Here is a 72089-nt window from a genome sequence, read left to right on the forward strand (position 1 = left end):
ATAAAATGTTCATTTCAGCTCAGCTCCAATCAGTTCAGTTCAATAAATATGAACATACCCTAAAACCAAATAATTACCTTTTAAATACCCTCATCATATTGATCGTATTGACCCTAAACATATTAAATTTGTTAATTACCTTTTAAAGACCCTCATCATATTATTCATATTGACCGTATTGACCCATACATGATTCCGTGTTTTCAACCTTATAAAAAGCACTAATTTTCTTACCAAAATCAAAAGGCAAATTACACTACTATAATACGGAGTAAATCTACTACGTATATTTATTTATTTTGACGGAAAATCGATAAAACTATATCTTGTTGATAACTCCTAGTCACCCATTGGTCAATCTACTTTAGTTTTAAACTATGTTCATTTCACCTGACTTTATTCAAAAATAAAATAAAATCTAGTAAAATTTGTTGAAAATTATTTTATAAAAACTAAATTTTGTTGAAAACCATCTTATAATTTTTTTTTTTTTATCAAAACACATTTGTTTTAAAATTTTTTTTGTCAAGGCACACCTGTTTTAAAATTTTTTTTGTTAAGCCCCATCATTTCTCCGGGTTCTGACTAATTACTTACATTTTCGGCGTTGACTAACATGTGCACCTCACTTGGCTCACTTAACTCTACTTTTCTTTTATTTCCCCCCCTTTCCCCCCATTTATTTCCTTCTTCGTCATTCCTCTTCATCATAATTTGGTTTTTATAGCCTTTTATACAATTGCACGGAATATGTACGTGACGAAGGGGGAATGAATGGAGGAAAAGGGGGAAAAAATAATAGAAAAGTGGGGTTAAGTGGGTCACGTAAGGTGCACATGTTAATCAACGCCGGAAATGTCAATCAATAATCGAAATCCGAAAAGTGGAGGGATTCAAGTCATTCAACAAAAAAAAATTTAAAACAGGTGTGCTTTAACAAAAAAATTTTACAAGATGGTTTTGAACAAAATTTGGTTTGTATAAGATGGTTTTCAACAAATTTTCCTTAAATTTAACAAAACAAGTCCAGTTTAGTAAAATCAAAAAATAATAAAGCGACGAAGGGAATAGGTTAGAGTTATTGAAAGTAAATGAAAAGAATAAGGGAATTATAACCCCAAAAACCCGTAGTAAAATTTAGTTTCATAACCTTTAATTCAAGAGACCAAATCTTGACCACTGGATCAAACATTTCTTAGTTGAGTATGATATAATATTACTTCGTATATAACGATTGACGACTTAATGAAATCATGTGGATTATTGTACTGTTGTACCAATCGGGCGGCAAGCTGCAAAGGCCCCCACTGTTTACTTGAATCAATAAAAATCATAGATTCATATAGTGAATGCGTTTCCTTTGCCTTTGTCAAAAAAAAAAAAAAAAAAAATGCGTTACTTCAAATTTGAAAGGTTGGAGATCATTCTTTTGGTTGACAACTTGACATCTATAAGACCTTCATTAACATGTCTACTACTCATATTCTTATCTTGAAGTTCCTTAACTAACTAAGTTTTAGCTCATTTAATAAATTTCTTACCTCGATCAAACCTTTAGGGTTTGAGGTTTGAATTCTATTAATAAGTGAGAATACTAGGGATAGGAAATTCTTTTTCTTTACTCTCTACTCTCAAACTCTCAAATTCTCAAGTGTCTAGTCAAAAAATCACGAGGGTTGAAGTCTAATCAAATCTTCCTTATCGATACAACAAAGTCATTTTTTTTTATTTTTTTTTTTCTTACAAAAATTATATTTACACAAGTTTAGTTACTCTCTCTTACTTTATCTATGTTTTTTTTACACCCACATACAAGTTACAACACGAACACTCTCTCTTCAATTGTCTCAATGTGCATAAACAATAATCTGAAAGAAATTTTGAGATCGGAGATAGTAGTTATAAGATGTCCCCGCGGTTTATTTAAGTATGCAAATATCAATTTTTGGAAGAGTAATTAAAGAGAAGACCAAGTTATAATAAAACAAATTTTTAATGTTCTTTATTTTATTTAGACGAAGTAGCTTTGATCAATGGTCAAGAAGCTTTCCAGAAGCTAAGATAACCATCAAAAATCCCAAAATTCTATTTTTGAAAAGACCATGGAAAAGTCATGAAGAAAACTGGAAAGCACACCAAGTCATCTAGGATTAAGAGTTTATTTGTAACTTTTTTTTTTTTTTTGGACACTTATGTAACAAATATAAAAACACATTTTTGATCCATGATCATATTATATTATCTACCAACAAATTATTGTTACAAATCACAATTAATAAAATTTATATCAACTATAAATAATCATCCTATAGAAGAATATGTTATGTACATGACATTGCATGGTATATATCACTCGGATTTAAATTAAGACACAATGCGTGCATGTCACATCTTTCTATTGAACTTAATTAAAATCAAAAATGAAAGCTAATGAAGCAATTTGATGTTACTCTTACGTGTAGGTTGGGTGAATAAAGTGAGGAATCAATTTGGGAGAAAGGAGCGGGGAGAAGGATGGAGGGGCAGCATGTGAGCTATGAACAATGAAGTCACAAGATGAGCTTCATTCCAAATTAATAGACACATAAGCATGTTTGTTAGAGTTTAACTCCAATCGTAAAAAGCGTAAGTAATTCTAATTATCAATAAATAATAATATAAAAGTAAATAATTTGAAATTACACATTGAGAGGGACTTAAGAAGATATCAGATACTTATGTTTTCTCTTAACAATAACACAATACTGGTACAATTAAAGTAGAGTTGGTAAAAATTGTTAGTAAAAGTCATATATATGGAATGTAACCATCTAAAATAAAATATAACCGATCTCACTTTGCTTGAGGATCAAATTAATCAAGCTACTGACACGATACCCGCGTGTCACATCTTTAATTTTTATGCTAAATTGATCCAATAACAAAAGTGAAAGGAATCAATTTGATGTTACTAACTTCATAGATTGGGTGAATAATATGGAGACATTTTGGATAGGAGGGAAGAAGGGGTGGGGGAGGAGAACATAGATAGGGGTATTGTGTGAATTGTGAACTAGTTCATAGAGTGTAACGTTACAGTTACAATAAAAGAATAAGGTAATGAGCTCCATTTCTAATTAGTTGACATGCTTCTTTCATTATGTGCGGTTGTCAGCATTCAAATTGAATTGTAAATAACTCTAATTATCAATAAGTAAAATCTATAAAAGTATTGAAATTATATATTGAGAGGAACTTAACAAGCTCTCAAATGAATATGTTTTCTCTTAATAATAAACCACAAAAGATGCTATAGTTAAAATAGTGTGAGTGAAAATTGACAAATTAAAAGTAAAATTAAAACATTTCAACCAATTTGGATCGAAGAAAATATAAATCATATATGGAATGTAATCTTCGATCTAAAAGAAAAGGTAACTGCTCTTACTTTGCTTTAGAATCAGGTTGATCAAGCTAAGAGAGGTGTTAGATAATGTGACTGCTAACATATTGCGTGCACATCACAGCAATCAAATATCGAATTAATTTGATTTTACTAACTATATAGGCTGGATGAATATCGTGGAAATGTGGGAGGGAGGGATATGGGAGGAGAAAGGGAGAGCCAACATGTGAATTGTGAACCAACATAGAATGTAATTTAAGGGTGTACCATTACAATTTCAATAAATACAATAAGGTAATGAGTTCCATTCTAAATTAGTTGATATGTTTCTGTTATCATGCATGTTTACTAACATTTAAATTCAAGCATAATAATTCAAATTATTAATAAGTAAAAATTATAAAACTAATAATCTTTAGAAATTGCACATTAATAGGAACTTAACAAAATCCCACATGAATATATATGTTTTTTTTCCCCTTCTTATCAATCTATCACAAAAGGCTTGCTAAAGTAGAGTTATTTAAAAGTATTACTCGATAAAAGTCAAAACGTGTCAACAATTCAAAATAGAAGAATTATTATAATGTATATTACTATATGTATAATAATATATATAATAATAATAATCCTCTAAAAGAAAAAGGTAAACAATCCAAGTTGAATTGGAGTGATATTAAATAATGTGATTACTGACACAATGCATGCGCGTCTATGTTTTCTGTTTAGTTTATAAAAAATTAAAAGTGAAATTAATTGATGTATGTTACTAACTACATAGGCTGGTTGAATTACGTGGAGGACAGGGGGAGAAGGAGGGAGGAGCAACATGTGAACTGTGAACCAGCATAAGGTGTAACATTTAATTTTCAATAAGTAAAATAGGTCATGATCAATGACTCGGATGTCATATAAGAATACATAGTTCAATCCTTAACTAGGATTATAAATATCTTTAATTACGTATTATATAGAAATTTTACTTGTAATATGATATACATTAAAATAAATCAGATAAGATTTCACATGGTTATTTTTTTCCACTATACATTAGTAATAGTTTATGAACCGTCATTATTTTTAAAGTTTGAAATTAAAAAAGGAAAGTAAACAATCCTTTGTGAGATGGAGAATATACTAAAAAAAAAAAGAGTATATGTATCTAAGAGAGTGAATTAATTGTGGCAGAAAATGCCAATTAGTTTCTATAAAATTTTAAAAAATTGAGTCCCTCTATCCTACTTTAATTGATCACATTTAAAGTTAGAGGTCATTTAAAACTAATTTGCTTAAATGACCATAATCATCTTTATGATTTCTGATTGTGATACTACACATCAAATCCTATCATAGACTCATAGTTTGAGAGTTGTAAGAGCATCATAACTCGTGGTATAATTTTATACCACGGTGTAAAACTCATCAAAAACATGCAATTTTTTACTACATTGATGGTATAAAACTATACCATTTGATGGGATGGTATGTACCATTCCATGGTAAACAATTGCTTTGGTCTCCGTGAAACATGAACCAACCAGGTCACGCCATGTGGCCTGGTTATCATGTATCTTTTATTTTATTTTTTTTCAATTGCATTTTAAGAAAAAAATTATAAAGTAAAAAATTATGAAAAAATTACCATTGTTCATAGTTTTTCAAGACCTACACATAAACACCCATATTGATATAGTTTTATATATTTTTTCGAATTCACTTTTTACTACATAAATTGCTTATTTTATTTAATTAACTTTACAAACATTAATTAGTTATTTCCAACAATAAAATGAAATATAATTATAATTAAATTAAGTGTATCATTAATACAAATAGGAGAGAGAAAGTGTGATGGTAAACTTTTTTTTATACTATAGGTGGGATGATTTTTGGAGAAAGTATATTGTATTATGGTATAGATGATGTAGAGGAGTGAGAAAGTGGTAGAGAGAGAGGGATGGTATAAATTTTTATACCATGAGTGAAGATGGTCTAAATTAACTCTCTCTCTCTCTCTCTTTTTTTTTTTTTTTTTTTTTTTTTTTTTTTTTGGACAATTTTAAATTAGAAATGTAGCCCAATATAGTGAGAATGACTGATTGGGAGAGTTAATCACTGCCAATTAAGAGAGGGAGATTTATAATTTCTTACTATGGGTTATGAATTTGCAACAATGTAATACTTGTTATTGATACAATAATCTGTTAATTTTCTTTCTTTTTTTTACTATGTTGCAACATATTTTTAACCCTTGGTTTACCAAATTAACTAAAACCAAAAGGCCTTCAAGAGTTCAAGCCCATTGTATTTAAAATTCTGCTTATCTCCTAACTTTTTAACAAAAAGTCCTTAATATCCCTATTTGACAATTGGTTGGCCATAATATTATTAACAAGAATGAAAAAATTGACAAGTATGCTACAAGTTTATACTACGTATTTCGTATTTATATAACCGTATGTCGTAATTTAAAGCTGATCAGACCCTGACATATTTAGATTCAAGCTGGGTGAGGCCTCAACTAGACGAAAGCTCTTCCAACAAATACGGTTACGACTATAACTTTGGCTATAACTTTGTCATATCATATCTCAAAAACTACCCAAAAACATACATAAAACTATTTAAATACCCCATCTCACTCTCTTAAAATACATCAATTAAAAAAAAAAATCATAAACACAATACATCTCTCAATCTCTCTCCTCTCTCCTCTCTCCTCTCTCTTTCTCTCTCCTCTTATACAAAGTTGAGAGAAGAGGAAGACTTTGGCTCCCTTATTCTTCTTCGACCCACCCCTTCAAAAATATTTTGTAAACTCCCCATCTCAAACAAACAAAAGCTTACAACTCTCAACTGTTAATGGTAAACTCTTTTACCCTTTTCTTTGTAGTTTTTGCTTTCTGGGTACTCTTTATTTATAAGGTGTTGTTTGGTTTGGTTTATTGTTTTTTTTGCCTACAAGAAAGTTTAAGAATATTAATCAAAGTTTTTTATTCCAAAAAAATAAAAATCCAAAATACCCATTTGTTCAAATTTGGTTCTTCACGTTTTTTATGATGTTGTTAATCTTGTTTCATAATTTGGTATAGTCAATGCAAATGTTTATACTCAAATGTATATTTTTGGTTGTGAAAAGTGTTAATGTAAGTGTTATTTGTAACTTTTTCTTGGGTATTTTTTGTTTAATGATATTTTATGGTTAAAAAAAACTTGGATCACGTATTATTTTTACATATTTTGTTTGAAATTCTAGGATTATTTGTTGGGTATGTGGTGTTTTTTTGTTAATTTTGTGCTATTATTTTGCTTGTTTTTTGTGCTGCTTTTGCAAGTTAAAATTGTATGAGTTTGTTGGTGACTAATTTTATGGTGTGAACATGTTTTATTGTTATGTTTGTTTTACGTGTTTAGGTGGTTTTTGTGCAAATTTTTGGAGAAATAATGGATCTAAAAATGTTGGGTTTTTGTATATTTTGGTTAGTGATATCGAAGTGTTCAATGGGTTTTGGTTGAATTTGGTTTCTGGGTTTACATGTAGGTGTTGTTAATTTGTTATAAATGGTTTCTGCTGTCAAATTTCTGCTTGTTAGAGCAGAGAAATTCTCTGTTCGTGTGTGTTACTATAGAGAATGGTTGGGAGGTGGAGGTGGAGGTGGAGAGAGAAAGTTTGGAACTTCTCGACTTGTTGTCGAGTTGTCGTCCCGAGGTTTACCATTCTGGACTGTAAGAACGGGGTTTGATTGATATTCAGATTTGATATAGCAGAAAATAGAGAATTTTGTGGTGACAATTAGGTTTTTGCTACATGATTTCCCCACCCTGAAAGTTCAATGTCAAGAAATCACGAATGTGTTGAATGTATTTTATTTTTTTATTTTTCTGTGTGTTGATTTGGTCATTATTTAAGAATTTTCTGAATGTGTGTCTTATGTTGGTTCTTCAGTATAGCTTTTCAAGTTCTAGGAATGTGTCCTCGCGACTTCAGACTAGTAGAATCATATCTTGATCAGATGTCAGAACAGAATGGTTCATGATGTGAATTGTTACTATATACTTCGTATATGTATATGCATATGCATTTAGGTGCTGAACCTGATCATATTATATCAGTTTGGTTATGCATAAATCATTTGAGATAAAGGAAGCGGCATGACTATTGAAGTGACATTGAGTTCGTAAAAGGCCTGCATATAGGTGTGGATTCGTTTTTCAGAAATTGATAGGTTAAAGGAGTCCCATTTATATTTCGTTGAAACCTAAGCTTCTAACTGTCACGATATAATAGTTATATCTCAATGCTGGTATTGTGAGTTGGGTAAAAGAGCTGGAGCAATATACATTATAACCTTCATTTAGTACCCAAGCCGTGTGTAATGTACTTCTAGAAGTGTCAGGATCTTCATGCTCTTCTATAGTTTTTGGTTGATTTGCAACCATTTGTTATTAGCAAATTGGTCTGTATACAGCTGTTTCTTACAGCGAATTTGGTCCATTTCTTGCAAGTATTGTGCTATTACTATAATTGAGCTGAAACTGACTCCTCTTTGTTCAATCTTAAGAACATGTATCTTTGATTGATTGCCTGAAGACTGAAACTATGGAATCTCTGCATCTGATAAATGAATTTGGTTAGCCTATGAATTTCTGCATCAAATTATTGAATTGAGTATTCAAAATAGACTGTACTTGTATTTTGAATTTTTTTTTTCTTGGATATCGTTTTACAGCATATTGAGAAAAATTGTTTCAATGATTTTGTTTCCTGATTACCACTCACATGTTGCCTCCCCTCCCCACATTTTGTTTTGCCTTTTGCGATATTCATGTGGTAACCTTCCCAACTCCTGCTGTAGATGGACCAAAGTCACCTGGATCAAGTGGGCAAAAGCTCGCCTGAAACGCTTTCAGATTCATCTCTTTCTCCAGATTCACCTGATTCAAATGACATATTTGGAGAACCATTGGTGCATCCACGAGTTGGTGATGAGTACCAGGTGGAAATCCCGTCTTTACAAAACAAGTCTGAACTTCGTCAGCTGATGAAAAATCCAGCTGAATCAAAAGGCAGTACTGACTCTTCACATTCTTTTCTAATGGGACTCCCCTTACCAGTGATGTGGATCTGTAATCAGGCTTATATAATCAAGGATAGGATGGAATGCCCTAATGATCCTCATGCAATTTACACAAATGGATTTTTGGAGTCTAAAAAGAATGTGGGAATTAGCCAGATTTCGTCAGTAACAGAAGAGCCAAATGTCAAAGTTGAGGTTCCGAAACAAACATACTGGCTTGTCCCTGGTCAATCAAGTGCTTTGTGGAGTGAGTTTGAAGCTGATAGCTTCCTTCTTGGGTTGTATTTATTTGGAAAGAATCTTCTCCAAGTGATGAGGTTCATGGAGAGCAAGGGTATGGGACAAATTTTGGCGCACTATTATGGAAGGTTTTATGGGTCTGTAGGATATCGTAGATGGTCAGAGTGTCGAAAGATGAGGAACAAGAAGTGTGTACTTGGACATAGATTTTTCACAGGATACAGGCAGCATGAACTCTTTGCTCGTTTAGCCCCTCGTCTCTCTGAAGAATCCAAAACTAATCTGTTGGAGGTACTCCACTAGTTTACTGCTATTTTTTTTACTTGAAAGTACGAGGAGTATAGTTGCATGGAGTCTTTATCCTATTTGTTTGTTTCATCTCTAGAGGAAGGCAGTATATCCAGAATAAAAAGAGAAAGATACAGAAAGCAAAAGACATCAGAATATGATGTGATTCAGCCTGAGAGTAGAAAAGATCACATCACCTCCTTTTTTTTATTTTATGCATCTCAATTTCTCAACATTTATTAGCTTCACTGAACATCTCATTTTAGCATTTGTTATAGCCAAACTATTAAGATCATGCAATACCTCTTTAACTTGTAAAATTATAATGATGGATCTGTAGACACTGATTGGTTACATGTTTGTTCTTTTTTTCTTTTATCTTGCTGCTCTTAACAAAAATCCATATGAACTATTGTCAGGTTTCTAGGGCATTTGCCGAGGGAAGGACAACCTTAGATGAATATGTTTTCTCACTCAAAGCCTTGGTTGGGATCCATGGTTTAGTAGAAGCTGTTGGAATTGGGAAGGGAAAGGAGGATCTAACGACATTTATCTTAGATGGTTCAAAAAATAGCCAAATACTCACTAATCGACCTGAAATTCCTTCTGGCAAGGCCTGTTCTTCTCTAACCTGTGCTGAGATAGTAAAATATCTGACAGGAGACTTCCGTCTTAGCAAAGCTCGATCTAATGATCTCTTCTGGGAAGCTGTTTGGCCTCGTTTGTTAGCAAGGGGTTGGCACTCTGAGCAGCCTAGGGGTGATGGTTATGCTAGCACAAAGAACGGTTTGGTTTTTCTTATGCCCGGGATTAAGAAGTTTTCACGAAGGAAGCTTTCAAAGGGAGATCACTACTTTGATTCCATCAGTGATGTTCTAGCAAAAGTTGCCAGTGATCCAGAGCTTCTTGAGCTGGAAACTGATGAAATTAAACCTAGCAGCTCCAAGATAGAAGAAAATGGGTGGTCCATTGCAGTGAAATCAGATGATGATCAAGATTCTTCTGACCATGAGCGTCACTGTTACCTCAAGCCTCGAGTCTCCTCAGAAATTTCAAATCTTTTCAAGTTCACTGTAGTTGACACCAGTCTGGCTCATGAAGATAACCCATCTAAGGTGAGGGAACTGAGGAGTTTACCTCATGAAGCTAAAAGATCTTCTTCCAGAAAATCTGATTTGAAATCGGAGGTTAATACTGACACGATGAGAAATGGTCTTCAAAGCCCAGCTCTTCACGCTCATTTAAAAGAATCAAAGAGTGTTGCTGGTGGAAGCGAACAAGGCAGCATTAACTTAGAACCTGTGAAAAAGCCAGCTGATGCCAATCTACCAACAGACCACAAGTCAAGAACCATTAAACATCAATTCAGCCGTCGTTTAAAATCAGGCCCCTCAAGCTGCTCTGTCACAAAAAAACGGAAATTAGCTTCTTGTGTTGAGGCGGATCTGACTTGTGTTTTGAGCTTGCCAGCTAAAAAGAAAAAAAAGGCTGCTGCTTCTAGAGTTGTGATGACAAATGATAATGCTGTTCCTTCTGGTGTGAATCAGTTTGACAATTGGCAAGTAATATCTATGGAACAATCAGCTGCAAGACATCCCAATGAAAATGTTCTCCAGGATCAGGACCAAAGCTACCGTGTTAGTTCCGATGTTTCCCAGGAAAATGAAACAAACCCTATTAATCAGACAGTTATTGACTTAAACTTGCCTCAGGTTTCTTCTGAACCTGAGTGTGATGGCAAAGTAAAGCAGCATGAAGGAGAAAATATTCCCTCATCCAGTTCTTCTGCTGTGGGGATTCCCTCATCCAGTTCTTCTGCTGTGCGGATTCCCTCATCCAGCTCTTCTGCTGTGGGGATTCCCTCATCCAGCTCTTCTGCTGTGCAGATTCCCTCATCCAACTGTTCTGCTGCGCAGATTCCCTCATCCAGCTCTTCTGCTGCGCAGATTCCCTCATCCAGTTCTGCTGTGGGGCCTGTTAACAAGGTTGGAGATTCATTAGACCAACAACCAAGAAGGCAAAGCACTAGGAATCGTCCACTAACAACAAAAGCCCTTGAAGCTCTTGAAATTGGGTTCTTGAGCCCAGTAAGGCATAGTCGAAAGCGCTGTCCGTCTACTACATTAGATCAAAAGTCAAAGCGTACTCGTCAACCACGCAGCAAAAGCTCCATGTACCCCCCCGCTATGGATTTTGAGGTCAGGGCATCAACCGATGAAAATTGTAATGGGAATTCAGGTATTCTGACCAATGCTACCCCGACTGAGAAGACGGCCATGACTCGTGAATTGTTAGGGCTTCCAGAAACTTCCTTTCCACCTGCAGCCTCGTCAAAGGAGATGTTTACATAGTAGAGCTCTTATGTTACTTTGACGAGTTTTGATCTTATTTTAAAGTCCACCTCTCAGCAAGCAGGGTTTGCTGATATCTGCTGTAGAATTCATTGGAAGTATTAGAAGTGTAATTTCTGGTGCTCACATGAAGTCATATGGCCAAGCATGCCTTAATTCACAGCTGCTTGATTATGACTGATAAACATTGCTGATACTGTATATACAGCACAAAAAGCAAGGAAAGTCGTAGGCAGAAATTAGAGCGGTCAGTCTTGAGTTTGCAGATCACAGCAGAGAAGGGAAGTTGAAAGTTAAGCCGGAATTTTTAGCTCTGAATTCAAAGCAAGCAATTGTCCGTTGCTCTTGGTTCTCCAAAATGTCATCCATTCACTGGCATTGTTCATAATAGCATGTCTCAACACAGGTAAAAGGCCCGAAAGAGTTCTTTTATACCTGTTGATTGACAATTCCTTTTATACCAGTCTCTTACAGTTAATAAATGTAATATTTTTGTTACAAATTTTCGTAGTTTTTTTTCGACAATGGTGGTTTAGAATTCTGTCTAAATATAATTGATTAAAGTTCCCAATAACCTTCCAGCTATGAGTAGTTCACAGCTTATGTTCATATTGCATATCAGTCATTTACTCTGTAGGAATTTTGCTTGTAGCTAGTGACTGATGTTTCGTCTTTTGGCTCCTGATTGTGTAAATTACGATGCTCTCAGAGGTCAAGAATTATTTTTTGATCATTTTTAAGCTTCCTTTGTCTGTTGTAGTCGCTGGTAGTAAGGAGCATCCAAGTCCTGAATGCTGATAGAGTTGCTGACTTTTGGGGGAACTCTGTGTTGTCATGGTTGTGTCGTGCCTTGATCGTGCAATAGTTTTGGAATCAAATCTTACTGGAGTGGTACGGGGTTGGGGAGGTTGTGGGTTTTAAGATCTAAGAAATAGCATCGTTGTATTCATGGCAGCGTTAAAAATCTCTGTTAAGCTACTCTACTTTTGTTGGTCAATGTAGTGAGTTTGTGGGTTTAAGATCTAGGACACAGCGCAAAACATTTGCTTAGTAATCGATAAAATGTGGCATGAATATGTTATGTATGTGATATAGCCCATATAGGGGCCTTGGGGTGGGGATGAATGGGAGTGGGCACATTACATTTGTGTGTAGGATTGAAATTGTATGGTCCAAATGAATTAAAATAAATTATTTGGAAATGAGATCTTGGGTGTAATAGGTTAGGCCCCGTTCACTTCACCTTATTTTTGCTGAACTGAAATTATTTTTACTGAAACAAAACTATATTTGTTGAACTTAAATTATTTTTATTGAATTTAAATTAATTTTACTGAACTGATATTATTTTTGCTGAACTGAAATTATTTTTACTGATTTTCTATTATAATTCTTCTTTAAGAAAACTGAATTTTACTAAACTGAACTTATTTTTACTAAACTGGAATTATTTTTATTGAACTGAAATTAATTTTACTAAACTGAACTTATTTTTACCGAACTGAAATTATTTTTACTTAATATTAATTTTTTAAGGTGAAGTGAACAGGGTCTTAGTTCTTAATCAAGGTTATAGGTTAATTCTTAGTTTTTTTAGAAAATGTTGGGTGTAATAGGTTAGTTCTTAATCAAGGCTATAGGTTAATTCTTAGTTTTTTAGGAAATGTTGGGTGTTATAGGTTAGTTCTTAGTTTTTAAAGGTTAGGTGCCGATGTAAATATGTAAGACCATTAATAGAGGTTCAACATTGGTAATGGTTGGTTTAGTTAGAACAATAAAAGAAATTCTCGAACACATTGTATTCACAAGTGACATAGAGTGAAGGGTGGGGCAAAAGGAGAGAGGGGCAGCGTGTGAACTGTGAACATAGAGTGTTAAGATACAATTTCATCAATAAGTACAATAAGATCATAAGCTTTGTTCCAATTAGTTGGCATGTTCGTTTTCTTTTATCATGTATGCTTGTTGGCGCTTATATTCAACTGTAAATAACTCTAATTTTCAGTAATACGCATGCTTGGTGTTTAAATTCAAGCGTAAATAACTAATTATCAATAGTACAAATTATACAAAGCTAATATTTTAAAATTACGCATTAAGAGGAACTAAATAAAATCTCATGTGAAATATGTTTTTCTAATTATTAAATCACAAAAGGCAGTTGAAGGGGAAAGTGTCAAATCAAAATGTGTCAATCAATTTGGAGCGGAGAAAATATGAGTTATATATGGAATGTAATCAATCAATAATCATCTAAAAGAAAATAAAGGCAAACCATCTGACTTTGCCTTAAGATCAGGTTGATCAAAAGAGGTGTTAAATAATGTGATTGCTGACACAATACGTGCGTGTCACAGCTTTTTGTTGAATTTATCACAAAAAAAAAAAAAAAAAAAAAATAAAAAAAAATAAAAAAAATTTGATGTTACTAACTACATAGGTTGGGTGAATAACATGGACAGTTTGGGAGGAAGGGGCAACGTGTGAACTGTGAACCAACATAAAGTGTAACGTTATAGTTTCAGTAAGTGAAATAATTCAATAAGGTCAAGAGCAAAGACTTAAATTTGATGTCATATAAGATTACATAATAGAATCCTACTTTGCTTTGTGATAAATCAGATCAGGAGAGGTATTATAAATATGGTTGGTGAGTGGTGACACAATGAGTGTGTGTCATAGCTTAACTTTAAACTTTTCAAGGATCAAAAGTATTTGATGAATATGATCAGGTTTAGTGTAAAATGCAGCTCACACCATGAGTGCGTGTAATAACTTTTTGTTAAATGTTAAAAATCAAAAGTAATACTACATATGATGCTATTAATCACACAAAACGGGTAAGTAAATGTAGAAGACAACTAGAGGCGAAGGGGCACTTGGATGTGTGGAGGCGAAGTGTACAACAACATAGTGGTAGGGTTAGGGCATTAAGAAAGGAAACAAATAGCTCATGAGTAGATGATTTAATACCTTGTTAAGAATAAAAAAAAAAAAAAAAATATTCATAACTCACTTTGATATGGTTATTGGGCGTGCCTACATTGAGGCAAGTGAGCTCACTTTTTCAAAATTGTTTATGTAAACTTATGTTTTAACATTTTAACAATTAAAAAAACGAACCCACTTGATAATATTTGAACCCACTTAACATTATACTATGTATTTGGTTATGTCATTTGTTGTTTTATATTGTTCCGATTAATTTATGTATTTGCAACAAATTTGTTGTTGGTTTCAATATTATTTATAAAGATTATCTAACTAGTAAAATTCATTTGTTAACCTTTTGTATTAGCATATATTCATGATGGGATGAATTTTATTTTGGCCATAATAGGACGTGGCTTGATAGTTAAGTCCAAAACATTGTCATTTGTGATATTGAGCGAACATCTTTGACTTGACTTTACGCATGAAACAAGTTAGTCCGTTATGCATGGCAGACAACGCACAACTAGCCTAACAACTCTCAATCAAGTATGGAATTAATCCAAAGGCACAATTTTCCATATCCTTGCATTTTTTACTTTAAAAATAATGTGACACTTCATAAATAATTAATCTAAAAAGTTAAACAATAAATACATTTTCGAATTAACAATTAATCTGAAAAGTTAAACAATAAATACATTTTCTTTTAAAAAAAATTCCATTAAAACTACCTTTACCTTTCTAAGGTTGTTGAAATAGTATACAATCTCTGATTTTTTACACTCAACATTCCAAGAACTTGGATTAACTTTAGAATCATAAGCAAATTGAATATTTTTCAAAAAGCACATGTTTGATCTAAATACGTATTGAAGAATGGTTCCACCTACGACTTTCAATAATCTATCATAAAGATTTTGAGCTTCATCAAGCACAATTCATTTATAAAATAAAAGTAAATGTAAAAAATTTACAAAATACGTAGTAATTAACAAAATACGTAAAAGTAATAATGGCTAAAAGCATTTTCATTTCAAAAGTTAAATGGCTAAAAGCCATGTAAATCAACCATGTAAATGACTAAAAGCCTTTTTATTTTGGAATACCGTGAAAAATTAATTATATGAATGATTAAAAGTCTTTTCATTTTAAAAGTTAAATCATAATTCTGACCAAATTAAAAAAAGAAAAAACTATAGATAAAAAACCAAAAAACTTTGAAAAGCAGTAAAAATAATAATAAAAAATTTGATTTAAAATACATACGATAAAATTAACAGATTTAAAAGATTTAGGGGGTTTGGTCTCCAAATACCATGAAGAAATGAATTATTATACAATTTAATTGGTACTCGTTCATAAATTGGGATTTTGTTAGCTACATCATAAAGATTATAGTATGTTGAAGGTATAGAATGGCTAATTTATACTCAATTGCTTTCTGGGTTTTATGAATTGGTGTTTTTTGGGTTTCCATGAAAGAATACTTCATTAATTTTTTGGTATTCTGAGTTTGGGATTTTTGAATTAGGGTTTTCTAGGTTTTGAAGAAGAAATTACCGTTGACAATAGAAGAAATTATAATTTGAAGAAAAATTAAAATTGAAATTAAAGACTAAATTACTCCGTAAAATATTTTATACGGAATATCAATACTCCCTCTATTTTTAAAAATTTGCTCAATTTTTCCATGCGTAGAGTTTTAAGAGAAATTGGAGAAAGTAATAAAATATGGAGGTAGTGGGGTAAGTGGAAGAATAAACAAATTGTAAAAGCAAAAGTACTTAAAGAATGTGATGAGACAGAATATGAAATTAATAAAATATGATTTAAGGTGGGTCTGCTAGGTGAGAGAAATGAATTAAATATTGTAAAATCTTTCTAAATAAGGAAATGAAGCAAGTATTTTAAACGGTCGAAAATGAAAAGTGGAGCAAATATTTGAAAATGGAGGGAGTAGCAGTCATGGTACCCGGGTCTTGGACCCGCCCGATAAACCAGGTACCGGATAAATTCGAGGAAATATTTATAAAAAAAAAAAACATACTTGCTTAAAGAAAACTCCAAGATACTCATAAAAGATCTTGAAAAAAGAGGAAATTTAGGCGAAAAATATAGAGGAGAAGAGAGATGAGGAGAGAGGAGAAAAATATCGGCTAGAGCATTAGTGTTAAGTAAATAACAAAGACAAATATTTGGACATGTTTCGTAAAATAATAATAAAAAAAAGCCTAATTTTAATAACCAGGTCCAATAATAAGAGGTACTAGCTTCGTTAACCCCCTATGGCTGTAAATATTTATTAAAGGTTGCAAAAAGTATCATATGCTTAATTGTTGTAGAAGTGGTTTTGTGAGGTAGTAATGTGCATTTTGCCGCCTTCTTCATCTTCGGTTCGATTCTAGGTTTAACATACTTTTTGTTTATTTTTGCTTTGGTGCTCTTGTCGCTTAGCTTGTAAGTTATAAGTAGTATATGTCCAAACTCATGTCTTTGGGCATTTGCCTCTCTATTTCCAAAATGTATTCAACTAAATATTTAACTTTTAATAAAAATATTTAGGTTAAATCATTTATTTTATATTGTTTTAGAATTGGAAATTATTGTATTTTATATTATTAAATTTTATATTTTGAGTACAATGGGATATTGTTCCAATTAGTTAGCATGTTTGTTTATTTCTTTAGGGAAAATTTTTGCATACACCCGGTTTACACTAATATTAGTGTAAATCGAGCAGTATTAGGGTAACTTTTAGCTAATTTTAGGATAACTTTTTACCCTTTTTTGGGTGGCTTTAAACATAATACAATTTTTATATAAATAGAAAACAAGAAATGTTTAATAAAGGTAATTTAATTACATTCAATCACTAATAATTGATTTTTAGTCATATAAAATGCAGTTCCTTACTAATAAAGCGTAGATAATTTTATTTGTATTGGGTTTTTTTTTATGCATATTGGGGTAACTTTTATTCATTTCAGGAGTAACTTTTACTCATTTTAGGGTAACTTTATAACGGATGTACAATATTTTATTGTACATCCGAATTTTTTAAAAGTTTGTTTTTCTTTAATCATGCATGCTTGTTTGAGCTTAAATTTAACCATAAATAACTTTAATTGTCAATATCACTCATGCTTGTTGGCACTTAAATTCAAGCTTAAAAACCTCTAATTATCAATAGTACAAATTATAAAATATTTCTCAAAAAAAAATTTATAAAACTTAATAGTTTGAAATTACGCATTGAGAGGAACTTAATAAAATTTCACATGAAATTTTTTTTTTCAAAATATTAAATCATAAATGATAATTGAAATTGTCAATTAATTTGGAGTAAAGAAAATGTAAGTTATATATGGAAAATAATAATTTAAAGTAAAGGTAAATTGTCGCATTTTGCTTTTGAATCAGGTTGATTAATAGAGGTGTTAAATGATGTGATTGCTGACACAATGCATGCGTGACATAACTTTTTGTTGAATTCATTAAAAATGAAAAAAAAGGAACCAATTTGATGTTACTTACTACGGACCTGTTCTGATTGACTGAAATGAGCTGAACTGAACTGAATATTTTATGAGAGAAGGAAATTAAGAACTGAACTGAACTGAAAATAATCTGAAGAGAACAGACCCTACATAGGTTGTGTGAATAACATAAGAGAAGGTATTAGGTGCGGAGTTGCGGACTTCCGCACACATAATTACGTGCGACAAGCTTGGCTGATATATTTCATTTGTTGGTTGATATGTTTCATGTGTTGGGTGATATGTTTTATTTGTTGGTTGATATGGTTTTTGTGTTGGCTAATACTTTTTTTGTTGGCTCATGTGTTTTTTTAGTATTCCCTTCATCCCATAATATAGTTCATGTTTGTGTTTTTTCATGGTATTTAATAATAAATAGGTGGAGAAAGTGGATGAAGTACATTAATAAAAGTGAAAAACACACAATCATAGACAAAAGTTAGAGAGAGAAAGTGGAAAAAAGTACATGTGACATGTGCAAAATTCAAGGGTAAATTAAGAAATACGATTAATAAAGTTAAAAAAAAAGTGAGGGTATAATGGTCTTTATCTAGTATCCAAAAATGGAAATAGGAACAACGTTTTGGATCTCCAAAATAGGAAAAGAAGAACTATATTATGGGATGGAGGGAGTATTTGATATGTTCTTTTGTTGGTTGCTAAAGATATTATTTGGTCGACGTGTTTCTTTTGTTGGCTAATATCTTTATTTTGTTGGCTGATATGTATATTTTAATAGTTGGCTTATATTTTTCATTGTGTTGGCTGATGTGTTTATTTTGCTGGCTTTCCTGTTGCTTTTGTTTGCTGATTTCATCCATTTGTTGGCTGATATGCTTCATCTGTTGGCTGATGTGTTCTTTTTAATGGATGATATGTTCCTTTTGTTGGCTGATATGTTTCATTTATTGGCTGATATATTCCTTGTGTTGACTGATACGTTTTTATTAATGTCTGATATGTCCCTAATGTTGACTGATATCAGATATCAATTGGCTAATATGTTCATTTTAATCGTTGATATGCATCATTAGTTTTATTTTACTGCATTTTCTCCTCACCACTCACGCAACTCCCATGTTCCCTCAATTCCCTAACACCAACCATTATAACAAACTGCAGCAACAACCCCCACCATTTCATTGCAATTACCCAGCCATCACCTCCACCGAAAAACAGTCGTACCTTTTCACTACAATTATCCAGCCACAACCATCATCTGCGTCGCCTCCATTAATCACCACACTAAACCACCTGTTCCGCCACCACACACAATTCTCGTGACTGCCTATGTACTATTGATGAGTTTTCAACAGTCTTAATTGTTCAGCAAATTTTGATCGCAAATCACAAACCAGAAATTTTGAAGATTTCCACCGCCAGAAATTCTTTCCTCCGTCGTCGTCGTCGCCTCCTCCGCTTTCAAACAAAGCAAATCATCAATTTCGATTAATTCATGATTGTTTTATGCAATTGATGTGAATTTCTGATTTTGATTTTGATTTTGAGCTGGAAAAAAGGAGGAGCAGAGGAGAGAGAAAGAGAAAGAGAAGGGAAGAGGAGGAGGGAGAAAGAGAAGGGAAGAGTGCACCCAATAGTTTGCGTAACATAATCAATTTGGGAGAAAGGAACATCGTGTGAACTGTGAACTGTGAACCAACAAAGAGCGTAATGTTATAGTTTCAATAAGTGAAATAAGGTTATGATCGAAGACTTTGATGCCATATAAGATTACATAATAGAATCATACTTTGCTCGGAGATAAACCGGATCAGGTGAGGTGTTATACAACATAGTGGTAGGGTTAGGGTATTAAGAAGGAAAACAAATAGATCATGAGGAGAGGTTTTTTTTTTTTTTTTTTTTTTTTTTATTATTTTTTTTACGAACATGAGTAGTGGATTTTATATCTTGTTAAGAATACTATATTAATCCGTAACTCACTTTGGTATGGCTGTTGGGACGGGGCCACATTGAGGCAAGTGGGCTCACTTGGACCTACTTGGATTAAAATATTTTTATTTTTATTTTCTATGTAAACTTATGTTTCAACACTTTAAAAATTAAAAAAACGAATTCACTTGATAACATTTGAACACATTTAACAATATACTAGTATTTGGTTTTATCATTTGTTGTTCTATATTATATTATTCTATATTAATCTGCCAATTATGCATTTAGCAACAAGTTCCGTGGGTTTCATTATTATTTGTAAAGATAATCTAGTAAAATTCATTTGTTAACCTTTTGCATTAGCATGTATTTTTTATAAATTATGATGGGATGAATCTTATTTTGGCCATAATAGGACGTAGTTTGATAGATAAGTCCAAAAATCATCATTTGTGATATTGGGTGAACGTCTTTGACTTGGTTTTACGCATGGAACAAATTAGACCATTATGCATGGCAGATGACGTACAACTAGGCTAACAAGTAGCAACTCTCTCAATCAAGTCTGGAATTAATCAAACGGTACGGTTTTCTATATCGTTACATTTTTTTTGTTTGAATTAATATACAATGTCTACTTGATTATATTTTCGATAAAAGGAGTCTCTAACTAACTAAAAGAAACGATATCTTTGACAACTACTACATCTGATCTAACAAGTAAATTAGGTGTGTGCACATATGCAAGAGTTAATTGATATCTAGTTGTCAATTTGAATGGAGAAAATGTTCTATTGGACCTAAACATTTAGCTAATCAATCCACCCTAGTTAGCCGTAAGACTCTGTGAGAGTGAAGAGAAAGGATAAGGGAATCTCTACCTCTAAAATATTTCAAGTAAGAACTGATCAAGGTTATAAGATACAATAACTCCTAGATTAAATACACTACATAGCTGAATTAGTTATTGTATCACAGAGTAGTAGTTAGAAATATTCTTTTATATTAACGCGACAATTAACTAAAAGGCTCTGGGAAGTGTTTCCTTGGGGTCATCTTTCTAGGCCTGTTGTTACTACACCTTTTTGCCTTTGGTTTGTGGAGTTCGTCTCTGGTTATGCCAATTCTAAGAAATGGGGCTTTCTGGATAGCTTCTTTGGATTGTGTTTATAACACCCCCAAATCTCCCTCTACGGAAATACTAGTATAATACGTATAATTATACCGTAGAGATAGGCTTAGGCGTATTACCGCCGCGTGATTACGCAAGGCTACTCAACTTACTAACAAAACAATACTTTGCAGCGGAAACTTCAAAACTCTCCTTTATTAATAATAACTATGAATAGAAACCAATGTTATGAGTACTCAAAAATAGATACAAAGACCATGATTCCTAACTTAGAAAACCAAATCTCGGGACTCCAATGCATCAATTTATTCACTCCACCTGAAATAACACTGCTTACCATTACGGTAAACAGGGCGAACCAAAACAAATAAGAAATACGGGTTAGCAAAATATGCTAAGTACGGTAAGTGCAAGATAATTAAACTCAATTTATTTGCAAACATGCTTTTGAAATCAATTCCAATAATTAATCCAGTAATTCCAAACTCATGATTCAAAACCAATTCTCAATATTTAAATCCCAATAATCAATAAAACCAATTAAACCAATTCCTCTCCCAAGTGTGCACACCCCCCAAGCTAGTCTCAAGGCTATTCTTGAGGAAAGACCCGGTCATACAAAGTCCAAGGCCTTATCAAAATACCAAATCCGCATAGTGGGATTACTAACATGCTTATAAAGCATAAATAATAAATTTAATTCAATGATTAAATATTTCCTCTTTAAATCCAATAATTCCAACTTTTAATAATAATAATTCAAACTCCCTTTTTTTTTTCTTTTATAAATCCAACAAGCTTTCAAAATCAATCCTTTTTAAACATCAATAATAAATTAATTAATCAAAATATGTTATAAAAAAAAAATCAATACTCCAATTTAATTATTAAAACCAATCTTGTAAACATACTTTTATTTCATAAACCATAATTCAAGTCAATTTAATTCAATCACCATAAAATCATTCAAACATGCTCATTCAAATTAATTTTTTTTTTTCAAGGTATCTAACCACCTAACGTACCTTAATCCTCGCTTAGCCAAAAACACTTCAAAAGAACTCTCAAGTAGCTTGATCGAACACACCCTACAAATAAATATAACCTTAATTAATATAAGGTTAACAAATAATCACAGATAATGAAATTAAAAAACCCCCAACTATATGTACATGAACCTTTTAAATTAATTTTCATAAACATCATTAAAAATCTAATTTTATATAATTAAAACTACTCATAATAATTTTTATAAATCCCCCATAATAATAATAATAATAATAATAATAATAATAATAATAATAATAATAATTGAATAAGAGAAGAGAAGAAGAAAAGATAAGAAACCAAGGAAAAGAGAAGAATTGGATTTTCGTTGGAAAGAATAGGCAGAACTTGTAGAGGCTATAACTCCTTTGATATAACTCCGAATTGGGTGATTCTTGAGCCTAACCTCAAGGATTTTTTGAGAGAAACAATCTTCTGTGAAACAGCAATACCCCAAAAACTGACCAGAAATGCCCGAAAATTGGCTTTAAAGATAAATGGGATGATTTGTGTAAAAAGAGGAGAAGAAAAGAAGAGAATTGGTGTGAAGAATGTGAGAGGTATGGAGGGGTATTTATAGGCTAGCTCATGCAAGAATTATGGTAAGAGAATTTGGGAAGAATTATGGTAAGTAGGGTTTAAGGGATTACTTGGAGAAGTGAGTAAAGATTTAAGGAAAGTTTTGATATTGAAGAGATTGTATATAATTGAATATGGAAGGTATGTTTGTCATGAAAAATATTAAGGAAATTGGAATTACTTGGGGAATAATTAAGAAGAATGAATGGAAAGGAAATATAATGATTGGATATTAAAAAGATGGAGAATTAGAATTAAGGAAAATAGGAGATTTTAAGGAGATAATTAAAATTACAAATTACCAAAATATTTTTCCCAAAATCTACATGGGATGGCCGAAATTTTTGAGCTTTCCTAAGCTCATATTTTCGGCCCTCCTATTTAGTACTTCAGGAAATTATTTTGCTAGTTTTAAGGAATTAAAATAATTGTGTAAATAATATTTATTGTAATAAATAATTAAATAATAAAATACCAAATATTCACCAAATAATTTAACTAATAAAATCAGATTTTCTCTTAGGAAAATCCGAAATTTATTAGCCAAATAAATGGGATTTTTAGACTTATTAAAATAATAATAAAATATAGCTTTTGCCTTAATTAAAATATCCAAAATATATAAATAATCCAGTTTTTAAATAGGATAAATGGATAATAAATCTTATCCAAAATAATAATTTGTTTTTAAAATACTTTTGGCGCCAAAATTCAAATATCGTTTTGACTCCAAGATTTAAATAGTAAGTTAAATTACTAAAATACCCTTTTTAGAAAATAATAATAAATTAGTTAATTAGGAAAATACGTATAAAAATACGGGGTATTACAGTGTTGGGCTATCTGGTTGACTAGGAACAATGTCAGGTTCCGGTCGGAGGTCTATTCTCCCCAAACTGTTCTTGATTTGGCTTCCTCTTGGAAACATAGGAGTTCGGAGGCTAGGGATTTTGACCGTATTCCTTTCTCTACGCCTCCGGGGTTTTCTTCCCTTCCTTTGCTCTATGCTCCTTGTGGTTCGTTGCAGGATGCTTGTGATATGTGTCTGTTCGTTGATGGTGCTTGGGATCAGTGTTCTCATAATGTTGGCGTAGGTTGGTGTTTTTGAGATACAGTTTCTCAGCATATACTTGCTGGAGGTGCTCTTGCTTGTGTTGCTAGTTCGGCGCTTCATTCGGAATTATTAACTTGCTTGTGGGGTCTGAAGCATGCTATTCAGCTGGGGTTTACATGGTCGTTCCTCAGTTCCTTGTGGATTCTGGATCGAAGGATATTTCTGTGCTTTGGATTCTACATGACAATCGTGATCTCCTGTCCTCCTTCTCCACTTGCCATATTCGGAAGGTTCTGAGGTCTTCTGTGGTTGATGCTCACTACTTAGCTGGGGCTGCTCGACGTAGAGATTTGCTTTCTTTTGTTTTTTAATTTTTAATTTTAAGTTCCCTTTGTCAAAAAAAAAAGAAAAAAAACGCGACAATTAATTTCAAATTGAGGCCCTGTTCTTTTGAGCTTCTGGGCAGAGCAGAGCAGGGGTCAATAGAGCAGAGCAGAGCAGATTAAATTTCGGCAGAGCAAGAGTCAGTAGAGCAGAGCAGATTAAATTTCAGCAGAGAAGAGCAGAGCCGAGCAGAGCAGATTTCAGCAGATTTCAACATTATTATTAATACTATTACTATTATTATTATTATTACTACTACTACTACTACTACTACTACTACTACTACTACTACTACTACTACTACTACTACTACTACTACTACTACAGTACTACTACTATTACTACTACTACTACTACTACTACTACTACTACTACTACTACTATTATTATTATTATTAAGTGCATATACCATTGATTTAGGTGAGTGAAAACATAAATAAATGTGTACCGTATTTAACATATGTTAATAGTATAAAGATAAAAGACAATAATTTACTTATATTCATTTCACAAAAATTTTAAAATAAAATGATTTAATGGGTAATAATGATTTTACTTATAAATATGTCTTAATCATATATTTTTAACCCTCAAAATAATAATGATATACAAATTACTACTTGAAAACAACCTCTTTTTTTTTAATTCTTAAATTGTATGGAACGATTTGAAAAATAATTCAACTCAATGAACTAACAATCAATACCCACATAAAATGTTTCTATACATTGTGATTCTATATCAAATGTTTATAAAAAGAAATTGTTATTAATTGTTATTATTATAATTTATTTATTTGAAAGAATTGTTATAATTATTAGAAATTTTTAATTAATAATATATTAAATATTAATTCTTAATAGTTTGAATTATTAAATATTATTATTGATAATTATTATTATGATTAATAAATATTAATTATTATTAATGTTAATAATTTTTATAATATTTTTAATATTAATTATTATTAATATTAATAATTATTATAATTATTTTTAATATTAATAATTATTTATAATAATTAATTATTATCATCAATACAATATTAATTATTATTATTGAATATTAATTATTATTGTTATTATTAATTATTATTTGAAAATAGAGTAGAGCATAGCAGAACAGATTTCTTTTAAGCAGAGTAGGGCTCAGCAGAGCAGAGCAGCTCTAAAGAACGGAGCCTGAGTAGCGGAGGCAATAACAATAACAACAAAGGTAGATTATTAGGATATATTTTAGGAAACAAGATAATTGTGAATATTGTGAAAGTATATCCTAGAGAATATTGTGAGTTATTTTAGGTTATTTGGTCTTGCCCTCCAAGTATACCTAATATATAAATATTGTATGTGGCCATTGTGATTAATGAGAATTACAGAGAATTATTCATTATAATTTGTCATGGTATCAAGAGCTTATGTTTGATCCAAAATTTTTCCGACGACTTGATTACACGTAATTTACATAATTTCGTGAAATTGTGAGAGTGTGAGAGTTCACATAATTTTTTTTTTTTCCGGATAGGAAGTTCGGAACAGTGTTTCGGCACTATTGTGACGATTATTTGCGGCATTGTCATAGATGCATGGCAAAAGTATCACGAAAAGAATAACGGGGATAAGCAAAGGCAGAAAGGCAAGTAACAAGAGAAGTGCGGGTATCATACGCATGTAAGTAGTGGCAGATTCATTACATTGCTTAAAGAAGTAGTTATCAGATTAATGACACCATATTCAGCAAATCAGAGGTCCCAATATATTGTAAGACGTACTATAATTTTCGGTCGATCCTTTTACATGTAACCCCATCTCATTTTTATATTTTGTACCATATCACGGATTAACTCGTATCTACAACTACCTAAAGGTTTACGAAGTACTCGTACTACTTTGTAAGTTTGTATTACTGTTATAGCACAGGTAAGTATATATTTTGATATTTAGATTAGGATTATAAAGAGGAAGATAAATTATGCACTCAAAAGTAGTATCATTTTATATTGTAATGGTCTTATTTAAAATTTGATCATTGATTTTTATTACTTCGTATCAAACCATAATTCAATAATTTGACAATAAAAATGTTTTTAAGTACATACAAACAATCATTTCAAATTGTAACTAACCGTATAGTTTTTAGTAATAAGTTTCCGGTCAAAGTATATTTTGAGGAAAAGTTCCGATCAAAGTAAGGTCCCGTTCTCTTCACCTTATTTTTGCTGAATTGAAATTATTTTTACTGAAACAAAATTATATTTGCTGAACTTAAATTATTTTTACTGAACTTAAATTAATTTTACTAAACTGAAATTATTTTTGCTGAACTGAAATTAATTTTACCGAACAGAACTTATTTTTACTGAACTGAAATTATTTTTTACTTAATATTATTTTTTTAAGGTGAAGAGAACAGGGCTTAAGTATGGTATAATAATTAAAATCAAATCCTCCTTATTAATAACTAATTAATGCCCGAGCTATGCTCGGGTTTTTCAATTAATACATGGTTGGATTATTTTTAGGAAAAATGCTATATATATCCCTTAGGGCTACATATAAGCATTAAAAACAATCTTGAAAATTGTTTAAATTTAGAAAATCATGACAAAAACACACTAATTACACTGATCTACGGGAGTTTTTGTCATGAATTTGTAATTTTATACAATTTTCAAGAGTGTTTTTAATGCTTATATATAGCCCTAAGGGCTATGTATAGCATTACCGTTATTTTTATGCATAACATGGAAAATAAAATTTGTATAATGATTTCCTTAGTCGTCAATTACCGGAAGTAACATACCATTTTTTTTTAATTCGATCAAATTAAAAATAGCATTATGTATGTTAAAATTAAATTTCTATTTTATCTTTTTATCTTAATAAAAATTATCATTTTTTTTTCATAATGACAACAACAATAATAAAATTATATAAAAAAAATGTTTTTGAAGGGAAAATTTTTAATATGATGTTGACACGTGTAATCTAAGAATTATTTTGAGGATTACTTTAGTAATTAGTATAGATTTGTCAAATTATAAATTGTAAAGGTGATAGGAGAATTAGGGCATGTTCACATTTACTGAGCTGAACTGAACTGAAGTGAACTAATTGGAGTTGAACTGAACTGAACTGATTGGAGCTAAACTGAACTAAACTGAGTTGAAATGAATATTTTATGAGAAAGGTAAATTAGGAGCTAAATTGAACTGAACTGAACTGAACTGATTGGAGCTGAACTGGACTGAACTGAACTAATTGGAGCTAACTGAACTAAATTGAAGTGAAATTAAGTAAATGTGAACATGCCTTTATTTATTATAAATTTTTATTCAAGCCTTCTGTTTTCTATTTAAACTAAAAACAAAGGTGTGGAATTTTTGTGGACATGCTAATTAGTCCTCAAAGAACAATTATCATACTAGCAAAGTTAATGGTAATTGTAGCTCCACTCAATGCATTATTGACATTGGTTATTCGATCCATAATTCCATATGGCTGGAAATATAAATTTAATTCAAGAGAGTGTACAACAACATTTCTCCCTCAATGCTCAATCCCTCTCCCATCTAATTACCCATTGGTAATAAAAAAAGAGCAAAAAGTTGTGTTGGCTGATGACCTATTTTTGATAGAACTCGCAATATTTGATACGACTGAAATTGAGATGGCGTGAACGTGAACATGAAAATACCGAGAGAAAACACGAAATTGACACGATACAACATAAAATCAACCTAAACCCGACCTCTTTTTGATAAATTTGGTCAAATAATGCAACCCCTACGTTTTATATAGTTTTTGATGGATTTTGTGCACAATAGTACAAGAAATGAACACACGTCCAAACGCGTATACGACACGACATGAAACCACTTTTTGCTAGCTTTAACTTTGTGTGTTTGGATTGAAGGAAATGGAGGGAAAGGAAGAGAAGAAAAATGGAGAGATGAGATATCTTTCATTTGGATAACAAATGAGGAAGGAAGGGAATTGGAGGAGAGAGAAAAAGAGGGATTAAATTGTAGGAAATTGATCCCTCCATCAATGGAGAGATTTGGAAGGAAAACTCACCATTCTTCCCTCCCCTCCTCTTCTCCTCCCTCCCTTTCTTTTCCTTCCCCTTTCTTTATCCAAACACACTGTAAGGGATGTCTTATAAGGTTTTGATTTGATTCAAGTTGAGGAAGTGTATTCGGGCAAATCAAACTACTATGGTTAGGCTACGTGTATAGTGGTATTATTGACATCTGTATAATTTTATTTTCTTTTTTGGTAGGTAAAGAGAAGACGTTCTACTAAACCTTTCACAGGTCAACCTAATCCGAGTTAACAAGCAAGACTCCGTAATTGAGATAACAATTCTTATCACTAAACTAAATATGATGTCCGCCATTGATAAAAAAAACTTTTATTTATATCAGGATAATTTATATATAATGAATAACTTTTATTCATTAAAAGAGTAACTTTTGATCATTTTAATGTAACTTTATAACTGTACATCCAATTTTTTTAAATGTTTGCGTTCTTTCATTGTGTCAAAAAAAAGTCTCTCTTTCATTAAACACGGAAAATAAAACAAGCGCGAGCTCATACTCGGGCAAAATTATTCAAATTGGGTTGGGCGGTCACTCTTGCTAAAATACACATCATTTTCTCTTCACTGTGTTCTTCAATCTTACATACTCTGAATTCTCCATTGAAGTAGATTTTGAGCTTTCTCCTCCATTGAAGCAGCTTCTGAGGTAAGACTTTATTTTATTGAAACATCGAATATCAATTTCACAGTCTAGGTTAATCGTCAATTTTTTCAAATTAGGGTTCTTTCAAGGTGGATTGATTTTGAACTATATGTTAGTTATAATTTGATTATACTAAGGTTAGAATCTTTCTATTCAATTATATATATTCTTAAGCGAGAAGAATTTTAATTTCATAATGTGCTGCAGTACCCTTTAATCTTCCAATTGTGATTGTAAAATTCCAAAATCGAATCAAACAATATGGTGAATTGATAATTCTGGAAATTTGAAGTCTTGTTCGTGGATAATGTATGTAGAAGATAAATGGAACCTTGAATTTTCAATTTGCATTTTTTTAGAAGTACTATAATTAGTTTAAGGTAGGTATTGTTATAATGTGTATCAATTTCAGGATAAGCTCTAATGGAGGGTACAGAGATTTATGGTAGAAGGGGTAGCCAGCTTGTGAAAGAGCTTGCTTGTGCCGAACCGGGTCAACTTACTCGATTCAATGTGAGCTTTCTCATTTATATGAAGTACTTGTTTGGGGATAATCACCCTTGTTCAATCTATATTTGGCTTCCCATTTGTATTAGGCAAGGAAATTAAGAGTAGATGTTAAATTCGGAATTGAAATACCAAAAGAGGATGGAGAGAAATTGTTAGATTAAATGTAGAAATGAAGAAAGAAAAAAAAAAGTTGGTAAAATTGCTTTGTCCTTCATTAATTTTGTTCTTGTGTTCACCAGGATGATTTGTTTAATCAAGTTATCAAAGAATGTGCTGTGCACTACAGTCAATTTTACGAACTTACTAGGTAAGTCCCTTTGTTTTTCGTTAAGTTTTGATTTCAATTTCCTTAAGGTTTTGCTCCTCGGCACATTCTTGCCATGCTTCTTTATTCCCTTCAGCAATTGAACAAGCCATTCATCTGTTTCTGCATAACTGAACTGTCATTGAACAACTACTGTACTGATGCTGTCCCAGAAGCTATGCGATTTTCTGTTGAGTTTGAGAAACATCTCATCGGCTCTCTAATGTACTTATCCTTCCCAAACTTTTCGATAATCCATTCAACTGGATGACAAGTACCATATTTTAGCTTGTTCTACGTATATGCTAGCTTTGATTATCTCCAGTGGGTATAATCATCCTCCATTCTCAAATAGTTGCCTAGCTTGAAATTGCTACTCGCAATGCTTTGTTACAGATTTAAGTAATTTGGGATACTTATTTTAGGCAGTCTATACTAATTTATTCTTTGCCCTATTTTTGGGATTAAGGCTTTGATTGTTGTTATTGTTTACACTGGTTTATTCTTGTGAACTTTTGTGTACCTATGAACCTGATCCTTTGGCAGGAAAATGCAAGATGAAGGATTGGATGTCCAATCAGCTAGAAATGCTGATCACTTTGGAATGCTTATCCATCATCTTTCTCTATTACGCAACAAGCGTTGCCTAATGGCATATGTGTAAGTAATAGCTTATGATCCTTTTCTCACTTGATGTTTAGCTATCCTGCCAATCATTTGTTTTCTCAACTATCAGTTTCTGAAAAATGCAGGCATAACCGATCTGAAATTATACAGAACCTAAGCTGGAAGGTTGGGCGGGTGCTTCCTGAAGAAATTGAGCACAAGCTAAGTGATCCAGAAAAGCGTTACTTTAAGAGCCACTCTTCAGCTTTACAATCGTATATGAGGGACATGGATGGCCTTGATTTGACTGTGGTACGCATCCATTCTTCCCATCTTCTACTCATCATTTTCTTGCTTAGGACTGCAAAATCTGAACATTCCTCCTTCACATGAACTCTCAAGAAGTTGTAGATACTAAAATTGTGGGTTTCTGTGGCAGGATATGGTGCCACCAAAAGATCCCTACATTAAAGTAAGAGTCCTTGATGATATTGGTGTGACAGCAATGGGAGACCGAGATACCAATCTTGCACGCCACTCAATCCACTTCCTCAAACGAAGTGATGCTGAGCATTACATGTTTCAGGTAGATGGACAGTAAGACAACCTTTTTTGCCGGTTTTAAACATTTTGTATCTAGAGAGAATAACTGAACTTAAAATCTTGTTTTGTAAACAGGGGATGATGGAAGAACTCTTAGGGTGATATAAAATGTGCAGTCTCATAGTCTCATCATATATGCTCTACTGTGCTAATCCGTGTCTCATGGTCTCATGATATATGCTAGTGTGCTGCTCAGTACGCTGTTAGTTGCAAGATCATCATGCTCAGTTGTTTGGCTGTGACTGTGCAGAAGACTCAACTGTCTTTTAAAGTACGCATATCTGGGCAAAAATGCAAGCAAAAGCTGCCAGAGCATGAGATCTGTGGTTTAACTGTGCAGCGGTGCAGGACTGTAAACTCTGATATTTTCCTCCTGTTATTTATCTAGGATTGTAATCTGTAACTAGCATATTCCTTCTAAAAACCAATAGAAATAGAAAAAACCTTTTATAAGCAATTTTTATTGATTACTGTATCCAGCTGTGGATGATAATAAATTTTGTTTGATAAATTGATAAGTAATAGCTGAGATGCTCTCTGCTGTTTGTCATTGAGTAGCTGTAGATTTGATATGTTTATTGACAAGTCGGCTCGTGCTTATGACTTAGTTGTGAGTGATACAATTCTTACCTCAAGTCCTTAACTCCTCCAAATCACTTGCATATATATATATTTTTTTTTTATTTAAGGTAAGGAGGACCCTAACCAGTGCGGGCCATGCACTTGAGAGTAGAGGGGAGGGTAAGGGAATTTTTACCTTCTACTCCCCAAGTACCATCACTTGGTAGGATTCGAACCCAAGTACCCTTATCTGGTAAGATTCGGACTCTAAACCTCTATGATTTGAGATAAGAACTATACCAAGTGAGCCAATACTTTGTTGATAAACTATTTATAATATTTGACTAAATCACAATATAACAGCATATCCATAATCTATGAACAAAGTGTTCACCGCATTGTGTTTTGTGTTCATTTAAACCATAATATGCATCAGAATTTCAATTATGATACGAGTTTAAAGTATTTTGCAATTTCATTTACGTAGTATAATATTATCTCATCTCCGATTCACCTTAACTTTTCTCTTTCAAATCTTTTAATCATATCCGAGTAATTTGACATTGGTAACACGTTTCAGATTTCCAAGCCCATGCAACCACACAAGTTTTTTGTGGGATAAAGTGATTGTTATTTTGGGAATTTCTTCGTGTCATAAATTGAAGCCTAATTCTTTCCCTTTCCCCAAAGGAAGGCAAACATGTAAGTTCAAATTTGCACTCTTTCAAATTCCGTAACACCTTTCTCATCACCTAAAATTACAAAATTACAAATTTCATCAATTCTTCTTTAGTTGACACAATTTGATTTTACCACTATTCAACTTTCACACAAACTTGGCTAAATTAAATTATCCGTATTTATGAAAAATATATTCACATGAAATCTTGTTAATAAAAATATTAGGTTTTTAATATTTCCTCTCAAATATGCATTACTCCTTATCAAATTTAGCTAAAGAAACGTGTCAACTAATAAAGAATGAAATATGTATAGTTTTTCCACTTTTGAAAAGCAGCGCATCAATAAAATTAATGACGTGACTATTTGAATGGGCGACACTCAGTTGAGCTTCAACGTACACAACAACAACAAATGAGAGCCACTAAAAACGACCCACCGAAAGTAGTTAACATTATCTGTTTTATCTCATACAAGGCAAGGCACACTGGGAACTTTCTCCATGCGATTTGTTGCATCATAATCAGAACTCATTTAATTCAGAGCAGTAAATACACATTCCAAAATCATAGAGATCTTATAAGTTAGAATGGCATTGCAGCAACCCTACCATTACCTTACAACATTGTCCAACCGCAACCGAATATATCTTACTCAATCATCCGGTGACAAGAAAGGGAGGGACACCCAGTATTCACCTGCCGAGCAATTTGCACCACTCGCATCAACGTTCCAACGGCGGCTCGTGATAGGCTTTGGGTCAGCCTCTTTTGTAGCTATTGGTGCTAATTTCGGAGGAATCACGAGCTTTCTCCTCGGACTTTCACCGGATACTGGGCGTAATCTCAAGCTAGATGTGCTTTATCCAATAGGAGGATATAGTCGCTGCATTCAGCCAGATGAAGGATTTGGTTAGCAAGTTCATGTCATACATACAATCTATATATTATTTGACGCAACTATATATGAACATATATTTAAATTGTTGTCAAACTGAATGTTGAATGTTTTTTTTCTGGACAAAAACAGAGTTCATCTATCCAGCTACATGGGTGGCAGACCAAACATTATTCTATCGAGCAGCAGAACGGGCAGAACAGGAGAGATCACTCGATCCCCCTCCACTAAATTCTGATAAACGTCGCAAAAGGAATGTGAATGAACCAGTCGTCGCCTTTGGTCCTCCTGGCTCGACTGGTGAACTTAACGTCAGCGTCATTGTTTCACCAGTCTCTCCAGATTTCAGGTAATTAAGTTTGAAGCATGTCTATTAGTCTCAACCCTCCACCCCTGGGGTACTTTATACTCAAGCAATTCAGTACTAAGAATAAAGAAAACACACTAGTTAAACAAAATACATCTAAAGCACATTGTAAACCAATGGCACAAGCTGTACATGTACCCATGCTGATCTTAGCGCATCAACAACTACGTTTTTTGATCCTTCACCTATCTTAAACAACTACCACTGATTATTCTAATGTTAGCTGTAACAATCAACAGTTCAACCTTTACTGCAATAGGAACATTTAAAATTGCAGAGTCAAATAAACAGAATTTAAAGTGAATTATATTAGCACAATAGCACCTCCACACCAATAAGGAACAATTTTGGCTTTTTAATCATATTTTGTTCACAGGATCGAAGCCTTTGGAGGACCAAAAGAGGTAGGAGAAGCTGTTATCAGAACAATAACTGCTCCCACTCGACGTCCAGATGTGAAGGCTACATTGCTGAGATCAAACCTGAGAGGGGATTCTCTGAAAAATATAAATTATTATGAGTTAGAATTTAGGGTTGAAAGCTCCTCGTTTCAGCGCCATAATGTGACTGTATGTTGTGCCCAAAATGGAAGGCTATACACACTCAACGCACAAGCTCCAGAATCAGCATGGCAAAAAGTGAAAGAAGAATTCTACAAAATTGCTGCCTCGTTTAGTCTAACTTCATAACATATGCATGGAAGATGTGTATGTACAATAAAGAACCAAAGATCAAGAAACAAATTCATGTGGTTTCTGAAACTAATCTAGCTACATTCACAGTCAGACAAAAAATTACTACAGAGTATATGAAAGACGGAGTGTACAGAATTCAGAATCATTTTACTAGACTTTACTAAGGATTTTATATGGTATCCAACACACATAGGCCAGCAACAGAGCCTAAAATTATAGGCTGGAATTAATTCAAAAGATAGCTTTGAATTAACCAGAAGAAATTCAGCTTGTATTCTGATAAGCTGTGCCACAGTGCCGCTGTTCAGCGTTCTCTCAAAATAGTCATAATTATGAGAAGGAAAAAGGAAACTAGTGAATTTTTTTTTTTTATACCTTACATTAAAAAAATTGGGCAATAATCATACAAAATATCATTTTGCTAAATGTCTAAAATAGAGGATCCATCCAAGAATTGATCCTTTTAAAAAATGTTGAAAGCTAAAAAGTTAACAAATTAGCTTCCACAGTTTTCATTTACCCAAAGTCCCAGTGTAAGCAATCCTTCTAAAGACCGCCATAAAAAACCATGTCAATTAATACACTTGTGAAGCAGTAAATCATGAGTTATGCTGTACGGAAAAATTTGTAAACAATATTATGGCTTAAAATCACATAGATTAAATTTTTAGCATTTGCAGACATAAATGCATGAGCAGCACCAGGAGTCCATACTTTCTTAGTTTCTTCCCTTGTTTATGCAATTAAGCAGGAAGGGTTTTACAGTTTTCTTTTGATGCCGATTCAGATTATTTTAGGTACATTCCAGTTACATTTTGGATAGTAAAATGATGAACTACCCCAATTATACATCCAAAGCAGCCTTCAGTGGTCACTGCTCAACTTCATTATAGTCCAGGATTCAACACTCAAGGCATTTCAGCAAAATATGAAGAAAACAATGTGCAGACTTTATTTGGGGTTCTGTTATGGATACTAGGTTATAGCCCCATGGATACATGCCTGGGTGTATCTAAGAAAGTATATTTTATAAAGCATCTATTTTTAATCTTTATTTTGACATAATATAACACTGTGAATAACATAACACATTTTTTTTTTTTAATAGGATTATGGTTATGCATAAGAAATTTTAGACACTGCATATAAGTCTCATTATATTTGAAGAAAAATTATACAAGTATTAAAATAAGTTGAATAGTCCTAAACTTGAGTTAATCTAGTAAAATTATACATATATTTTATTTTTCCTACCATTTTGCTGGCCAAAGTTTGCCATCTGTGACCTTTACTTTCTAGAATAAATATGATAAGTAATTTATGCATGTTATTGTCGGATATATTTCCAAATTCCAATAAAATATTTTTAAAAAATTCAGTATACATTAAGTACATCGGATGTAAAGTTGCCTAAAAATGATCAAAAGTTACCCCAATATAAGTTAAAGTTACCCCAATATAAATAAAAGTTACATATGTTTTATTGATAAAGTCACTCACTTTACAGGACTTTAAATCGAATCTAAGTGAGTTAAAGTAATTATATTAACCTTATAAACTTATCCAATGGCCTACTTACATTACAATCATGTCACGTTTAAAGTTATTCCAAAAAAGGTTAAAAGTTACCCCAAATTAGCTAAAATCTATCCCAAAACTCTTCGATGTGCCAAAAAAAATATGTCAATTGGGTGTACACGAAAGTTTTCGTCTTTAAAAATTAATGTGTACTCATAATAAAGAGGGAAAAATTAGTCAAACTTTGCTCTATGATACCATGGATGGAAGATATTTTTCCCAAACACAGAGTAACAGGTATAACCAAAATTCATTTTTTGGGATAGGTTATACACAGGTATAAACCCTCTGTGTTGTGCAGGGACAGTAAATCCATTATCTGTGTATAGACACTTTTCTTTTCTTCCCCATTCAAGCCTTTAAAAGAAACTGCCAGTTCATACTGATCCAGGAAAAAAAAAAACCCAAAAAAAAATTAAATTGCAATGTATACAAACAGAATGAAGCACAAGTTACCAAGATGTGAATATACATTGGTTCATGCACAGACAGCTTGTCTCTGTCTCGTCATTCTTTCCAGATTCTCTGAAACAACTGCAGTCAGATTACGATCCTCAAACACAAGCTCTGGGCCAAGCCTGCAGAAAAATAACAACATATTATGTTCAAATTTGTAAACAACACACATGCTCTGATTTACACACAGACAAAGCATGCATGGCATAGACTTTCAGAGTTGTAGATTATCAATGTGAATTCACCGCAGTTGCGATCTCTTTCTAGATTAAAAAATAGAGCACAATATAATTTAAATTTAAGGATTCCGCTTACTTTGGGTCAAGAACCAGCTTCTGCACCTCTTTGATTGCAGAACTAGCTGCATATAGTGATATCTTTCCAACCTGAGAGCACAACAAGATGCGATCACTGACATAGAGTGGCTTATTTGTCAATTACATAATAGCAAAATTTATCCGCAACTACATCAGGAATACTGCAAGAATGGTTTACCTCTACCATTTGTAGCTTTGTTGCATGATCATTTGAAAGACAGCGAATTTCTTCTGCCAGTTTCACTGCCTGCTCTAAGCTCTCAGGTGACAAAAAATCAAGACCCAACTGAACCGTGGACTGCAAAGTCACCAAATGAACAAGAATCAACCATAAACATTGATGCAAATACCAGCATGATAAAGGTAGAAACTAGCAACTTATCAGGTCCAAAATAAACAGCAAGAAAGAGAATGAAATAAGGTATTGGCATGACCAAAGTATCTACCACTAGTACAAAAGTATTCAAATGAACTCACCTGTAGATTTCTTACTTGGAATGGACATCCAGCAGGAACAAACACGGCTTGGCCTAAGTGTTGTTCAAATGACCATGGTTCAACCCCTAAAAAAATGTTATTAACCATGTTATTTATTTGTAATCCTAACTAGCACACCAAATTATTGAGATTTTGTGTATATCATGCTATTTTAATGGTCAAAATATTGCAAAGATACAAGTATAGTTGTATAATGACTAGAGAACACAAATTTGGATTTTGCGCAATCATAGTGGTAAAACAAAACCACCATTACACCAGGCACATAAGTAAAGATTCTCTCATAACAAATGGACAGAATGAGAAATAAAAAAAATTGAGAAAAGGGCATAGGGACAAAAACAACAGACGTGAAATAAACCTATGAACCAGTGAGCTAGAGAGCATCAGAGAAAAACAAGTAACAAGAAATGTTGCTATGGGTTGCAGCAAGGAGAGAAGGCTATTGTAGGAGCATGAAATTGTCCATAAGTTACTCAATTCAAGACAGCCACATATGATTTACACCAGAGTAGAAATATAGATAGGTCACTTGAATATTAATTGGAACCCTAGGATTTCATAGAAATATAGCAATCTATGAGAAAAATGATGGAGAATACAAGGAGACACAATAAAGGAGATCACAAGTCTACTAAAATAATTAAGCAGAAACAAAAAAAGGAGCCACAATCACACATACATCAAGGGCCAAGCTAGGAAGAACTACATGAACATGATCACAGAAAGAAGTTAGATGGACAGCCTGACACCAGAACTCCAAACCGGGTATCGAAATTTTCTATCAACACCTTGAGCCGACTGGATCTAACTTTTACGCAAATGAAGAACAATAACTGATGAGTGATTACAGTATGGGTAGACATTTTCCTTTATGAATGATGTTCTCAGGCCTATGCATATCTCAAAAGCATGAAACTTAACTATAGAAAGAGGCTGGTGGAAGCCAAAACATAAGGTATAAAGTCCCACAATGAGACAATAACAACCTTTTGGATGGGAAACAACAAAGATACAATGCCATTGACGGCAGTTCCCAACTATGCCTAGGTTATAGGCATACAAAGAAGTCAGAAACAAATTCCTCAATTACAGGATTCCTCAATGGACAAACAGACTTACCGAGTTCCTCGATCAACTTTTGTTTACGGTGATCATTCAGATACACTGCTTCACTATAAAGAGGGCTAGTAACCTAAGATTCCAGAAATTAGGAATATTAGGATCAGATTAAAGTATTTAAAGCTAGTGATTTCTTAAAAGATCAATGTTTACCGTATTGGACTTTCCGAATTCCTCCCAATGGGATCTAAGATACAAAGTTAGCTTTGGAACATCCTCCCGTCGAAAGACATCCCAAATGGCCCCTGGATGTTTGTCACAGGAAATTACTCCTTGTTCCATTTGCTCACGTCCAAGATCAGATTTTTGGCATTCGGTTTCTTCTATTTGCTCATCTAAATTTATGTCAAGCTTACCCTTATTTACATTTTCCCTATCATCTCCATCAACGGGTAAACTAACTGGAACTTCTTCATTCAAGTCCCTGCATGGATATCCAGAAAAATCCTGCACCTGAGTTTCCCCACAAGCCTTCTGTATCTTGGCATTGTTTTCTTTAACTTTCATTTCACAAGAATGCACCAAGAGGTATACCTGCAAGAAGAATCAAGAAACATTGCCACTAACAAAGTGAGAAACATCTCAAACACAAAAGGTTGAAGGAGAGAGAAAAGATAATACAGAATCAATAATACTCTTGAATGAAATATTATTTGTTTATTCTTGATTTACATCAGTTTAAATAAAATCATTGATGACCCATGGAATCAAACTTGTTTATGATCTTAATAATGCCGTTGTACTCAATAATATAATAAAGCACCCCCCCCCCCCCCCAAAACAAAAAAGGTTCTTTATCTTACCCAACTCGCCTGCTAAATGATAAGCGTGAGTTTAAGACTTCTTAAAACAAGTTAGAAAGCTCAAGAGAAGGATAATGTAGAGTAAGTTAGGTAGTGTAGCTGTGTAGCAGCAGCAGCTACAATAAATTTTGTCAAATAATCCCAGAGGTAGCTTTAGGTGACAATCTTGTCAAATAGACACATCGTGAAAGATATATATCCTGATGAGGTGTAGACAGTGATAACAGACCTTTTTAGAAATTTAATAGACCGTTTTAGATAAATATCCTAATGAGATGTAGACAGTCACTCTAGTATGATCAATTTGAATGCTTCCTTATTTCCACAGCCCATAATTTGCTACAACATTAATAGCGCTCTCTCGATTTCTATTAAGCAATCCTTAAATCAGAAAAATTAAATTGACATAAGAATCCACTTCTCCTAGCATCCAATCAATAAGTCCTATTACTCAAAAGATCTATTGTCCCAAATTACCACTGATAAATTTCAACTCCCAAACATCCCCACCGCCCCCCCCCCCCCAAACCCCCAACTATTCCCTTGCGTACTTTTACACTGGTGAGGCAGTGACCATGAAACAAGGCAAGACAATTAAACCATTATGCAAATAATGAGGCAATAATTCGGAATGACCTGCAGAATAAATTTATTAAAATAGTTATTTATTTTTTTATCATCATGGACTTTATAAGATATCTTGTCAAATTTCCGATTTATAGTCTTTTTTAGTTGATGGATGTTAAAAGTTTTACATATATATTTGAAATAACTAAATGGAAACAAAAGTAAAATTCCTTTTAGTTTCCTATTTCAAAGAATTCAAAAGGTTCAACATATTGACTTAAAAATAAAGTGCTCACTTCACAGGTTATTTATTTGAATATATTTTTATTTTTTAAGAAGGAATGATATCCAAGCATTTATCAGTTTTAAGAATGGTAACAACTGCTGGTTCAAAATTGCCCTTATTATTATAAGACAAATTATACAGTAATGCAATTATGACCCCTTCTAGATTGTTGCCTATTCAACTTTACTAGAAACTAAGATCAGATTGATGAAAAATAGATTAGAAAATTTCTATGGTAAAATATAAAAAGATTGCTGAAACAATAATAAATTATTTATCTGAATGTAAAATTCAAAATTAAAAAACAGAGAATGGTTTATAGGATATCTATAATGGCTTAGGCAGTCCATTTGTCTACAAGGCATGACAAATAAGCCTTTTGTCTCTAAGTAGACATTGGGAAGAAACAACCTGCAACTCAAATGATAAATCTTTCTATCTAGTATTCTTGATCGTACTTCGAGCATCATGACCATGAAAACAGATACATAAATTTGAATTTATTTGCAAGAGAGATATTATTTATGGTGTCTAACTTGATGTTAAGAGAAAACTGGGTGCAGTACATATTTCGCAAGTCCTCAGAGTTCTGGTATATTTAGTTTCTATGAGTTCAAACCATATAGTAGGAATTTAGAACTACAGAGAACCATAGAATATTAGGAATCCTGATTTTTCTGGGTTACTATTTATAGTTTTAGATCTATGACTATACACTATCACCCCTCATCCTTAAACTCAGAGAACAAACAGAAAGAAATAAAGTATGAAAGACTCACCATATCACGCATGTTCAAATGAAGATTAGTCACTGAGTCACCTCTACCTAACTCTTCAGATAGTCCATACGAGATAAGTATCTTAGGTCCAACATCATTTTGCAGGGAATAATGCGGTAATTTTGCAGCAACATTCAAAAGCCCCCACTTTGAATGGATAAATTCAAGAAATGGCACTTTGCTTATAAATTCAGGCCTTTGGTACAAAAAGAACTCTTCAGATGCACTGGGTGATGGCCAGTCTTTCAACTTCAACATTTGTGGACTACCATTTTCACGAAGAAGCCCCTCTGAGTATCCTTTCATGAATTGCCCAAGTTCTATATCAACCTGTCATCAAGAGAAGCAAGTATGGTCATGATTCGACCAAGCAATCACAATGCTGATACTTAGAAAAAATAGTTTTTAATGATAGATCTTCAACCAAGTACGACAGAAAAGTGAAGCAACTACCATGTTGCAGATCAGCTATGAAATAAACCAAAAATACGCAAGGCGTAAGAGAAAAAATGGCCAAGTAGACCAACCCTGTTGCATAGTACAGCTCAATAGGAAAATTCTACAGCAAAAGGACTTCTTTTTCTCTTCCAGCTCCAAAGCCCACAATAATAGATACAACTCACAAGATACCAATCCACAAGAACGGAATTCTTACACTGAGCACAGAGGATTCTCAAACACCAGGTTTGTGTTGCAAACCTGGTCCATGCACCTTCAATTCATATTTGTAAGTTGGCAAATTCAATCAGTCAATCACTTTGAAAGTTCACATGGCAATATGGCACTAAGAATCAATATCTGTCTTGGGTTGGTAACATTTTTGAGAGCTTTTAGAAGTGTGAACCTCATTAGAGGTTTGAGCAAGAGAGACCTCTGAATATTTTGTTTGGTTGGAAGATTATTAAATCAGAGAGATTTCTTCAAAATGCTATTTTTGAAAAGCTCAAGAGAAAGCATTTTGACAGGAGAGGTTTGAAAAACATTTCAAAGAGAAAAGCCTATCTCTCCTCCTTCAACATAATTTGGTCGTCGTTCTCTACTAGAAAAGAATAAAAGCCTATCTCTCCTCCTTTAACTCCGCCAGTGGGTTTCCCGCTGCCAGTCCCAAGCCTGGATAAAGGAGGAGGGTTACGGTAGGCCAGTGACAGCCAGTATAAAACTTCGTCACATCCCATGACATGAGCCAAACAGATATTTTCGTGGGGGCGTTCCCTACTCAGCGACGCGCTGCACTTCCTAGACCCGGGTGTAGTGATAAGTATGCAAGGGTTGCTAGGTCGTCGCCCAGAAGCGACGCGCCACATTGCCCGAGTGTGGTGTCAAATGAGCAAGGGCGTGCCATTGGGGCGTTCCCTACTGAGCGACGCGCTGCACTTCCCAGACCCGGGTGCAGTGATAAGTATGTAAGGGTTGCTAGGTCGTCGCCCAGAAGCGACGCGCCATATTGCCCAATTGTGGTGTCAAATAATCAAGGACTTGGAGTTGGGATCAGGAGGGAGCGTGGGAGAAAAGAATTTAGTTTGCGGATTGGTTCTTGGAATGTGGGGTCTCTTACGGGAAAATCAGCAGAATTGGTAGAAGTAATGAAAAGACGACGCGTGAACATCATGTGCCTCCAAGAGACAAGATGGACAGGAGAAGGAGCTCGAGGCTTGGTTTTGGGGTATAAGGTATGGTATGTTGGGCAAGAAACGAGCCACAGAACAAGGAATGGTGGAGCTAGGAACGGAGTTGGTGTGGTTCTCGATGAGAGGTTGGCAAAAGAGGTGATCGAGGTCTATCGGAAGAACGATAGGTTGATAAGGCTGAAGTTGCTATGTGGCAAGGAGATTGTGAATGTTATCAGTGCTTATGCTCCCCAAGTGGGTTTAGATGCAGAAGAGAAACGACAATTTTGGGAGGACCTAGACGAGGTGGTGCAGGGTGTCCACCACTCAGAGAAGTTATATATTGGAGGGGATCTAAATGGGCACGTTGGGGCGAGCCGAGATGGCTATGAGAGTGTCCATGGAGGCTTTGGGTATGGGCAGAGGGACGCCGGTGGTGAAGCTATTATGGATTTTGCCCAATCATATGATTTAATTTTGGCTAATACTTGGTTTAAGAAGAGGGATTCACACTTGATAACTTTTCGGAATGGAGCAAATGCAACTCAAATAGACTTCCTGCTCACAAGGAGCATAGATAGACAAAGTTGCATAAACTGTAAGGTTATCCCAGGGGAGAGTGTGGTCACCCAACACCGGCTATTGGTAATGACTATTCGTCTGAAAGAGAAGGCGAAGAAAAAAGTTAGACAAGAAGAACCAAGGATAAGATGGTGGACCCTAAGGGATGCAAAAGCTAAGGTTTTTACAGAAAAGGTAATTGAAGAAGCGGATTGGGATGGAGAGGTGGATCCGGACATGACCTGGTTACGAATGAAGAACTGTTTCCTAAGAGTGGCCAAAGAGGTCTTAGGGGAAGTAAGGGGAAGAACTTCGGTACAGAGAGATACTTCGTGGTGGAATGAAGAGGTGAAAGCAGTAATTAAGCAAAAAAGGGAATGCTATCAAGCCTTAGGAAAATGTAGGAGTGATGAAACCTTTGCAGCGTATAAGGAGGCTAAGAGTAAGGCAAAGGCAGCTGTTCGCCAAGCAAAAGAAAAGGCATATCAGGAGGTTTATGAAAAGCTTGATTCCAAGGAGGGAGAAAGGATCATTTATAAGATGGCAAAGAGAAGACAAGAGGCAAGGAAGGATATTGGCATGGTGAAGTGTGTCAAAGATAAGAACCAAATGGTCCTAGTGCAAGAGGAGGGCATCAAGGACAGGTGGAAGGGGTACTTCGATGAATTATTTAATGGAAGTAATGGAGTTGTGATAGGAGATACCTCTATGAGTGATGAAGAAATCAACATGGAGTATGTGCGAAGGATTAGGAGAGTAGAGGTGGAGATTGCACTGAGGAAGATGAAACCTAAGAAGGCGGTTGGCCCTGATGGGGTACCGATAGAGGTGTGGAGGTGTTTGGGTAAGATTGGTATTGATTGGTTAACAAACCTTTTCAACAAGATATGGACGGCTACAAGGATCCCACAAGATTGGAGGAAGAGCACCTTGGTCCCGGTTTATAAAAACAAAGGAGACGCTCAAGATTGTTCTAACTATCGAGGAATTAAGCTTATGAGCCATACTATGAAGTTGTGGGAAAGGGTGATTGAACAAAGGTTGAGGGCATGCACAAGCATTTCAGATAACCAATTTGGTTTTATGCCTGGGAGATCTACTATGGAGGCAATCCATTTGATAAGACAAATGATGGAGTTTTATAGGGTAAAGAAGAAAGATCTTCATATGGTCTTTATTGATTTAGAGAAGGCATATGACAAGGTGCCAAGAGAGATACTTTGGTGGGCAATGTTGAAGAAAGGTATCCCACGAAGGTATGTAGACCTAGTTAAGGATATGTATCGGGATGTGTCAACAAATGTGAGGACATGCGGAGGGTTGACAAAAGATTTCCCTATTACAATCGGATTGCATCAAGGGTCTGCATTAAGCCCTTTTCTTTTTGCAACGGTTCTAGACGAATTAACTAGACCAATTCAAGATGAGGTTCCATGGTGTATGCTGTTCGCAGATGATATCGTTTTGGTGGATGAGACTAAGGATGGGGTTAATGTCAAGTTGGAGCAATGGAGGCAAAGGTTGGAATCTAGAGGGTTTAAGCTAAGTCGGAGTAAGACTGAATATTTGGTATGTCGTTTTGGCACTCAGAGGGGGACAAGCAATGAAGTGGTGAGTTTGGATGGAAAGGATTTGACCATGAGTGAATGTTTTAAGTACCTAGGGTCGATCATCCAGAAGAATGGTGACATTGATCAAGACGTGACCCACAGGATTAAGTCAGGGTGGCTTAAATGGAGAGCGGCCACGGGAGTGCTATGCGACCGCAGCATTCCCTTAAAGTTGAAGGGAAAATTCTACAGGACTGCCATAAGACCAGTGTTGCTCTATGGTACAGAATGTTGGGCTTCTAAGAAAGAGCATATTAAAAAGATGGAGGTTACGGAAATGCGCATGTTAAGGTGGATGTGTGGAAACACTTTAAGAGATAGAATCAGAAATGAGGTTATTCGCAAGAAAGTAGGTGTGGCGGGCATTGTAGATAAATTAAGGGAAAATCGTCTGCGTTGGTTTGGACATGTAAGACGGAGACCCGAGGGTGCACCGGTGCGAAGAGTGGAAGAGTGGGACCATGGAGGGATTAAACGAGGAAGAGGGAGACCAAAGATGACTTGGTTGGAAGGAGTGAGGAAGGATATGAAGTGCATGGATTTACGTGAGGATGAAGTTTTGGATCGTAAGGGATGGAGGAGAAAGATTTATGTTGATGACTACACGGAATAATCAAATTTGGTTCATGTTAGCCGACCCCACTTTTGGGATTAAGGCTTTGATTGATTGATTGATTGATTGATTGTTCTCTACTACAGCATAATCATACCACACCATAATTGAAAACAAAGGACAACATAAAAAGCCAGCAATAAATCATTTTTACACATCAGATTATAATAAGATCTGAAGAATAAAAAAATCAAACTTGGAAAAAGAAACATGTACATTGTAATAAAATCCACAAAGGTGCTCTAGAAAATGAATAGCCATGATTATAAGAAATCTAAATAAGCAACCACAAAATAAAATTAAAAATAATATGAAGAGTTATGTGATGGATCCACATACGCAACCAGCCCAGTCAGCTAGGGAGGCCCAAACACCAATTCGGGTCTACCAAAGGAGGCCCAAGCTCAGTGGACTTCACATCAATTCCAACGGTAAAGAGGAGGGAACAACCAAAGTCAAATACAAAGCTGAAAGGGGAAGCAGACATGAAGAACAGAGCATTTGGGTGGCAAGCCGAAACGGGAAAGAAGACAAGGAGCACTAGCCATGGAAAGAGGACACTTTTTTGTTATGTCTATTTTGCTTTCTACTAGATGACAATCTTAATTAATATTAGGGCTTGTAATTGTGAGAAGAGCTTGAGTATATAAGGTAGTTTGTAAGAGAGTAGAAGCATCCAGAAATTAAGTAAGAAAACACTTGAGAGTAGTAGCCTAAAGCTACCTTGAGATTAATGGCCTCAAGCCATTGACTATCCCTTGTAACCGTTAATTCGATTAATCAATCAAATACTCAAGCCTTCCTTATTCCATGTCATTAATTTAGCTTAATCTTGCTGTGCAAAAATCAGTCCTTGACAAGTGAAAATTGCTCCAAATACCTCAAATTTGATAGTGTTGAATTCCATGTAATTGGCCGAAAATAAATTGAGGCGGGAGGGTAATTGGTACTTGATCTGATTAATTGAATTTCACTGAGTTTTTTTAAGAAAGATGACACGGTGGTGTACATAATATTGAGATGATAGAGCATAGGATAAGAAAGATAAATTGATCTTTTTCTTATAATCAAGAAGGGGTAATAAAAAAAAAATGGCTAATAGAAGCAACTAGATTCATCAGTTATGTAAGAGTTGTTTACTAAGGGAGGGCTGGCAGGTAATGTAGATATGGAATACTAGGCTAGGACCTAGGAGTATGAAAGGTTGATTTTTCCCCCTTTCTTAGTGTGATTAATGGCCTTATGGGCTAACTGTGTTTACGGTTAAAAAATAGTGACAATTAACATCTCAACTTCTTTTAAATTTTTACAAGAGATAAAAGTAATAGTACTCCCCTTGTCCCTAAAAAGATGTTTACATTTAGAATATTCAATTTAAAGGCGGATACTTTGACCTCGGGTGTTCATTGATACATATAAGAAAAACATATTCATCCGTGTAAAATTTTGTTAGATTCGTCTCGATGTATAGTTTCAAAATATTAATATTTAGTGATGTTTTATAATACTTCAAGATATTGATGCTCAAGTATGTCATGCATTAAAAGTGGGAACATCTTTTAGGGACAAAGGGAGTACTACCCAGCAATATGTTGTGTCAATGTACTTATTGGTTAGACAATCTAGTAGCTAGCAACTATTACCGGACACTTTAAACAAACAACTAATACAATAGCTAGTCAAACCAGCTCATTGCCAAATAGGGCTATGATATTTCCATACAGCCACGCTATTGCAGAAACACAACAAAAACATATGATTTAACCTTAATTTCACTTAAGTCTAATAAGCTATGATACTACCTCCGTGCTCCATCCCTATATAGTTGACATACTTTGACCAGCACAAAGCTTTAAACACATTATTGTGTGATGAATGGTAGTGGGTATTTTTTCTATTACAGCTAGTGGGTAGTGGAGTATAATTTTACATTAGCTATTAGTTTATTATAATTAGTGGATAACAGGTAAAAAGCAATGTGAGAGAAATTAAAAAGAAAAAAAAATCGTGGATCCACTTCAATTATAGAAAGAGATAGAAGTATGTCAAATATAGAAAGTCGCCTGTATAAGAAAAGTGTATCAACTAAATAGGGACGGTATATTAGTTAGGACCACAAGTTAATATAATACGGATGGTATAGGTTGGCTCCATACTTGTACGTTATCTTCACTTATTTCAGGTCGGATAAGTTCTAATAAGATAAGCACTACCGGTTCAAATTCAGATAAAATAAGATAAGTGAAATTCAGGTGAAGATAACACTACCTAAAGTAACAATTTGACCTGTCAAACTAACAAATGTTGCATTGCATTTGGTTAACATTTGAGGAAAGTTTGCAAATGAAGTCATGTTTCAAATGGCTATCAAATATTTTACCAAAACCAGTTAAATATGAAAAGCATACCTCAGACCAGTCTAGACAATCAACAGCTTTCACCATTTTACTAGCATCATTCATCCTCTCATCAGTAGATTCACAAATTTCCCTCCATATAACCATAGGGTCCCAACTTGTTCTTGATGAACCATCACAGACCTGCTTAACAAGGACAGGTTCACCCTTCGCCCAATGTTTTCGGAAGTTTACAACGCCATCAAGTTTAATGTCTTGAGCAGATGGACAATATAAGAAATTGACATCACTCTCCTTACGTGATGCACATTCAAGGAACCTAGAGCTAAGTGCTCTAGAATCTGAACAGTTACTAATGCCTTTAACCTTGCAACCACTAACCATTTCTTCAAGATTTTTTACCAGTTTAGCAACCCAATTCATCTTGAAAATTCGCCGAAGAGTTAGATAAGAGCAACCACAACCACCATGTTCCCTCGGAAGGCAAGGTACACTACCATCTATACTTGCTCTCCAACCAGGAAACTTCACACTTAGCAAAAGATTATGGTTTGGTGAAGCTTGATGCTCTTTCAGAACTTCTCCCAATTGATTTTTCTCAGAGTTATTATTGTCCACTACATCATCTTTTGCAACAGCCAGAGTTTCACTACGAAGATCTTGACAGCATCTGAGGCAAAGATCATACGAGCAAACTGAGCAGTGCCGGTGATAATCTACAATTGGAACTCTGCAGCAATCACTATCAGAAAACATTTTCAATTACTCATATGTACCACATACCATTTCAAAATAGGCATCACCTAATTAACAGAAATTATACACCCACAAGGCCACAACATACTTAGAAAAGGTTGGACAGCAAATATAAGGTACTTTCTGAAAAAAATTGTTAGATCTTCAATTTCCACAAATCAAACCAAGTAGTATATAAGATATCATGAGTACCAGCACATCTGCTCATCTGCATTCAATTTCGTCCTCTCTAGATCCACTTCGGCTCCTGAAGAGCACATCCATATAAGAATAAACAGAATATACTTCAGCAACAATAATATACAAAATGTGTGGCACGAAAATATGAAACAATAAACTTCTTACCATGTAGCTTCTTCTCTAATTCCACTTCAGCACACTGTTGCTGGTGGATCTCCTTAACCACAGGAAGCACCGACGATAGCAAGCAATAGAGGTATTGTAGCTTGTCCAGCACTGGTATATCCCTTATTTTTGCCTGCAACAACAGCAAAAAGGTAATCTTTGCAATTAGATAAACTAGAATTGTTATAACAACCAAAGTTTACTTGCAAATAAACTAGAAATGTTATAATATAATGATGCAATATCATAGATGCTATGTAGCTGACATTTTACCTTAATCAAGTTATCCACCCTGGAGCACACCTTACAATTGCACATACCGCGACATGCAGGGCAAACTCTTTGGATCTCTTCCAAAGAAATGTTTGCATACCTAACACAAGTGTGGCTAGTCAATAGTCATGCACCAACACCATCAAGGACTTGAAACATCTAAGAGAGTAAACACATTAATCTCACCATGTACTAATGCAGCTTTCACAGTATCCTTTTCTATCACATTTATGGCACCAAATAACTGAAACTTTGTTACTCCTTCGACACTGATGGCAAGTAAGTCCACCAGTGTCATTTGTAGAATCTGTGCTAGCATCAGAATGAACCTAGAGAGCAATATGGAATTCATTATTGCAAACACAGTGATGAGTGAATGTATGGCCAGGAAAATCAATAAAACTTAAAAGTACAAGCATAGTTTCTCAGGATTGATAAAATTGCAGCATGATTTATAGAAATCACAGGCATTTTTACAGATACATGTTAGTCCAACTTTTACTTCACCTTAAGCACAAGTGTCAAATATTCAGCACTTGCCACTCGGATATTGGTATGACACTTAGACACTTCATTATGGGCAAAAATTTCATAAATTAGCCATGTCCGGCACTTATAGCCATGTATGAATAACATAGGCCACCAATAGATTATTTCTTAGGAAAAAAACAATAGATCTACAAGACTACTAGCGCGAATAAAAAGAAAAGATATTCTACCTCACTAGTAACCATAGCAACATCATCAATGCTCTTCTGTGACATGTTCCTTGAGGATTCTATGCCATAAGGAGTGTAAGACCTACTTTGATCATAATGATCCAAGTCTGTTTGCATATCATCCTCTCCATTGGGCGGCATCCGATCCTTGGGATTGTTTGGTAAACCTGAAACAGGAAAATCCTGCACTTGAAGCGACATATCCTTGTTGTTATAGTCACTTCTACTCTCCATATAAATAGGACTTCCAGTTTCACCCATAGATTTCCTCTTAGCTTTCTTTAAACTGGCTCGTAACGCAGAATTCGCTGCTCTCTTCTTCGCCTGAATGTAGTGCTTCTCACATACGGTTTTATCCGGCATAGACATTGCTGTACACCTCCATTGTTTACCATCCGACCTCTTACAACGCAAATCATCAGGAATACCCACTTGATCATCCATTCTAACACTTCATATATCCTCTAACAACCCATTAACTAACAATATCTATCACAACCTACACGAAACCGTCCAACATCATAACCATCCAAGGATTCGAAACAAATTTGAACATTTAATTGAGCTTGCCAGTACATAAATTAACTAAAATGAATTCCAAATAATTCTGAAATTTAATTTGAGCTTGACAATGCATAAATTTAACCCGAACAAAATACAAATACTTCCAAATTAGTTCCGAATTTCTAATTAAAGCTTGCCAATGTTCAAAATAACCAAAAATAAATTAAAAAGAATTAAGAAAGTTTGTTTGAGCTTGCCAATGTATGAATTATAATCAAAATAAATTCGAAAGAATTCTGAAAGTGTATTTGAGCTTGCTAATGTATGAATTAACCATAATAAGTTCGAAAAGTTTCTATAATTTAATTTGATTTTGCCAGTGTATAAATTAACAAAGATTAATTCGATCAAATTCTGAAACTTTATATGAAATTGCTGAATACTAATGTATAGTTAATCAAAATAATGTAAAAATTAACCAAAACAAAAATCCGCAAGAGTCGAGTAATGAAAGAATATACTACGTAAGACGAAGATTACTTACATAGTGAATGATTGAGTTCAATTTCTGGAAAAGTTTGAATATGCCCCCAATTTCGTTCCTCTGAATTTGATATATTGATCCTCTGCTCTTCAATTTGGGGAAAGTAATGGGAAGAGTGTACAATAGTACGAGTCTCGACTCCACCGGGCGTTTGACAGGAGGGATGGGATTGGATGGGATAAAAAGGTTGGATAAGAAGGTGAATTAATAGATGGGATATAAGGATAAAATATTGTATTTTATTATTTGTATTGGGTTGAGATTAAATTAGAATAACTAATAAAAATACACAATTATTCTTCTATCCTTTTCACTCTTTTTTTTTTTTTTTTTTATTTCCTTTAAGGGTAGAAATGTCTTTTATTCCTTAAAATTTAATCCCTATCCCTTATATCACCCCCCTTAATTATTAATTTGGAGGGATAACTCCCTTTCTTATCACCATCCTTACCCCCCTCATAATCCCCATTCCTCTAAACAAATAAAAGAATTTTTAAATCCCTCCTCTTTTATCCTATTCCCCCTCTTTTATCCCTCTAAACAAACACTCCCTATGGGTAATTATTTCTATTAGGGTTTATTAACCGCAATAATTCTAAGTTTTAACCATGTGCAATGGATGATTTTTTTTTGAATAATGGGGGTACGTAGGTGTTAAAACTGACTCAACTCATCCGCATCGATTAAATTAGAAAAAATAATAAAAAAAATCGTTTCATATTTCAGTTCGTTTGAACATAATTTGAATAACTCCGACCCAACGTCACCAAACCCGAATGATGTACCTGAATTGACACCTCTAAGGCTCCAAAGGTATGTTCTATTTAGCTTAATTTCAATTCAATTCAGCTCCAATCAGTTCAATTCAGTTTTTAATTTTCTTCTTTTATAAACAATTCAGTTCAGTTTAGTTTAGCCTCAATCAGTTCAGTTCAACCCCAATCAATTCAATTCATTTGTTTTCAGTAAATTGGAACAGGCCCTAAGCGTATCTCATTTGTAAACAACGTTAGAATTTTAAATCTATACATAGGTAAAACTGTTATACTATTTTAAAAATATAAAATCACTAACAATACAATCGAGGATTTAAAATCCTAGCACTGTGCATGAATAAGTAAAGCTATTTTAATCACTTTTTAATCCCATCTCTTTTTTATTCTAATTGTTTTTTTTTTTTTCTCTCTCTTCTAACCCTTTCCCTTTCTCTCTTTTTGCACTTCCGTTTTTTTTATTAATGAAAGTTACTAAAAGCCCCATGGCATGGAGCAATTGTTCCACATCCTTGGTAGGCTCCTAGAACGCAACAAGCTAAGTCTGCCAAGTCCAAACCCCTTTTTGGATTATAGATTTGTTTTTTTTGTTTTTTTTTGTTTTTTTTTTTTTTTTTTAACGGTCAGAAAAAGGCATAGGTCTTGAGGAACCTGTGATAACAACAATTCAAACAATGAAAATAAGGAAAAACAGTTTACTTACGAGGTTGACCGAAGCACATGTCAATTTATTCCAAGTTTCCTTCTTTGTAAATTTACTTACTAGGAAATAGATTGTGAGTTTGTTTAATTTCAAAGCAATATCTAAGTTTTTACATGGTTGAGTGGTTGACCAAGCACATTAAAAGTGAAAGCATGAAAATTTATTTGGCTTACAGTCAACACTATAAAAAGTTGCACTTGTAAAGCACTCATATGAAATAAGAAATTTTACTTCCCACAAAATGGAAGAACTTGTTTAACGTTTACCTAAACTTCCTAGATAATTGCAACCTTCCATGGGATGTTGAAATTACCACCAACCAAACAACTTGAAACAATTCATGTGAATTCCTGGATAGATTAAGATGTTAGGAGATAATACTTATTAAGTTCAACCAAACAATTATTTATACAAATGTAAAATGTGTGAACCAAGTACTATTATATAGAGAAAAAAATACTATTATATAGAGAGACTAACCAAACAACTTGTAACAATTCATGTGAATTCCTGAACAAATTAAGATGTGTGTTAGGAAATAAAACTTCTTATGTTCAACCAAACAACCACTTATACAGAGTATAAAAATGTGTGAACCAAATACTCTTAGTGTACAAATAAAATTTCAGCTAATTATTATAGACTCAAAAGAAATACAATTGAAAGATTGCATAAAGCAAAAAGAATTTTGTTAGGAAAAGTCAATAATTGATCTAAACATATATAAACTTGTAATTTGTAAAGTTATAAGTATAAATAAAGCTATAAAGTTCAACAAAGATGATGGGATAGTGCAATTAAAACTATAAACAACTGAAAGTTAAGGCTTGCAAGTTGCAAGTCTTTGCAACTTAATTTAAAAAACAAAGCATTAAACTCGTAAATAAGCTCCCATTTCTCTTTGTAGTGACTTATAGACAAAAGCTACACACACAAACACAACTGACACAACTTATTGACGTTATTGCGCTTAAACAATTCAAGCACGAGGCATACAACGTAATTTCCTTCATTGTTTTGTAACGGACTAAAAGCCAACAATTTATTTAATTTATCTTAACAACCACCTTAATGTATAAGTTATATATGAGTTGCCCAATTTGAGAAAAAGAAACTTATGATTTATGAATTTTTGTCCTAAGTGCATGTTTTGGCTTAATTTTTTGTAGGAAGATGGAATGCATCTTAGATGAAATTATTAGGTTCAACGTAGTGGGTCTGCTGCGAGTGTTATCGACTTTTAAGCACGAGCTTAATTTACAATTTTTATTATACATCTTAGTAATACGAAAATAGGTTACACTGTTACATAGGTATACTCAAAGTAATATCATGAAGTATGGTTAATTACACATCACATCACTATAATGCCACATATCTCTTAGTTTTGGTCAAATAGAAAATACCTTTTGCACATTTCAGGTTCGTTATTGAATGTGTATCATTCATGTTGTTTCGAAGAATAATAAATTTAACCTTTGTTAAATATTTGTCGTAAGTGCATGATTTGGAAGATGTACATCTTATAAGAGAATATGAGGTCCAACTTAGTGATTCTATATTTCTATTAAGTGCTACCAACTTTTTAGCTTGAGTTTGATTCTCATAAAGTTCTTGATCCACGACTTCTATTATACACCTTGCTATATCTGAAAATAGATTACGATATAACATATTTATACTCACAATCATATCTTAATTTTATATAATATGACTATAACTCTCATCACAACATTATCGACCAACTTAAACCTTTCGCATCATTTTCAATTAGTAATTGAACGCGTATATTTCATATTGTTTTGAAGAATAATAAAAATCTTCCTCATATACACCTTTAAAGTTTAAACTATAAGAAATTTCCAAAGTTGCCCTCACATTTAGGCTACTAGCTCACTCCTAAAGATCAATTCACCAAACCTTCATTACAAAATTTTTAAAAATAAGTAAATAAATAATAATAATAATAATAATAATAATAATAATAATAATAATAATAATAAGTAAAGCGTTATTTCTTATGTAGGGTCCACAACCCCTAGGAGCATTAGTATTTATAAGTGGAACTAGACGTCTGATAAGATGGAGCATCGTACCTTACTTTCATAGTCATAAGCACTAAACAACTAAGCATAAACCCACCACTAACTCACCATTATCAAATCATAAAGCAAGACAAAGCCTAATCTGTAATTTATAAAGGAACAAGCATAGCCATTTCTCCTCTTTCTATCCCAAGCTTCTCTCTTAACTTTGCAAAACTAGCTACACCACCACCATCTAGCGTCCGAAATCGGGTTCTCAAGCCGTAGTACTTCTTGTTAGATGTCGCGAACATTCATGGCTTTGAGGGAGCATGTTCTCACCAGAAGGAAGAGCCCAAAGGTTGCTGATGAAGCAATGTTTGGTAATGGGATGGGCACCATAATGCCTATATACGCCGATGAGGTTGAACAAAATAGGCAGCCTTGGAATGGTTTATTGGTTTTTTATACCATTGTTCGCATCCCCTTTTCTATCCTTTCTTGCTTCTCTAAACGGCATGGAAACACAGCTGATAGAACGTGGGTTACCGGAGATACGATGAGAACATCAGAAATCGATCATCTTATGGTAAGTGACAGCATGCGCTATGCAATCTTGATGTAGTTTCCACCTTTTGTGTAGTGAAGCTTGCTAGAGTTATTTCCTAGTCCAAGACAAAGCATACCAGCACATGTAATAACTTACCAGTATGTGTATATATTTCAGCAGATAGTCATGAAAATAAGAAAATTTTCTGAAGCCTCTGTTAGCTTTTTTGTTGCAGAATTTAATTCTTGCAGTAATAAAAATACAAACTCACTGGAGATCCTATGACGGCTCTCTTTACACAAAGAGTAGTATTCCCCCCATTCCATATTATCTGATCACTCGACTAACTTTTATCATACAGTATTATAGGCCACTTAAGATACCACACAAAGTTAAACAGCAGTGAATATGGAACAGAGGGAGTAAAAAAGCGTTACAAAATTTGTCACTCCGTATCAGTAAATAACGCGTTGTTCCATCCCAATTTGGAATCAGAATGACTACAGGTACAGTGCACAGAAAAGCCTTCATATATTCAATCAAATGAGTTCAAAATTTAAGCAAACTGTCAAGAACGAACCCATTCATCAGCACTTATCAGGCAAAGTATTGGCGGATATGACTTATGCTGTTTTTCCCTGGACCCTGTGAGGATGACAGTTTAACTAAGACATGATTCCATGATCTGGAGCATCCACTACTCTTCTTTTAGATAAACAGTAAAAAGTGCTTTAAGCTAAAGCTAAGATTCCTTAACTTAGAAACACAACATAAATTAGAGTAAGCATATGAATCATACCTCACTAGCGAACCGTGTAACCAGGATGTACATGCCTTCATTAACAGATTCTCCTAATTTCTTATATGTGAAGATAAACAAGAAGAAATATCTACACTTCAATGTGCAGACATCTAACACCCCTCGTTATAGTGTGTTGTTCTTTGCTGCTTTAAGAAGAAAATATCTGATCAGTAAACATGTTAGAAAAAAGAGTATTTTAAACAAGCAGAGCTGCAAGGCGCAACAATTTGATGCGACAGATTGAAAATATCATTGCTTTTGAGATACAAAAGAATATATGAAGAGGATGCTTCAGGTAAACTAGTGAACAGAAATCAATTGAGGGTTTAGCATTATGCATACACTTACTTCCAAATTAATGTAACAAAATTATTCGTTTGCAAATCTTTTTAAGAGCAACCAAAGATAAGCATGTTATTTAAAAATTAGATAGATGCAACTTTGTATGTACATCTATTACAGGAATAAAGACCTTGTCTCCTCCCTTAAATGATAAAACAAAAGCACATAGCAACAATATCCACTTATGATAGGTTCTGATATCCATTATAACAATATTCACTTGTGATAAGCACCTTAATTCAAAGTATTTCAACCGATATTGAGCGTTCACAAGATTTAAAACAAGTCTCCCCTTTTTCAAAACCCCTTCCGCTGTTATACATAAAACGTAAATCCACAGAACAAGTTTAGCTTCCTGGTGATTTTAGGAAAAATCTCAGCAGTCAGCAGTCCTCCAAATATGACCATTGACAGCTTCAACATGACAGAAAATGTTATTATGCACATCAAAATGCCATGCTGTAAGCTCCATTGAAACTGTCTGCACATTTGTTTGATAAAACGTTATCTTAGCAAGCCTGTTCTGAAATAATCATCTTTACAGTTACAGCCACTCACAGGTCACAAGGATAAGGGCTAATCTAAAAGATAAGGCGAGCATGACAAAAGCGTCATAAAGATCAAAGGTGTAAATGAAGGACAAAGTTCTAAACCAATCATTGCCACTATGGAGGCCAGTCCTCTAGTCCAGGCGATCATTGAACTTTGGCTATGTTGCCATAGTATTACTATCAGTGTTTCATCTCTTCACTTTTCCACTATAAAATTAAGCGATAAAAAGTTCAGATGGTGGGGAGAGATGTGTAGTTTCTACATCCTTTTTTTTTTTTTACCCCCTTTTACAACTTTTTATTTCTAGGCTGCTAGCAATATAATTACTTTATTTATTCTGATCAAATCAAGCAACACAGATAAAATTCATATTTCATAGCAACCTAATATATAAAAAGCATTTCTCCACTACTACCATCATTCAGATATTCTCTCTGCAGAGAGAGATCTAAGCTAACTCTTACAATAATTTCCAATTACTGGTATGCACTCTACACGCCAAAATAAGGTAGCCAGTGTAAAATCCATAATTTACTCCATTGATGCATTTGAAATTATTTTCAGTGAAGGTTAACTTTCTGCCATATTATACAGTGGGGTTCAAACTTCAAACACACAATCTAGAATTGCACCAAGCATATCCTAAAGCCTTTTGAAAAAAGCAAATAAGTTAAAAATTAAAAGCAAACTCAAGGTACAATAGCACTAAGCAAACTGAGGTTCCATCGAAAAGCACTGAGACATTGCAAGGCAACTTTCAAAGCTTTGATTCTTCTACCTTTCTCTTTAAAGGGTGATTTTCCAAATGTTAAACCTGATACCCTTCTTTACTTCAAATCATAAGCAACATGTCCGAAAACGACAGAATTAATAAAGTAAATCATCAAGAATCAGTGGCAACCAAAAGAGCCTCTAGTATGATCATTTCTACTTCTTTCTTGCCTTCCTTTTGAAGAACGGTGTTGAAAGGGGATAGGGATACCTGAACATCCACTCTTCAGTCTCCACCAAAAAGAGGCAAGAAATAAACAAGTGGAACCTTTATGAGAAACACCTGATTGATCTGTACTTACCTTGGAATATCATAAGGAAATTCCACAATGATGCCATATCTGAACTGAGAGGCCACTATAATATATTAAAAGTTAATAGCATACACATTATTAATGCAGACTTCCAAAATAATAAACATACAAGAAAACATGCAATTGCAACTGCTCGTTCATTAGACACTAAATGAAAACAACTATTATTCAAGGTCAGAAGTTGTCCTAGCAGAGTGAACATTTGGTTATAATAATAAAATAAATAAATTAAGTGTCTTACCTTAAAACAACTAAACATAAATTACAATAGCAGGAACAACTCTGATTTCTGAATAGCAGCATGTTCAGAATCGGCAGATTGATTGTTATAAATTGCAAAATGTACTCCCTCCATCGCTCTGAGATTGCCCCAGCTCCTGTGTGATCACCACTTTACTCTCACATACACTACTTTTAGTCCAATCAATTTTCTCTTATCGATTCCACCCAACTAAAACTTAAAAAAAACAATTATACTCCAATGGGGCAATCTTAGAGTGATGGAGGGAGTATAGCCCTATACTATAAGTTCAAAAGATCCATATTTCTCAGGACTGTCAGGAGTCTCCTCAATCTTGTAGCCCACAGAACAGGGGGTTAAATCATCATATTCTTTGGAAGAGGACAACAGATAACCTAAAAAGATACACCATAAATGGCAAGAGTTCCAGCTGCTATAACATGGTCCTTAGTTTTTTCCCTACGCAATTCCAAGCATCTAGTAGATAGTGAAAGCATGCATTAGTTCTCAAGAGTGTGAAAATAGAAAAACGTGTATTTTCACAGATATGTGGACACACACACTACACAATTCCCAGCATCTACCAGATAATGAAAACCTGTATTAGATATTTAGATCTCAAGAGTATAAAAAAAAAAGAGAAACATATATGTTCGTAGACAAGTGGACACAAATCACTCACAAATGCAGAAACACAAACACAGAGCCATAGATTCTAAGAGATAGTGAAAAAGGATGTCAGAGAAATAAAATCCTCTCCGAAGAACATATATACCTGTATCATAAATTTTATTGGACTGTAATATGGGAGAGAGTAGAAGTAACTATAAGCAATTTGAGCAACCAGTATTTAGGGATCACCCTCTCCAAGACTCCAAGGTCAAAGCGCAATGGAATATGGCATAATTAAAAAAGTAAGTTGTATTGAAAACAAACATACCTTTATACTATGTGCATCTGAAGCTCATCAAATTAACAGAGAAGCAAAAAAGTTCTTGACATAATTAAAAAAAACCACTCCAGAACAGATACAACCACTAGGAAAACCAATGTATAAATCCAGATCAAGGAGCAGGAGCATATAGATTTCAGCTAACGAAACAATCAGCCACATGCTTGGTTATCTGGAGTGCATATATAACAATACCACCTTCCAGCTCTAGCTACGCAAATCTTCAAAAGCTAATAAGCATTCCAGATATTGAGACTTAGTTGAGGACGAATAACAAGAATAATGCATTTAGCCAATTATCAATCTTCCAAATTTCACAACTCAAAGCACTAGCTCCTAACAATTACAGTATACATACATTATAAAAGCAATGAAGACATCTCAAAAAGGAATGCACAATCAATAAGAGCAAAGTGCTAGGGATGAGCTACTGCTCGACGAGGCCTGGGAGCACAAGAATTTCCACGTTGATAGAAGATTTGAAAAAGAGAAACTGCTTCTGTTGCCCTTATTCCACCAGTACATTTAAAACCACTTATTCCAGCATTATTTGATTGTGTGCAGCTGGTTGCATGCAGTGAAAGTGAAAGAATTGAACCACATCCTCCAAACTTTTCATTTCTACATCCGTAATACACTTCCTTTAGTCCAAGGTATGACAAGCCACTTGCACACATTATGCATGGCTCACATGTTATTACATAGAGGACACACTGATATTCTTTTAGCAACTTCAGATTGCAAAATACCATCTCTTTGCCATTGCTGTAGAAGGCCATTGACAGCTTCCATCTCTGCATGCCTTGTAGCATCTCGTGTCTCATTAGTACGATTGCTGCCTGCTGCAATGACCTTCCTATTCTCGACAATTACACAACCAACAAGTACTTCAAGTCTGCGAAGAGCAACTTTGGCTTCCTGAATTGCCAGCTCCATAAATGCATCAGAGTTGATAGGATCTTCAGGCTCAACCAAAGACATCACCCGTGGGTCATGTAAGATCCAGTTCTGATTATTACAGCTCCAAGATGACAGTGGATAAAGCAAGGAGCTCTTTGGTTAAGAAGGGAAATCCAATTACAGGAACTTGATTCCTCATGAAAAGAAGACAAGGCATTAAGCTTCTATATCCAAAGAAAAACACATGAGAAAGAAGTACCAATATCAGCATCCCGATAATCACAAATAAAAAAACAAACTAGCTAGACCAGGGAACAAAACATGAAGAGCTATAATACATTAGAGAACATATCTTTCTTTGATAACTAATGTCAAGCATAAGGCTCATTTGAGGGGGGGAACCAAAAACTCTGCCTGTTTATCTTTATATTATATTTACATTAGAAAATGACCAAACAGTAAACAGAGATCTGTAGCCAATTGTTCCTCTATTGCCTGGCCCTATTCCACATTGATCTTCATCTATCAAGTGGCAAAAATTCAGTCATTCAGACACAAATTGACCATTAAAGGTTGCTCCCTCACAAGGATCGTCTTGTTGAAATAACTCTACATGCTCATCAATTGTTCCAGGAAGGGCTGATAATATGTAATTTCCTCTTATACAAGGAACGACTAATTCTCTGGAGCATCTAAGCAGCTAGCTATTACCTAGCGCTATGTGATCATCTTTGTAAGGAAATGAACCTCTAACCTAGCCATCACATAATCTTCACCAAATTGTATTTTAAATTAAAGCAAATAAGAAACATCATAAACATCAGTAGGAAATGGGTAAAATGCTTGCAAATGCGCATATGGTGCAGCATATCCCACCATTCAGTTCATCCATCGTCTCAATGTCTCATACTGATGTTGAATACAGTCATGCTAACTAGATTGTTGGATACTGTCATGAGACCCATGCTTAATCAAACTGCTGTATAGTGCTATGTTAATAAACTAGAGAACAACGACGCCAATAAAAAACCATGGATACTCATTCCTAAGAACCATCTACCAGGGGCACTAATTGCTAATTTATATAGCTTAATCCTCCACTTCGAGTCAAAGTTATACCTGATGCAGATCAGCCCTTGTCGCAGGGGCGGCTAGAGGTAAACAACAAGTAAGACATACACATCCCTCAATGCCCAAAAGAGGTTCCTACTATGGCGAGGTGAAGGACATTGGATATATACAAACGTAATCAAGAATTGTTTCCAATCGACCCTTTCATAGCCCATGTTCTAATTCACACTAAGAAGAAGAATTCCAAAAAGAACATTGTTAATCTGTCCACACCCCTCTAGCCCTCTAACTCTCTGATCACAAAAATTGTCAATAATTCGACGTCAATAACGCAAATGATGCAAGGGCTTCGTTGTATTAAACGTCGCAATTATTTCAAAACGGAGGAAGCATTATATAATGGCAACACCATGTAACAAAACAAGTTGTTCGTCTAACAAGTACTAAAAGTTACAAAAATGCTTGTATATAAATTATAAACACACAGATTGAAATTAAACAAACATCTAACTAAATAAGCTAATACAGTAGTACTATGTACAACTATACAATAACGATAACAGTTGATTTATTACAACTTTCATTCACACTATAATATAATACGAGTATGTAAATAAACAACCTAAAAACGAAAATTAAAATCAAAATTAAAACCTTCACATTCTAATCAAAGACAATAAAAAGGCAAAAGAATTACCAAGTAAACTAGTGCTAAATACAAACATAATGATGCTTTGTTCCTAAAATGTAAAACTCACCTTGCATTAACTGATCTCTGATTCTTAATTTTCTGGCAATTAACTGCAGAAGAGGTCTAATTAGAATTAGCCAATTAGGCGTTTAGAATTTGGAGACCAGTCGGGATTTTTTGGTTGGGTTTGGCATTGATTTTGGGCAAAATAACAGGGCTAGATTTTGGACCAAAATTTTGGGTTTTTCTATGCAGTGGGGTTGGCCACTTAAGTCGGGCTTTCTTATCAAATATCATACGATGTAAATATGTAATGGATTGATTAATATACTCCGTAACACTTAATGTGGGCGTTGTTTAGATTATCACTTAAGATATTATGTGTAGTTGGTCACATCTTGTAGTTTATAAAAGAACAAAATAATCTCTATAACACCAACAGAGTAACCCCTATTACACTAACGAAGTAATCTCTATGATGTATGGCCACACAGTGTGGCCAGCCACATATAAGAATTTGTGAATAATTTAAAAGAATGATGTAAAAAGTTAAGGTAATGATTAATCACAATCTATAGTCTTTTACTAGTTTAACAATAGCTAGTATGACTAATTTCAAGCATTTGATTTGGATCAAAAATCCTACTCCTAGCTTAATCATGTTTTTTCAAACATAGTCTTAATACCATGGAAAGTACCTAACGGTGATTGGTTATTCAAGCTAAGTTGATGGGCTCTTGATAGGTTGTCGTACACCTGTCAAAAATAAATTCCTGACAAAACCAACTAATAATGTAGTAGGGTAAGTAGGGTCGAATCCACAGAGAGATGGCTATTCAATCTAGCTTTCAAGGTATGTTGAAACTAAACTATGTCACGAAATTGGGGTAGAAAAGTAGTCTAAATTATAAAAGGAATAAAACAATTAATACAAAGATCTAGGGTTATGGTTCACCATGTTTATAGTTCTAAATCTATCAAATATCAATAACAATCCAATCAATCAATTATCTAGAGCAATTGCCAAGCCTACGGTCGGGTCTTAACGCTCTCAATTCAACATATGTAGTTCGGTCGCTAACATAATCAGAATTGTTAATTGTAGGTAAGCCTTTAAAAGTAAGATCTTTCAATTCAAACTCTTATTAACAAGAATTAATCAAACAATTGATCACGTTGCAAGATTAACAGTAAAACACTATCAATTAGAGAAATCAATAATCAAAATATTAAAATTATAAATCAAGATTCATTATATAAACATGGATTCCCAAACCCTAGTAATAAACTACTCTAGCATGAAATAAATAATAAAAACTAAATCTAATAAAGAAAACATAATTAAAGTAAAGAAATAAAATTATTACTTCTATAAATTAAAGCAACAAACTCAAGAACAAAACCATGGAGGAATCCATGGAATAATCTATGAGAAACTAGGACTAGAGAGAAAACTCAAAAGAACGTAAAAATAATAAAAGATATAAAAAGCATAAGGGAAAAATAATATCCCTTGAGTATTTATATTATCCTAAAACTAATCTAAAAATAATTACAGAAAAGAAATAAGAATAAAATATTTACAAAAGTTGCAATGCTATTGGATGATAAAAGATGACGTGGCACGAATAAGATCGATAAATCAAGGGACGAGTGAAGATGTGCATTGACGAAGCTTCGTGGGCTGGTCGTGTACTTGCCATATCTTGCGGCCGCAGGTTTGGCTGCGGGCTGGCAGTGGCTACGGAGTCTCGATTGGGCTCGGGGTATGGTCGCAGGCTACATAGCTCGGATTAAAACGGTCATAATTTTTTTTCTAGAAAGATTCTCGGGGCGTGTGACCTATCATTGGAAAGCTCTTCAAACCTAGTTTTCAATGCAACTTGAATCGCATCAATCCGATCTATAGAGCTCAAGTTATGACCAAAAGAGTGAGCAAAGGTCCGTTTTGACACTTCGTAAAATATCGTTTAACTTCGTTTCTAACTCAAATTCATTTCCGAAAAGTGCATAACGGCCCTTGTGGATGCTATATTCATTCTTGATGCATATAAATCTCAAAATAAGCTTCCACAAACATATATCCTTCATTGAGCAACCTCGATTCATCGACTTTTCATCTTTTTATTGTTCGATTTTTCCAAAACCACTCCGAAAAGCGTCAAAGTAGTTATAGAAACTACCTGAAACATTAAGAAAACACACACAAAGCGTAATAGAGCACAAAATGGACAAATTATGCAATTGCGACCTAAAAAGCGATAAAAGACTCATAAAGCAACTATAAAATTAGCATAAACGTGCCTATAAACTCTAATAAATATGAGTCATCAGCTCTAGCCTTTTCCATTTAATTATTGATGATATTTTCAAGTTTATATTAAAACTTTAATAATGTTGCTTGGTTAATTGTTAAAGCGTAGTGAGAATAAATTCACACATGCGGTTCATTTCCAATTGTAAAAAATTGGCCATAAACTCATAGTGTAGAATGATGAGATTCCAAAGTGCACTCTAGATATAGCCATAAATCAAATTTATTAATACGTAGTATAAATTCCTCTTGATGGGTTTTGTTAAAAAAAATAATAATAATAAAAAATATATATCTATTATATGAGAAAATTCTTTAGATGTTTAAAAACCGTATCTCACGGGTTCACTCGCCCCAAGTTTGTAGGCTAGGTCCTATGGGTGCCGGGGTTGGTAAGGAAATCCTTACCCCCAAAATGTCTCTAATCATCTAATGGGGTTTAAATGCAAATTTTACTACTAACACATGAAATTTTTCGACTCTATCAAATAAAATTATTAATTAATGACTTTAAACCAATATACTCATACATTAATTCCAACAAACGCAAAATGCTTTATTGATATTTGGTATCAATAGTATTCTTTATTGGTACATCAAACTATAATTTTATACCAACAAGTGTTTTTAGAGTCATTAATGACTCAAGTTATTAGAGGCTGAGAAATTCTCCCAACATGTCAACTACTCTTATATACGAGTACATTAGTATACTTCATTTAAAATCATACGAGTATTTTGAACCGTATAAGCAATATACATAGTATTATGATCAAATCTTGTTTATATCATTATTGTCGCTCAATTTGAACAATAAACAAAAAAAAAAAAAAAAAAAAAAAAAAAAAAAAAAAAAAAAAAAAAAACTAGTATTTCATTTTTGGTTAGCCGACAAGTTGCAAAGAAGAGGAACAACACCTCTCTCCCTCGCACCCAAACACCAAACGATCACCCCCGTCTGTTATTACCAAACACCCTCGTTTTTTTCTTCTCTCTCCTATTTTTATTATTTCCTTCCATTTCTTCTCCTTCACTACTTCTTCTTCCTCCTCCTCCATCACATTCTCTCAATTTTCCGCTGCGATCGATCTGCAATCTTCAGCAGCAGCAGCAGTATTCATCAATGGCGAGGGCTAGCACTGGCCCCGCTTACCCTGAACGCTTCTACGCTGCCGCTTCTTACGTCGGTTTCGCTGGATCTCCTGATTCCTCCGCCTCTAATGCCGTCGTTTCTAAGTTCAATAATGAAGCCGCTCTTTTGCTTTATGGTCTTTATCAACAGGTTTTACTTTCTCCATTTTGTTGTTCAATTTTGGTTGTGATTGTTTTTGTTTTGATTTGGATTTTTGTGGATTTGTTTGTAATTTGATTGATTTGTGAATTGTGTTGGAATTTTGTGTGATTTGATTGGATTGTACAGTAGTTGGATCTGATTTGTGTTTCTGGAATTCCAGCTCTTGAATTTGTGTTTTTAGGTGTTGAGATCAAATGATATGATTGAATTTTACTACGATCTTGATTTTGTTTAGTGATTTAGGTTTGGCATTGGATTGTTCATGTACCGTAGATCGAAAGCCGCTCTTTTCTATATTGAAATGGCAAATTATACTTGTTTGTACTTCCTGTTAATGGTGGACTGTGGAGTAGGAGATAGCTGTTTTGTATCGGATTGAGGGCGAAGTGCAAATATCTACATTGTTATCGCAATAGGCGGAGAGGATGGGGTAATGTATTTCCATTTGAGTGAGGTGTTCGATGTGATGATTTCATAATGCCGAGTTGAAGAATTGCACCACTAGGGGCTGATAGTGATTTTTTAAGATGCGTTTATGATGTATTTTTATAAATTGGAGGTTTTTGGAGAAATGAATTGTTGAAACAAATGGAAGGAAATTTTTGTCAATACATTACATATAGCTCAATGTTGACTTAGGACTATGTACTAATGTATTACATATCATATAATTGTTTCAACCATTAAAATATGTAGAAAGCAGAGATAGGGTAGCTTTTTAATATTTGGCAAGGTCTATGAGAGTTAGTGTGATTGTGTGATGTGCCTTTTAGGTTGATTTATGCATCTTAGTTGGGTTTGGATGTTTTGTCCTAGAGTTTATGGTTGTTGATTACTTTGACTTTTGTTGAGGGTTCAATTTTTATTTTAATTATAATCTGCTTTGGTTGCAGGCTACTGTTGGACCATGTAACGTTCCGAAACCAAGTTCTTGGAGTCCTGTGGAGCTAAGCAAATGGAAAAGGTTTGTTGTAGACATGTCTTATACTGTAGCCTTTTGAATTCACACAGCATTGACAAAATAACATCTTTAATTAAGGAGGCCATAGGTCTATCCAAGCTGGTCCTGTTTTTATCCTTGAATTGCACATGTCGTGTTGATGCTGACATATGTTTTTGTCACTTGGAAGACCATATAGATGATTAAGATATGTTCATTCGCTTTACTAATGCTCTCTTATGTTGTTCTTTGTTTTACATGTATCCAGTTGGAGTGGTCTTGGTAATATGGCACCTGCAGAAGCCATGCGCCTATTTGTGAAGATTTTAGAGGTTTTAACTTGCCTACTTTTCTATGCCGTATGCTGTAGATTTCAATTTATATCAAGAATTCAATGTGATCGTCTGATGCATTATATTGATTTATAGGAAGAGGACCCAGGCTGGTATTCAAGAGCTGAAGTGTCGGATGCAGTTGTTGACGTGCAAATGAATGTGAGTTTCCTTGGCTTGTATATTTTCAGATTGTCATATGCCTTAAATGAATAATTTGCATTCCGTGTCCTCTCTCCATCAAAAAGAATTTCTTGTTTGATGAGCAAAGGTCTAAGTTTGTAAAATTTGACAATTAGTACTACGTATTAAATAAAATATGTAGATCTTAAACTTGCAATTATAGTTTATGGAAAAATCTTGTACGAGATAGTCTCTTGCCATGAGACGGAAAATAACACGTGTTTTCTATAAATATTTTCCCCACAATGTGCTAGTCAAAATTCACCCCTATTTTACCTTATGTGACTCGAACTCGGGATATCCATGTGTGGCACAACAAGTGTCCGACTCGCCTATTGTGTGAAAGTTTTCCATTATTTTTAAACTAAAATGATGTGTTTAAGTGTCCTATCCACGTCTGAGTGTCGATGGCATGACATGGGTGAGGTAAAATGAAGAGTCCGAATAACATAGATTATACCCTATTAGTCATTAGTCACCCATGTCTTACTTACTATACACTTAGGCCAGTATTACTCATATTTAATGCTTATTTAATTGTTTGATCAAGTATATTTAAGAAAATAATTCTATATACTCCCCCTATCCCCAAATAAAGGTCCCATTTGTCTTTTACACGTGTTTTTAAGAAGGTCAATAAAACTTAATAACATAATGGGGTTTTGTTCATTATATTTTTATGTAAAAACACGACAATGGGTTTTGGTTGTTTAAAAAGTAAATAAAAAAAATAGATAAAAGTGAAATGAGGCTATTTTTAGGGACAATATTTTGGAGAAAATGAGACTTTTATTTGGGAACTAAGGAAGTAATTTATTTTAACTATAATAGTAGCTCTCTAATGTAACTATATAAGTTGCAATTCATAAATGGACTTAGTGTTAGAAGGCTGCAATAAAAATCAAAATGTGATGCTCAAGCTCTAATGGGAGTATTAATGTATCTCGATCTCCACTGCTCCACATATGTTACTCATCGTTGGGTGCTTGTTTCTGACATGAGCTTGTGTCTGACATGGCTGTTTTGTGAAATTTTTCCATAACTTTGGCACAAATTGAAGTGTTGGAGACCTTGAAGTGTCCTACCAAGTACCAATATCGGTGTGTTAAGAGTCTGACATGGTTATTTGAGGTGAAATGAAGATTCCGAGCAACATAGATCTCCACTCACCCCTGATTGTGTTTATCAGTACTTTATTTCGATTGCAAATACTGCACAAATTAAAGGTTGGAACTTCCATCTGAGTTTCCCGGGGAATGTTAAAGTCATATATATGAATATAAGTACAAACCATTATTATGGTACTGTAGGCATTCATATATTGACAGTTTGATGTGCCCACATGAATCATGTATATAACCATGAATTAAACCTCCTAATCAACAACTGCTTTCATATACCCTACATTGAAAGCAAGAAACAAAATATCTTCTTCAGAAATTACATTATAGCTGCCTTCTCACAGTTTTCAGTGCCTTGCATTATCTTTAGTTTTTGGTGCTATGCATTTATTATGGTTTGCCCTTGTATATTATGAAAATTTTGTGACCCTCTGTGTTATTGTCCAGTATCTGTTTTTATATTCTCAAATGGTTACTTGGTGTGAACATTTTGAGAGCTGAAGAAAGCATCCTGAAACAATTAATGTGGTGGCACTTTTGTTCAGTATTAAGGCTCCATCTGCAATATGATATTTTATTACTGGTATAATTATTCTTCTGAACCCTTCTAATTGTTTCTGTTTCCCCTTGGCTTAGCATGACTCAAAGAGTGAGGAAATCATTGAGAATGGCAGTGCTCATCCGGAGATAAAGACAGTTTCCACTGAAAATGGAAAAGTAGTAGAATCTCAGGATAAGGATGTTGTATCTGAAGGTCTTGGATCAATTAGTGTCTACGATCAATGGGTTGCGCCTCCTGTTTCTGGCCAACGACCTAAACCCCGATATGAGGTATTGGCTTATGATAGTGGTCTATTTTACATCTGTTATATTGTGCACTCTTCCTTCTATACAAAGGGTTAGATTTATAAGGGTAGGCGAACATTCTATTTCTCCTGTTCAATCTTGATCTAAAGATTGGATTCTAAATTTGCAGCATGGATCAGCTGTTTTAGGGGAGAAGATGTATGTCTATGGAGGAAATTACAATGGCCGGTATCTTAGTGATCTTCAGGTAATTTTATTCACATATCTGCATTGGTGTATCCTGGAGCATCCTGCAAATCATTGAATCTCCTCTTTGTCTTCTCTTACTACTGGGTACTATAAGGTTCAAATCCTTCATTTTGTTCGGCCCACTCCCCATGTGTGTTTTGTTAACTTAATCAATATTTTATAGGTTTTAGATATGAGAGCTTGGACCTGGTCCAGAGTGGAGGTCAAGAAAGGAGCTGAAACTACAGAAGTGGAGTCTTGTATCCCATCTATCCCTTGTGCGGGTCATACGTTGGTCAGTATTGGACCTATGTCTAAAATATGATGTCAATATGCCATGCTGAACATTTAGTGCAGAAGAAAATTGATGTCAGCTGTTGGTTCTTGCAGATAACATGGGAAAACAAGCTTCTCTCAGTTGCTGGGCATACAAAGGATCCTTTTGAGACAATCCAAGGTTCAAATCATATTGAAATATTTTTGGATTTAGAACATTACCCATAAATTTCTGCTGCTTTGAATGTTTAATTGCAATCTTTTGAAAAACTGTCATTGTGGATTGGCCTTTTGTAGTATTTTAAATCATGGTATTCAAAGTTTGGAATAGAAAGAGGGTCCCTCCCAGAGTTACTTGTTACGTGAGATCAGATTCAATACGATATGCAATTCGCTACCTAAGGCCAAAAATACCATTTATGTGCTATAATTCACTTTTGTCAACATGTGGTACACAGGGGGGTGGAGTTAGGTAACACTGGACCTCCCCCCTTCCCGTAACAGCTAATGGGCTGTGCGTATTGTCATAGATGGTCAAGCACTGTTTACTTTAAACTTCAGAGGAAGGGTTGTGGCGACCACCTTCATTTTCTGTTGTAATGTTACTGCTAGAAACAGAAACATCTATACTATAATTCTTGTTTGTAAAGTGCTTTGGGTATTTTCGGTGTAGGGTAGAGAGAAGATGATTTTTAAGAATGGCTGTGAAAACATCAAAGGAAAGCTGAGAAGCATATATTCAAATGTTAGGCTTGAAAAAAAAAAAAAAAAACTCATCCCATATTCTATGTCTCATTCCTTTCTAATCACTGCGCCAACAAAAATTACTATGGAAGTATTCATCCATACAATCTTGCCCTGTTCTTTTCAAAATATCATAATTAGAAAATGCTTCAGCATCGTGGCCTAAGTATTCTCTTCTTCTCCATGTACCTCGGTGTGATGAATAGAATGCGATGTGATGATTTGAAAATAGATATTTTCCACCATTTCCTTATGTTTGGACTCTAAATTAGTTTTCTGTTACACCCCCCTCCCTGCTGTCAAAATAATACTTTTTCTTTGGGAAACTTTAGAGTGCCTACTTATAGGTTATAGGTAGGGAAGGATTTAGATACGGTGATTTATCTGGAGACTATCAAAAGACTTGTATGATAAGACAGTGGAACAACCATCCAGAACACATCTGAACCCTTTTTCCTCCTGAATTTTGTCTGGATGTCTTAACTCCCTATTTCCTAAGCTGGTGAGGCTTATAGAAAACTGCGGTTTTGTAGAATGTACGAAGCATTCTTTTTAAATCTCCATCAAAACATTCCCAAGTGCTACTTTGGCCTTAGCAGGGCCCTTGCTCTTCTAAGATTAGGGGTGTTGTATTTTGGGAATTTTCTCTGGCAGAGGAGGAAGATATGCACTTGTCTATATGCTCTGATGTATGCGTTTAACTCTCCGATGTGGTCGTGATCGTGTTAACGGTCATGAAATCACTTTTGCGTGCAATGTAGATGATTTGCAGTAGTTGCGTCCTAAATTCTCAGTCACGGAATGCTAAAAACCTTTAAATGCGGTCACGGTGCAGCAATGTGGCCAAGATTTTAAACCATGCTCTGATGATGTTAAAATTTTGAGATTGGAGTTTATTTGGAGATGAGGATCAGAATATACTTTGCAGGTGCATGTATATAACCACTGTGTAGGTTTTATGGCTTGAGTAGTTGAGTGGAATGGTTGTAGTAGGATTGACGAAGCTTTTCTTTGGGATGGGCCGATGGGGGCTCGTCTTAGCTTTACTTCAGGTTCAATCTTTAATGAGGATCAGTGGTGTTGGCACTTACTTTTTTTCACTCATTTCCACTGGCCAACCCCATGTCTGCTGACATATGTAATTATTTTCTCCTGACTAACATTTTTGTTAATATTGAGGAAAGTTAAATATTTTCGGCACATTGGTTTTCTTGTAGTAGTTAAGACAAAGGTTGTAAGCTTTTAACACATACATGGAATTTCCGTCATTTTCTATCTTGGCTTATTTTGTCAAAGTAGACAGACCTTGTAATCTACTGCCTGAAATAGTAAAGGAATTGATGTGTGACTGATATGTGTTATAAGAGCAATCAACTAAACATTGGCTTTTCTAACTCTTGACTAGAATCTCTGATGAAATAATATCAAGTCTTAAAACTTTGATGCTTTACATATATTGGATAATGCATAATCTTTTCTTTTTAATTTTTTTTTTTTTTTTTCTTGACAGTGAAAGTTTTTGATCCACAAACATCTACTTGGTCAATCCTGAAGACATACGGAAATTCACCGGTAATCAAAATAATTCTGTGATTTTATTTGTTATGAGTCTTATGGCAGTGAGATATCTTGCTGATCGAATTTGGAGTGATGACATCATAATTAGGGGTTTGATTCCAGTATTTTATTTCATGTTCATAGTCTTAACCTTGGGAACCTTTCTAGTCCCTTTTTTCTCGTGAGTGCATTTCAATCTACACCTGGTTATTCGGTGGGCTGGGTCTGGGAGGGACATGAGTGGGTCAGGTCATTAGAGTGTTGAGTTGTAAAGGGTCAAAGTGGTTGGGACCAAAACAGGTCGTCAGTAACTGGTCAATAGTGGACGGGCAAATAAATCAGAAAAAAATGAAGAGAGACAAAAATAAGCACTTATGAATTAGCTGTTTTTTTTCTTTGAAATACATAAAACTTAACTATTTTCCTGTACAAAATTATTGGAATATTGTTGTGGCCCTATATTGACCCTGTCTAATATGGTCCATGCTTATTATAGTCCTATCCATTAAAAGCCCTCTTTACCTGGCCCTAACTCTATACCCATGGGCTACCCTGGTTAATCATACCATCTGACTGAATTTTCGGTTACTATGGGGTTTTATGGCCAAACTTTCAATATGCTATAATTAGAATGAAAATTTATCATATATATTGAGCCAATATCCAATTTTTTTTTTTTTTTTATTTTTTTATTTTTTTTTTATGAGTTTCCCTATGCATCTTTCTTTCTTTCTTCCGTCCCAAATGATTTGGTACTTTACTTTCCTTTCAAATTGTATATTGGTTGTTCAGGATAGAAGATTTAGAAGTCATTTAAAAGCAATAGTTGTGTATGTGTCTTCTTTATTTTATGGTGACTATATATCAGTGCTTGATTTTTTTTTTTTTTTTTAATGATATATGTGCAGTTTGTTTAATTCTGGGACCATGCATTTGTTGCAGGTATCTCGTGGGGGCCATTCTGTTACCCTTGTGGGCAACACCTTAGTTATTTTTGGTGGTCAAAATGCAAGCAGAACTCTCTTAAATGATCTTCACCTTCTTGACTTGGAAACCATGACATGGGATGATTTTGATGCAGTGTAAGTGGTTTTGCTTGTTTGATTAAAACAAACTTTTTGTCATTAGTTGTCAAATGAATAAGATGTGCAAAATGTCAAAGCCACGGATGACATGGATATGTTAAATATTGATAAAATTTGGACTTCCTATGGATTTTCAAAGGCATAATTAAGTTTCTCATCTCTCATTGTACTGCATGTTCCATCTTTATGGTATGCACACACAGCTCTGTAACATGTTAGATAATGATCTAGAAAATTTTCGCAGTTTTACTAGCCTAACACATTGTTAAATTATTATAGGGGTGTGCCTCCATCTCCAAGGTCTGATCATGCTGCTGCAGTACATGCAGAACGTTACCTCCTTATTTTTGGT

General features: G+C 34.1%; 5 protein-coding genes and 1 pseudogene across 10 annotated transcripts in view; 4 read left to right on the plus strand and 2 right to left on the minus strand.

Moving 5' to 3' along the window:
- Window positions 1-6057: 6057 nt before the first annotated feature.
- On the plus strand, window positions 6058-11918 carry LOC145576183 (uncharacterized). Its single transcript, XM_081633964.1, has 3 exons — window positions 6058-6250; window positions 8242-8994; window positions 9411-11918. The coding sequence occupies exons 1-3, from the start codon at window positions 6248-6250 to the stop codon at window positions 11340-11342; spliced, it is 2688 nt and encodes an 895-aa protein (XP_081490090.1). The 5' UTR covers window positions 6058-6247; the 3' UTR covers window positions 11343-11918.
- Window positions 11919-28492: 16574 nt separating this feature from the next.
- LOC145574502 (uncharacterized) lies at window positions 28493-31255 on the plus strand. Its single transcript, XM_081632309.1, has 7 exons — window positions 28493-28654; window positions 29064-29164; window positions 29401-29468; window positions 30012-30125; window positions 30218-30383; window positions 30511-30657; window positions 30750-31255. The coding sequence occupies exons 2-7, from the start codon at window positions 29075-29077 to the stop codon at window positions 30774-30776; spliced, it is 612 nt and encodes a 203-aa protein (XP_081488435.1). The 5' UTR covers window positions 28493-28654; window positions 29064-29074; the 3' UTR covers window positions 30777-31255.
- Window positions 31256-32207: 952 nt separating this feature from the next.
- Window positions 32208-50470, minus strand: LOC145574500 (E3 ubiquitin-protein ligase JMJ24-like). 4 transcript variants are annotated; one of them, XR_014098087.1, is made up of 16 exons: window positions 50171-50470; window positions 49123-49621; window positions 48590-48732; window positions 48404-48503; window positions 48131-48263; window positions 47978-48032; window positions 47081-47771; window positions 40282-40611; window positions 38000-38380; window positions 37847-37919; window positions 36704-36789; window positions 36405-36524; window positions 36225-36295; window positions 35926-36031; window positions 33505-33677; window positions 32208-32801 (listed from the first exon to the last, which is right to left on the minus strand). XR_014098087.1 is itself a non-coding variant. In XM_081632307.1 (15 exons), the coding sequence occupies exons 2-14, from the start codon at window positions 49564-49566 to the stop codon at window positions 35932-35934; spliced, it is 2727 nt and encodes a 908-aa protein (XP_081488433.1). In that variant the 5' UTR covers window positions 49567-49621; window positions 50171-50469; the 3' UTR covers window positions 32208-32801; window positions 35926-35931. The 4 variants fall into 4 exon arrangements, 2 of the variants coding, with proteins under 2 accessions (XP_081488433.1, XP_081488432.1); XR_014098086.1 differs by having other exon boundaries at window positions 35910-36031; window positions 50171-50469; XM_081632307.1 differs by lacking the exon at window positions 33505-33677 and having other exon boundaries at window positions 50171-50469.
- LOC145574501 (psbP domain-containing protein 7, chloroplastic-like) lies at window positions 32506-33945 on the plus strand. Its single transcript, XM_081632308.1, has 3 exons — window positions 32506-32827; window positions 32946-33162; window positions 33557-33945. Exons 1-3 carry the CDS (start codon window positions 32506-32508, stop codon window positions 33867-33869), a joined length of 852 nt encoding a protein of 283 aa, XP_081488434.1. The 3' UTR covers window positions 33870-33945.
- Window positions 50471-58269: 7799 nt separating the features above from the next.
- Window positions 58270-59314, minus strand: LOC145576184 (tRNA-specific adenosine deaminase TAD2 pseudogene; annotated as a pseudogene).
- A 4816-nt stretch (window positions 59315-64130) lies between these two features.
- The window catches only part of LOC145574503 (acyl-CoA-binding domain-containing protein 4-like), a 13549-nt gene continuing 5590 nt past the window's right edge, over window positions 64131-72089 (plus strand). For 2 of the 3 annotated variants that reach the window (XM_081632311.1, XM_081632312.1), the window contains exons 1-11: window positions 64131-64452; window positions 65358-65428; window positions 65673-65736; window positions 65833-65898; window positions 67677-67871; window positions 68017-68094; window positions 68260-68370; window positions 68466-68532; window positions 70606-70667; window positions 71595-71734; window positions 72017-72089. The exon at window positions 72017-72089 is cut by the window's right edge and continues 54 nt beyond it. In XM_081632311.1, the coding sequence (XP_081488437.1) occupies window positions 64294-64452; window positions 65358-65428; window positions 65673-65736; window positions 65833-65898; window positions 67677-67871; window positions 68017-68094; window positions 68260-68370; window positions 68466-68532; window positions 70606-70667; window positions 71595-71734; window positions 72017-72089 (1086 nt within the window). In that variant the 5' untranslated portion in view covers window positions 64131-64293. The remainder of the gene's footprint in view (window positions 64453-65357; window positions 65429-65672; window positions 65737-65832; window positions 65899-67676; window positions 67872-68016; window positions 68095-68259; window positions 68371-68465; window positions 68533-70605; window positions 70668-71594; window positions 71735-72016) is intronic. The other variant, XM_081632310.1, reaches the window with a different exon arrangement.

This window comes from Chenopodium album, chromosome 13 (assembly GCF_948465745.1).
Source record: "Chenopodium album chromosome 13, dcCheAlbu1.1, whole genome shotgun sequence".
Lineage (NCBI taxonomy): Eukaryota > Viridiplantae > Streptophyta > Magnoliopsida > Caryophyllales > Amaranthaceae > Chenopodium > Chenopodium album.

Bases quoted from the DNA above. Each gene is read 5' to 3' on its own strand.
- LOC145576183 (XM_081633964.1), top strand. The intron at 8,995-9,410 runs GTACTCCACTAG...AACTATTGTCAG, and splicing joins CCAAAACTAATCTGTTGGAG to GTTTCTAGGGCATTTGCCGA.
- LOC145574502 (XM_081632309.1), top strand. From the start codon at position 29,075: ATGGAGGGTACAGAGATTTATGGTAGAAGGGGTAGCCAGCTTGTGAAA. The intron at 29,469-30,011 runs GTAAGTCCCTTT...ATCCTTTGGCAG, and splicing joins CAATTTTACGAACTTACTAG to GAAAATGCAAGATGAAGGAT. The intron at 30,126-30,217 runs GTAAGTAATAGC...TGAAAAATGCAG, and splicing joins CGTTGCCTAATGGCATATGT to GCATAACCGATCTGAAATTA.
- LOC145574501 (XM_081632308.1), top strand. From the start codon at position 32,506: ATGGCATTGCAGCAACCCTACCATTACCTTACAACATTGTCCAACCGC. The intron at 32,828-32,945 runs GTTAGCAAGTTC...GGACAAAAACAG, and splicing joins TCAGCCAGATGAAGGATTTG to AGTTCATCTATCCAGCTACA. The intron at 33,163-33,556 runs GTAATTAAGTTT...TTTTGTTCACAG, and splicing joins CCAGTCTCTCCAGATTTCAG to GATCGAAGCCTTTGGAGGAC.
- LOC145574500 (XM_081632307.1), bottom strand. From the start codon at position 49,566: ATGGATGATCAAGTGGGTATTCCTGATGATTTGCGTTGTAAGAGGTCG. The intron at 40,612-47,080 runs GTATGCTTTTCA...TCTTGATGACAG, and splicing joins ATTGTCTAGACTGGTCTGAG to GTTGATATAGAACTTGGGCA. The intron at 36,032-36,224 runs GTAAGCGGAATC...ATTTTTCTGCAG, and splicing joins AAGCTGGTTCTTGACCCAAA to GCTTGGCCCAGAGCTTGTGT.